The sequence below is a fragment of the Gossypium hirsutum genome, chromosome A06 (assembly GCF_007990345.1).
Source record: "Gossypium hirsutum isolate 1008001.06 chromosome A06, Gossypium_hirsutum_v2.1, whole genome shotgun sequence".
NCBI classification, from domain to species: domain Eukaryota; kingdom Viridiplantae; phylum Streptophyta; class Magnoliopsida; order Malvales; family Malvaceae; genus Gossypium; species Gossypium hirsutum.
Window position 1 is genome coordinate 4,992,225 of NC_053429.1, and position 72,089 is coordinate 5,064,313.

At 33.1% G+C, this 72,089-nt stretch overlaps 2 protein-coding genes, 1 long non-coding RNA gene and 1 other non-coding gene across 4 annotated transcripts; all 4 read right to left on the minus strand.

Annotated features, from left to right (window-relative positions):
• Positions 1-3,134: 3,134 nt before the first annotated feature.
• On the minus strand, positions 3,135-4,356 carry LOC107962444 (F-box protein At1g78100). The gene has a single exon (XM_016898841.2). It carries the CDS (start codon positions 4,197-4,199, stop codon positions 3,291-3,293), a length of 909 nt encoding a protein of 302 aa, XP_016754330.1. The 5' UTR covers positions 4,200-4,356; the 3' UTR covers positions 3,135-3,290.
• Positions 4,357-45,464: 41,108 nt separating this feature from the next.
• On the minus strand, positions 45,465-45,570 carry LOC121231765 (small nucleolar RNA R71). Its single transcript, XR_005929820.1, has one exon. It is a non-coding gene; the product is annotated as a small nucleolar RNA R71 (small nucleolar RNA).
• An 8,050-nt stretch (positions 45,571-53,620) lies between these two features.
• On the minus strand, positions 53,621-56,048 carry LOC107963514 (probable trehalose-phosphate phosphatase D). The gene is made up of 11 exons (XM_016899998.2): positions 55,922-56,048; positions 55,542-55,803; positions 55,239-55,451; positions 55,072-55,167; positions 54,925-54,981; positions 54,735-54,836; positions 54,579-54,656; positions 54,395-54,464; positions 54,229-54,299; positions 54,024-54,116; positions 53,621-53,928 (listed from the first exon to the last, which is right to left on the minus strand). Exons 2-11 carry the CDS (start codon positions 55,782-55,784, stop codon positions 53,860-53,862), a joined length of 1,092 nt encoding a protein of 363 aa, XP_016755487.1. The 5' UTR covers positions 55,785-55,803; positions 55,922-56,048; the 3' UTR covers positions 53,621-53,859.
• Positions 56,049-71,012: 14,964 nt separating this feature from the next.
• Positions 71,013-72,084, minus strand: LOC107962443 (uncharacterized). The gene is made up of 2 exons (XR_001701620.2): positions 71,785-72,084; positions 71,013-71,370 (listed from the first exon to the last, which is right to left on the minus strand). It is a non-coding gene; the product is annotated as an uncharacterized lncRNA (long non-coding RNA).
• Positions 72,085-72,089: the final 5 nt, after the last annotated feature.

Here is a 72,089-nt window from a genome sequence, read left to right on the forward strand (position 1 = left end):
ATAAATTATGATTAATAGGGTTGCTTATATGAAATATCTATAATTTTACTTAAAATTTTAGGCAATAAAGATTGTACTTCTTAACTATTATTATTGCAATTAGAAGTGAAAAGTTGTTATAGAGTATTAGAATAAAACATAAAAAATCGAATCTATTAGGAACTTAATTGTTAAAACGAAATGTTATTATATCAAATGGTCGATATAGAAAGGATTGACTATATTTCAGAGCTCGTGATTATTCTTTCCAACAATATTTGATTCTTTAATATTAATACCCGATATAATTATCATTGACATAGTTGAGGATCGGAAGAAATGGTAGAGAATGCAATGGAGGGGTTGAATTAATATATATATATATAAAGAAAAATAAAACCCAAGCTAGCATTTAATTCAGTAGTTTCGTCTTATTACTTACTTTCCCAGATAGTTTATCAACTTCGAAAAAATAATAAAAAACTGAAATTCAATAAATACCTGTTCTGACTAATTTGTTCGATCGGAGATGATGAGGAATATGAAGAAAACAGACAAAAGTTGCAGATAATATGATAGAGAGGAGCCCCTCCAAAGGGTTTTTCTATGTCTCCCCTTAAATCATCTTCACTTAAGCAAGACTTACCTTAATCAATACATTGAAAATTACATTCTAACCTATTATTATTAGATTAATTTGAGGATAAATTTCGATCAATAAAAAATTCATTGTCAAGAGTTCTAAAAGCACCACTACATTAATGATGAACAAAAAATCATGTTTGGAATGATCTATCCTCATCAGTGTCTCGAAACTCAATACTACAATCATCGTCATAGTTCTTATGATAAGATCGTTTGAGAATGGTTCCCAATAAATGTAGCAGCACTATTGTCTTGGCAAATTTCATATATAAGCGTAGTAAGCAACAACCACAATAGCTTTAAAAAAAAATTGGAGTAAACAGTAAGGGCTTTCATAGAAACAAAATAGATTGAAATAAGAATCAGGATAATTTTTTAAGAAAACAAAGTGGATTGAAACTAAAAAGAATACAGTTGAAAAAGCCCCTACCGACAACTAACTAGAAGACTGATGCCTCCGCGGACAAGATTAAGTTTTGATTCTAGAAAGTGAGTTTTTTATTTTAATTTATCAAAATTTAGCTTGTATATTTCATAAAAACTAATATGTTAAGCTCAAACTTCTCAATTTTTACTAATTTATGATATGTGAATCGTTGAAGTGCTGATTTTTTATTTTGTAATTCCATAAACTTGTATCATCATAGCAAATAACCCTAGATCTCCCTGGTCCTCATCATAGCAAATAACCCTAGATTTCCCAGGTCCCGACTTTTTTATTTTCTATTGCATACAGTACTAACAGAGCATTTTGTCAAAACTGGAAAAGAAATTAGGTGCAGCCTAATTAATATAGGTACCAGGGACTATAGTTTCAATGCTGAAAGGGAAAGGAAAAGAAAAAAAACCAAAATGCTGCAGATTTGGTGTAATAGTTCTCAAATTTGTTTGAAGATTTCAAAGATATAATAGCAACTCTTATTGACTATTAGTCTATGGCACTCAAAACTGCAAACTCCAAAGGCACCATTTGATCTAAATCATCATGTATGTTATAGATTGAGGAACGTCGAAATCAGTTTCATAATAAAAACTTCATCAGAAATTGCATTCATTTTTATTTTACTAATACTTTGAGACCCTTTTATGATTGCTATAAGATTTTTCCAATAAATATGTTCATACAAGGTTTGGTTGACGTGAAGTTAGTTGGCTCATCCCATTTAAGACAAGGTGGAAAGCCAATGATGGTGACCGAAGTATGGCCTTTGGTGATGATAGCATACTTGCTTAGGCGACCATAAGATTAATTTAATTAAAGTTCATAATACAAAAAAAAAAACATAAAAGTATCATAAATTTTTTTTATTATGAATTAGATTACATTTTATCTCTTTTAATTTATGATTGAAAACACACTATTGAAGCTTCTAAGAAGAAAAATTGTTTAATGAACAAATCTTTTGAACTAAATGTACTTTTAAAAAAAGTGACGAAGATTATATCTAACATGACACTCTTTATTTCATAATCTAAAACCATTGTTAAAACATGATTAATTGATTATCAATGAGAGAAAGTAATTTTTCTTTGTTTGTTTGAAAGTATAGAGATTCGTATTTTGTGTATAAATAATTTCATGTTTCAACTTTGCTTACCGCCAAGTTGATTTTAAAGTTTTGGAAAAGGTTTCGCCATGGCTGGCCCTGTCTTACTTTAAATTCATCAAAGACTTTTTTTTGGTTTTCTTTTTAGAGCTGTTGAAGTTGAATTCCCATACATGTGCATTCAATATTCTCTTTTACTAATTGTTTGCATGCTAGAAAACTAATTTGGGCAAAAAAATGTTGGTTCTAGAAACCCTTTTTTTAATCTTACACATAGTACGAAGAGAAAGTTTCAAAGTAATTCAATAAGCATACTTATTATTTCGCTCCTAAAATGATAATTTTTTATTGAATTACTTTTTTTTGGTACCATTTGTAAGATTGAAAAAAAAGGTTTCATTGAAAGATAATTCAAAGTGGTAATTGTTGAATGTTTTGTATGTTGATGCTCTAATAGGATGGTGATGATGGATTGAGCATGGTTGAGCTGGCGAGGAGATATTAAAAATTGTGATTAGAGAGTTTTTTAATATTTAAATTTACATAAGTGTAATGGTATAAAGAAAGAGTTATTAATGAGAATAAAGTTTAAAAAAAAAAAGAATGATATTTAAAACCCATTCTGTTACGGGTGAAAGCTAAGACTAAAAAAATCACATAACCATGTACTTTTCACCACACATTCAAAGGTACCTATCATGGGGTGTGGGCAATTGACATCATTGGTTTGCCAATCTGGCTAGCCTTCTAAAAGGTGAATTAGTCATGCCGGCACTCTTTTGGCCTTCAACTTTCTTTAGGCATAACCTGTCGTATATTGGTGTATTATTGTCCTTGCATCCAATGGTACCCTCCTTCCTTCAACTTTCTAAATTTGTATTGCTTCATACATTTCATTCTTCCTTACAAAAATATCCATATCTGAAAATATAATTTTTGCTAAATAAAATATTTTTAAGAAGAAAAAAAAATAAAGTAGAAAATTTTAACTTTGGGGAAGAATGATGGCAGAGGGCATTTATTACACAAGAATTGCATTGTCCAATCGTATTTTCTTTTTCCATTTTGGTATATAAACAAAGCTACATACAGTGGAGTATATACATACAAATACAAATACTAAAACGAGTTCATTTCCAGAAGATAGCTCCTCGCCTTAAGCAATTCCCTGACAGCATCCCCATATACGCCATTCCCGAAAGCCTTCACTGCCAAATCAGCATCTTCCACGTCAGCTTCCCTCCCATTGTGGGTCCAATCTTTCACCGCCCTTACCACCACCAGCGTCGCACCCAATCTTGGCTTATGCCTCATCCTCATCCTTACACTCGGGACCACTGTCCTCCCTCGCTCCTCCTCTTCTTCCTCCATCCTCACGTGACTCTCACGTGCCTCCCTCCACTCCCTCAGCCCTTGTTTCTCCATTACCACTTCCCCTTCCCCTTCCCTGTCCGTTATAACTAACTCTTCCATCCCCTTGTGTTCCCTAACCACTTCCCGTAACAGGAAATGCCTAACGGAAGCAGCCATCAGCGCGCTTATCGTCCACATCATGCGCCTCTTCAACCCTCCCGCGAACTCCGTTTCGTAATTCCCGTCATGACCCAAACGGAACCCAAATATGACGCAGGTTTTCAACGTCTCGCCGAACTCCGCTCTCCACTTAACCACCGTGCCTTTCTCTAATTGAAGATCCCCGGCCGGTAATTCCACGTGGAGTTCCCTGATTCGTTGGAACCGGGAGAGGATTTGAGCCGGGTAAGTGTGCGTCCGGTTCGGGAGTGGACTCTGTGTAGGCTTGGGGAGGATGAAATTGAAAAAGGACTTGAGGAGGGTGAGGAACAGCGAGTCGGAGTCTGACTCCGACGAGATGACGCGGTCGATTTTCAAGAGGATCGAATCAGTTTGCGGTACGAGAGAGTTGAATCGTTTGGAGACGGAACGGCAACGTATCAGGCTTTTGACGTCGGAGACTGAGTTGAAGATCAGGAGGATCAGAGAATCCGGTAGCTGATCAAAGCCGTCCATATTTTTTTCTTCAGTTTTTGGTTCATGCTTGGCAGTTCGATATTTATATAAATTGAAAAAAAAAAGCTTTGAAGTTAATGATAAAAGAAATAAAAACAAAAGGTTTAAATTGCTCTCAGTCTCTGTAGTCTTCAGAGTTTTGAACCTTAGTCCCTATGTTTTTTATTTCTAGAAGTTTAATCTTTTTACTTGCCTAATATGAAAATTAAAGTTCATTTATTCAAATTTAAAAGAATTAAATTAAAAATATTATCAATTAAATTTTAATTTTAACATCAAACAAGTAAAGGGACTAAACTCTTGAAATTGAATTTTAAGGGACCAATATTTAACTGTATAAGAATACAGGGACTGGAGCATAATTAGACAAAAATAAAAGGCATTAAGGAGTGGTGGAGTACGTTTGACCGTTGACCTGTAAAACAGTTGGGCCCCTAATAAATTTTGGCGGGTAATGCGTCATGATCAAAAAATGTAGCGTTGTCGTTTTAATTATCCCATTGAGTCTCTCGTTTGATTTTTTTTTTTGATTAAGATTATAATTTATTTATGTTGAATTTAAAAGATTTTCTTTGATCACTTTGAAACAAGGGCATTAAAAACAATATTTTGGCTAATAAATTTCTGAAATCATGATCAAATCAACCAAGGTTTATTTAAATTTGTAATGTTTTAAAAAATATTAATTACACTATTAAAGTGAGGTTGGTCTTGGACTCTCAATGGAAGGTATTGTTTTCGTATTGAGGTTTTGTCTCATATTGTAGGAAGTATCTCGATTGATGTAGATACGACTTACAAACTCACGAGAGAAGTGTAAGAATCATGTGAAATATAATTAATTGTACATATTGTGTTTACAAGAGATAGGACTATCAACCCAGGCTTAAATGTCTTTCCTTAATATACTTGATACTACCTAACCTTCTTTGGACTTCTTTCTGCTTTCGAACCTTACAAAAGCCTAAATTTTGTGAACTCTTTTAAACTCTCTTCAAAATTGGAAGATAAAAACTGAAGTTAAAATAAAATATAATCAATCCAAGAATAATACTTAGATTGTTGAAGAAGTAAGACACTCTAAAATAAACACTTGGCTTCAATATATATTATTTCTGGAGATGAATCTCATAGTACATAAATAAATAATTAAAGGCTACCCCGCAAGTTGTTAAGATTGTCCAATCAAGAAAAAAAGTATTGTTTAGTTCGATGGAAGTCATGTATTAAATAATAGACAATATCTTGTAGATTAGTTTAAAGGGTAATTAATTTTCTAAAACTCCAACCATATCCAAGAATATCATTAAACACCATTGACTCAGGGCTAGTTTGGATGGGCGGTGTGTTTACCTTCGGTGAGGTTAAAAATAGCAGTGGCGGTGAGATTAGTTACTGTAGCGGTGAGATTGGATACTGTAGCGGTGAGATTAGAAACAATGGTGGAGTGTGTGTTTGGATTCAAACGCAGCTGTAGCTGTGAGGTGAGAATAAGAAATGGCTATTAAAGACATCAGATTAGAATTGATATATAATAGAAGTTATTTAAATTATTTTACTTTTTTTAAATTATTAAAATATGTAAATTTATAAATTCATTTAATAAAATACACTACATATATTTTTTTATTTCTAGAATACACTACATATATATTTTTATTTTGAAAATACACTACATGTATTTTTTTATTTTTAAAATTTTAAATACAATGAAATCCCATCTCCCCTCTTCCACCGTATCCTTCTCCCATTTCCCATTCCCATGCAATACCCATTCCCATTTCCCATTCCACCGTGCCCTCCTCCCATTTCCCATTCCCATCTCCCCTCTTTCATCGATTCCCCTCTTCCACCGTTCCCTCCTCCCATTCCCATTCCCATTCCCATTATCAACAATACCAACAGCAGCAGTAGCAGCAACAACAGAAACAACAACAAGGGTGTTATTGTCTTCTAAAAATATCTATTGCCCCAGCTACACCCAACTGATGCTTTTATCACCAGTCAGCTTAAGGCTGTCCAGTGCAGTAGAATTCCCTCACTGTGCTGGAAGCCTTGGCATCCAAAGGCTGTCTCAGTCCACCCCAGTGCAGTCAAGTTGATAATAAAGAGAAAAAAATTCAACGCGCTGCTGTGCGTTGGTATCCAAAGGGGCTCTCAGTCCTCATTTTCTTACACTCTAAGTTCAAGAATATAGTTTAAAACTATTGACTTCGTCTTTAGTGAAATTAAATCTATTTTGATTTTAAGCGATATATTTGATAAGTTATGTAATACATCAGTTTAAGTAATTTTTCATTATATTTTATTAGCAGATTTTATATATGTTGGATACGTGTACTACTTTTGAGAAATTAAACGATCAAATTCCATTTTAAATAAAGAAAAATATGAAGAGAATCAATCCTATTAACATATTTCTCCTCAATCTAATTAATATTTACAATCTCCTTAATTTTCTTCAAGATATTTCCAATTTGTGTATAGGAAGAATGAGAGCTTTGGTTTTAAGCTTCGAAAAAGTCCAATCCAGTTCTTGACTTCATAGTCCAACATTTCTTTTGATATTGCACAATTGCAACACCAGCTCCCAAACTTTCCTAAGATATGATGTTTAGTCTCAACAGCTCTAGAACATAGCAAACACCGAGTCTCAACATGAAGTCTCGTAGAGTATAGCCTATCTCTAGTTGGGAGTCTATTCAAGATTGCCATCCAAGCAATAATTGCATGCTTATTTAGGGTTTTCGTTGTTCCCCATTCTTTCTTACTGTTTGGGCCTTTTAAAGTGTAAACATTAAAATGGGGTTTGTTTGTTTGTTTCCTTAGAAAGTAGCATAGGCATTTGATTAAATTAAAAAAAATTAAGCCCATTAGTTACTAATCTAATAAAAAAAGAAAAACTGGGTCTAAGTAATGCGTAGGCAGTTGACTTGGGTCCTTTATTATTATTATTATTATTATCTAATTTCGTGGTAATCACAACACCTAATCATTAAAGGCACAATGGAAAGAACCAATTGGGCTGATTTAGACACCAAATCTGATTTAGTAGGCCTTGGAAATTGCCTACCCCCAAGCATTTATTTCTTGGTGGTGTCAGATTGTCCTAGTTTCTGCAGTTTTAATGCATGGTCCACTGATTTTAATTTTTTTAATGCAAAGGAATTATTTGATGAAAAAGATTATTTTTTATTCAAACTACATTACTTTTATTCATAAATATTAGATCATTTCCATCGAGACCTTAGCATTGCTAGAAGAGAGTGAGGTTGAGTCCTTCAGTATTCGGTTTTGATTATCATAGGTAATTGCCATTCAGAGTCTTTAGGAGAGAGGAAGCTTAAAAAAAAAAATTACTTTTTGGGAGTTGTAAATGAATCAATTTTTTAAGGATTAAAATGTAATTTATCATAATTGTCATGTGTAGAATATGTTGAATTATATTTCGATTCTTAGTTATTTGTAGGGGTGGAAGATGGGCAGGTTCAAATTGGGCTTTCTGCTTATTTAGATTTTATTATGTTTGGATTTTCTCGGACTCAGATCAATTTAAACGGGTTTTGACGGATTCAAATAATTTTAAATTTTCTAAATTATAAATATTTTAATTTCAAATGTTTTACTTTTATATAATGAAAACACATTCAAATGCGTCTTATAAAAAATATAAATTATATATATTTAATAGAGTTTTTTTATATATAATAATTAAATTGCTAATTGTATTAAAACTTTATTATATTATAATATACCTATACTAATTGATGAAAATATCTTTTATTGTTTATTATTATAATATATTTATAATTGAATAACTTTTATCTTTCTTATTAAATTTATAAACTTAATACTCATATTCTAAAATACTTATTCTAAAACTAAAATATATCATACTACGCTCAAACAAAATAATATACTTATTATTACCCAGGGTCAAAATAAACTAATTATAGCCAAGATCTCAAGTCCAAAATAAAAAATTAAATTCAATACCCAAATACAATTTGTAAAAGTTAACATTCAATTCAAAATCTAATTTAATAAAAATACTATTTTATTAAGATATTAATTTTTTAATAATATTTTATCCATTACTAGTTATAGACATGTATTGTAATATACTAATTTATCAAACTGTACTTATTTATCATGTTACTGAAAATTCTAAATTTATTTTCTTATAATCAATAATGTGATGATTGTTATCTATATGTATTGTTATCTATATGTATTAATAGTTTTAATCGTATTTATATATATATTATATTATTATATTATGTAATAGTACATCATCTATTATGGTTAGTTATTAAAACCGATTTAACCGACCAAATTAAGGCAATTCAAATAAATTGATTGGTAAATTTGATTTTGGACCAATTAATAGTTATATATATATGTATTAACAATTTTAAAACTACATTATGTAATACTATATCACATACTATAATAGTAGTACATAATATAGTAATTATTATATATTCTTGTTTATTATTATATTGGTTGAAATATGCTTTAAGTCCCTCCATGCATATACACTTTGTACATTTTAAAATTAGCCCTCATACTATATTATATAATGCTATATCATATAATATAATATATAATATATTAACAATTTATATATATGCATTAATGATTAAATATAATCAGTTAATATATTAATACTTTATATATATGCACTATGGTCGGGTTAAGTAACCGATTGATTTAATGTTGTTGATTCGATTTTGGTTTTAAAAATTCAAAACCGTTTAAACCAAATTAATCAACTTTGTACATGATATATATATTTAAACCCAATACCAACCAAAACCAAATCAAACTAAACCTAAGCCTAAGCCCAATTTAAACTTTATTTAAAACCCAACCGAAATAAAAATAAACTCGTTCCAAATTAAAATATAATATAAAGATAATAATATTAATAAATATTAAATATTAATAAAAAAATTATTAAAATTAAATTTATTAGTAATGTTATTAATATTGCATAATAAATCATGTTCTATCATTTGTGATAAGTATAACACTAATTATTGTGTTATTAAATTAATGTATTATGTTATTATATATATTTTTATATTATCGTTAAATTTAAATTTTATAGATTTTAATAATTATTAATTTCATCTATTTATTGTACATATATAGTAATAGTATTAAAACATTTTTTATTCAATTAATGTTTTTAAAAATTTACTTTATAATTTAAAAATTTATTATTGATTATTTTTGCTATTAATAAAATTTTAATATAAATATGTAATGTTTATGAACCCCAACTTCATAAAATAAATAATTATTAGTTATTTTTAGTTCAAGTAATATCATAAAATTAAATTAAATATGATTGTTCAATTATAAATTTGGGTTGTGTGTCAGATTTATCTCGGGCTCAAGCTAGATACTCGAACTCAGATTTTTATGGACTTAGGCTTTCTCGAGTTCAGGTTATCTCAAACTCAGATTTTCTTGAGTTCATATATGTTATGGGCTTGGGTTTTCTCGGACTTAGATCATTCCGGGCTCAAATTGGAAGGATGAGCTTTCAAGCTTGGGCTTATTTTGCTCACTTTATCTCTTTGTATTTTGTATTTATTTGACTGTATTTTGGTGTTACTTGGTATTTTACAATATTTGTATTTATAACTTCTAAACAAAATTCTATACATCTTCATATTTAAATTATTTATATGTTGGCGTATAATGTTATTGTAAAAACCTATTTTCATATGGGTAAATTACACCATTAGTCACTAAATAGGTAAGTTTTTGCTTTGGTCACTTAACTAAAAAAAGTTATAAGTTGGTCATTGAACTATTTGCAATTCCCATTTAAGTCACTAAACTATTCAAAAGTTTTTATTTAAGTCACTAGGCTGTTAAGGTTTTTTTTTCAAAAAAGAAGGTTCTGTTAGCGAGCTCCAAGCGACGATTTGATGATCAATATAGTGGATTAGTGTCCATCGACAAGTAGAAATACCTTAGATCTATCTCAATCTGACGGTCAGTGTTGAAGATTGAAGAAAAAGGTATTTGAATCTTGATTCATAGATTCGTGACGTTTAAAGCAGTTTCATGAAAACAAAAATTGAACTGTAATAGAGAGGGGAAAGAGAACTTTTGATAGGTACAGACAGTGCGAAGAGAAAGTCATATAGCATCAATTTTAATAACCTAGTGACTTAAATGAAAACTTTTAAATAGTTCAGTGACCAAATTATAATTGTTTTTAGTTAAATAACCAAAACGAAAACTTACTCATAATTTAGTGACTACTAGTTTAGTTTACCCTTTTGATATTTCAATCAACAAAAACAATGAGACAAATTCCTCCATTATTATAATTATTGTTATTGTCTCATGCACGCAATTCATGAGCTGCGTGCACCACCTTTCCATGCATGCAAGGCCACCGCCACCTCGATTATTACCCTATTGATCGTAAAATACCACCGTCCTCCTCCTCTATCTTATCTCCACGGTTCCTCATCACTTATAGCCCGAACCTTATTAAAAAAATTGTACGGGCACAGCAATCTCAACCTGTTTGGTGTGTGCTTCCCTGTCTAATTATATTAATATTACTTCCTTTTTGTAAATATGTCCTTCTCTCTCTCTCTGTGTGATCTATTTTTTAGGTACAAGATAATAAAGAACCATTACAAAAGATACACTGCAAGATTTAAGACAGAACCATCTGGATTTTCATGTACCAATTATCTCACCTTATCTAAGTCCAGGTGCCCCTATGTTTTGTATATAATTAATAGAAAAGATAAACTTTTTAAATAGAAGTGGGAACCTTTTCACGGTCTATATATATATATATATTAGGTCAATAAGGAAATAGTGCAAACCAGGCAGGCACCTTGGCTAGTTTAAACAATTCGAAAAAAAGAAAAAGGTTTTGAAATATTTGAAGTTTGTTGAATGTGCAAATGATCAATTGTCTTTTTTACAGGATTTATAGAAATAAATATTTGTGCTACGTTAATATTGTGGTTGTAGAACGATTCAAGCTCATCAATAAAGATTAATTCACTAGAAAAATCATATTTTGAGTATTGAAACGGATCGGATAGATTCTACTAACACCTTTGGATCAAGGATGTTGGATTGAGAAATTTTTTTTGAAGGCTTATCTACCAACAATTCACCTTATTGTGGTCATTATTATATTATATTTAGTTATTTTAACTACTATTTAAAATAGATTGTGATTGACCTTTTAGTATACTAGCAAGTCTCGTAAATATATATATATTGGAGAGACTCATGTAGGTTGATGTATTGAATATTGAGAGCACTTATCAGTTCATTGAGGAACGTTATTTTGTAGAGTGTATTTGAAAAAGTAAAACCTTTCGTTGTTAGTTTTACGAGCTAAGTTCTTAAGGGGAGGAGTGTGGACTCTTCACTCGAGTATGTTAGAACTAGGTTCAGTTGTTGCATTTGTTTAAAAGACAATAGATTTATCCAATTGAATTAGATTCCACAAATATAAGGAAGCTGAACTGTGTAAACAATTTACTATCCCCTATTTTATTGTGGTTATCACAGTCATATATGATCTATTCCACTATCACTTTTCCTCATATTTTGTTTCTTGTAACTTTAGCAACTAGTTCAAGTCCACAATTATAATCATAATTATTGATATGATTGTAAATTATTATAACAAAAATATTAAATAATATATATACTCAAGTACAATGTAACAAGAAAACTACTTAAATAGACACATCGGCACTTCCCATTATTATACAACTTTTCATAATTGAAAAATCTTGAATAGACATAATCATTATTTAACCATCTAATGATTCCCGAAATAATTGTCATTTAAATATGACCCAAGAAGAAGCTTAGGAGAGCTTTGGCTCAAATATGCATAATGCCGATATGAACTCAAACCCCTTAAGGCTCACAAGATCACCAACTAGCGTAGTAAGGTCACATGGCGCAAAAAGGATTCATCTCCCTATAACAGAAAGAAGCATCTATACAACTCAGCATACTTGCATAAGGAATGAGCTAATAACGTACCTAAACAAATAGGAGACATCACGTTAACCAACTGACAGATCTAGGCAACAAACATAGAAGCTCAAGAATCAACTGCAAATACCAAACATTGACCTCATTTCCAGTATGATTTCTCTCTGTTTTATGTTTGATCCATGATCATCTTCAACCTCACACCCTGCTGAAACGTTGACTTGAGCTTCAGAGTGTACACAAGCTTCGGCACCTCTTAATTTCTTTTGTGTTGTAGGCAACCTAACTACACAACCCGATCCGTTGCTCAACCCAACGCACCACATAGAAACATCAACAAGATCAAATCATTTGAACATAATAAATTTTAATAGTCCATTGAACTAATGCCGAAATAATTGTCATTGAAATTTAGATAAAATCATTTGAACAAACAAAATGTGCCAACATTTATACTTGAAAACATACTTTTATAAGAAATTCAACATGTTTTATTTACGAGACATATGTAACTATTGTCCTGAACTGTTCCAAGTAAGAGCTGTTTAATGAAATGGGACCATTAAGTGCGACTTGATTGTGGAAGGGAAGTGGTTTCTTTTCCTTCAATAATTGGAGGCTTCGGCTACTTAGTTTAATTGAGTTTAAGGACCTAATAATGGGTTGAATCTAGTGATACCTTTCTTTACACATATGAAAGAGCCAGAGATATAGAGAGAGAGGTTTCATAGCTTGAAAGCATGTGTTGGATGTCCCCATTAAAAATCCAAGTCCCATGTCTTCAACTCAAAGCACTTCAAGTGGATTCCAACTCCTCTTCAACCATGGGTTCCCCCTTTCACCTAGTGGCCATCCTTTTCACCACCTAACCTTAAAACTCATTATTAAAATTTAAAAGAAGCCCCCCCAAAAAACTTTAAGATTCTTTTTTAATCTTTTGAGGTGGGCTATCTCAAATCCAACTCTCCAATGGTGTAGCTCTATGCTTCTGTTTGTGAGCAATGATCTTCTTACCCCACTCTTTCAGTGCATAATATCTTAAACGTGCAATGATTTCTTGTCCTTTTCTTTAATGTGTTTTTAAGGATCATTTATTTGGTCTATCACTCAATTAGCCTATGTTTCTGCTTTAAAAGCAAAAGCTTGCTTCTTTAACCTGTACTTTAATATCTGGTTTAAGATATAATAATCAATGTGAAATCTATTTTAATATTCTTCTCTCTTGTACCCTCTAATGGTGCCAATTCGCTTTTCTTTTCCTTTTTTATTTTTCTTACCACCCCTATCCGAGACTGGGTTTTAAAATATATAATATTCATGAAAGATGGCTGCAATATTTATATATTATATATGGAGCGTTAGAAGATATAAGAATTTAGATGAAAATATATGTTAATTAATTTGTTTTAAAATAATTTTTTATTAGGTAAATGGAGTTTTGATTTAATAGTAAAGTTCATGTCTTGAAAATTTTGAGTGTTCAAAATCGAGTCACATTTAAGAATCTCAAACTAAATGGGTTTCACTTCACCTCCTCCTTATAAGGGGGATTTTTTTCAATGTAAGACAAGTTAATTTTTTAATTGTTGGTGTTAGGTTGAGGTTAGGTTTAAGTAAAATTTCTTTAGACTATTTCGATATATTTAAGAAAATATCTCTTTTATATTTATGACTATTTTTATGTTTTAAATTATAATTTTTTAATTCTATAAGAATTTATAGCATATATTTTTAATTTTATAAACACTTGTATAAATATTTCATTATAAGCTTTTAATTTTAAGAGTTGAAACAAAAGGTATAAAAATTAGATTGGATTAAGGTGAGCAAAACCCTTCTTCAATATCGTCCTTAGCTTCCACTAGTGTAAACCATGAGTGGGTAAGATCGTTTAAGTTGGTCAGTACTTGTAATGATTGATCAGATTGGATTAAGGTGAGCAAAACCCTTCTTCAATATCGTCCTTAGCTCCCACCAATGTAAACCATGAGTGAGTAGGATCGTTTAGGTTGGTCAATACTTGTAATGATTGATTGTGATGTTAATTTTAAATTTATTTTTATTAAAATATAAATACTTATTTTGAATAATTTCAAGATATGATTATTTGTATGAAAATGTAGACAAAATTAGTAGTCCTCATTTGGAATCTGTTACTTGTTGACAGAAAATAGGTAAAGAAGATAGATATATAGGTGAGGATGAAGATGAGAATGATTCTGTTTAGGGTTAGTGAGTTGAAACAAGAAGGCATCACCAACTTTTTCTTCATCAAAGTTTTGTTTGTTTGTGATCATTTAACCATTCTTGTACGTATTAAGTGAGAAATGAGTACAATTTTGTCACAAATTGCATTTGGAAACCTTTTAGAACTAGCCATTCTCATTTGGTTTTTATGTTAGAAGAGAAATTATGTATCTTGTGGTTGGAAAAAATCATAAAGAAGATCATAATTATGTTGAATCCCCATAACTAAAAAATGATTATATAAATTAGTTGACCAAAGTTCTAAAATTATTTAGATACGGAAATAAAACACTGTTTTTGTAATATTATTCATCATTATATTTGAAAATCTATCTATTTATTTATATTTGTTTAAAAGAGTACGAAAAAAATCAATTATACTCTTATGTTAAATTAGCATTTAATTAAGTAACTGCCCTTAATAGAAACAATTCCTCTGTTAACGGTTTTTGTTAAAAAGTGGCACTTGACAAATTCATAAAAATTAAAAATATTTTAGAATTTATTAAAAGTAATATAAACTTATAAATATTATAAAAAATCTAATTAAATATAACAAAATTTAACAAATTATAAAAAAATTATAAAATTAATAAAAAATATTTAAAATTTTATTAAAATGTATACAAATTCTTAAAAGCTTATAAAAAATCATTAAAAATATTTAAATTGACATAAATTTATAAAAAATTATAAAAACTTAAATTGTACCGGATCAGTCGGTCGGACTAGTTAGATCGAAATCAACAAGGGTATCAGTCCAGAGAAAACCATTAGATTGGTTGACTTGCAAGTCTGGCGGTTGAACCGATTTGTTTTAATTCTTTAATGTTTTATTTAATTGAACTATACAAACCAATCAAACTGGCATATCGGTGGCCTGATCGGCTCAACCACTGGTCTAACTATACAAAAAATACTTGACTTTGAATATTTTTCTTAATTTTATAAATTTTCATTATCCAAATATTAGCATAGATCAGTATGAAATATTCTAACCAAGGTTTTTAGAATTAAATTAATGGTCGAACCAGTCAAGCCACCGGTTTGTCAGTTCGACCAGCACATACAATTTAATTAAATATAATATTTAAAATAAAAAATTAGTTCAACCGCTCAGCTCCCGGGTCAATTAATCTATTGGTTTTCTTTAGACAAGTAGCCTTGCTGATTTTGATCTAACTGGTCCGACCGATTGATTTGGTCCAGTTCATGTTTTTATGATTTTTTTCATAATTTTATATAATTTTTAATAATTTTATGATTTTTTATATGTTTTCATAAAAGTTTAAATATTTTAAATATATTCTATTAATTTTATAATTTTTTAAAATTTATTTTTATAATATTTATAAGTTTTTATTAATTTATTAAAATTCTTAATTTTTAATAGTTTCAATTTTTATGATTTTTTTAATCATTTTCTATGAGAAAATATTAGATTAAACTAGAAGTTGCCATGTGTCACCAACTGGTTGGTCCATTAGTTTTTTAAACGGTCAACGTGACCAATGACGGAACTGATAACAAAAAGACTTAGTTGATCTTTTCGCAATTTCTTAAGGGTTTTTTTTACATATAAGCCTATTATATTTAAGTTTTTGACTAAGTGTCACTAGTCAATCAAACACCAATTCAATTAAAAAATGACTAAAAATATATATTTAGAAGGTAACAAATACTATTATGAATATATTTTTGTCTTTTAATTTATACTTTTATATAAAATTTAATAAGAAAATTGTTGAGGCTAGGTTAGTTGAATGAGTTGAGTGGCACTTAGTAGTGCCCACTACAAACTGCCACTAAGGCAGTGAAAATTCTTGCTATATTTAAGTTGGCAATTTCATGAAAAAAATATTTGGACCTATTAATAGGCTATTATATTGAAGATATTGTGGTCTGCCTAGGGAAACCAATTATTGACTATTGAAGATTGGATTAGATTTGAGTGAATTAATTCAATCGTTGGAATGTAGAGATCTGATCAAGATTGTGTTACTGATTTTGGAGAGCCTATCTTTGATTGATTGTGCTTTGAATGTGTATGTTGTAATAGTTATTTTCAAGGAGTTACTTTGTATTGACTTAGTTTCTATATTAACGAGCCGAATTTGATATATGTTTTAAGGCTTGTTTAGGTTATGTATGAGAGTTTATTGAGAGCACTTGAATCTATTTATTGAGGAATTGTTTTTTCTGAAAGAGTGCAATCTAAATTGTAAACATTTAGTATTTATTGCCCAAGTTCTTAAGGGAGGAATTGGAGGCAAGTGTTCTAGTTTATAGGTACAAAAGTATGATCTCTATATTTGGGGAGTGATGGAGTGTAAATTGTTGTTGTATTTATGATTAAAAATAGTGGAATTAATCACTGAGCTAGGCTCCGTAGTCGTAGAAAAACCAATTGCATAAACAAATCCTTGGTGTTATTTTGTTTTGTTTGCGCAAATTTTCAGCAGTGCCAAGTTGTAGTGGTTATTGCTATCAAGTACGTATATGAACTATTTTCGTATTAAGCAAACAACAACTGTAGGTAGAAACAATACCCAATGTCATGAATACATTGGCTATGGTCATATTTAGACTAAGTGTGCTAACATTCTTAAGAAGATAAAGAAAGTTTTATGTCCCACATGGAGTGATGAAAACACCTCTAGCAATTTTGGATCTAATGAGGACAAAGTGAACAATTATGTAATATTTGCTTCGAGTGTGGTATATGGTTCTAAGGTTGAGATAGATGATAAATCTTATGATGATTCTGAAAGAGAGTTTCTAAACACATACAAAACTATGCTAGGAAAACGTGAACATGTATTGTAATAGCCCGATTTCAGGGGTGTCGAAAACAGTAGTTTCAAAACCACAATTCTAATGTGTGAGTTAGTAAATGTTATTTATTTAATATTTAAAAAGTTATATGTGTATCGTATTAAAGTTTGGTCCAACAATTTTTTTCGTTTGGCTCGTTAATTAAAGAAAAATGACTAACTTGTAAAAAATACGTAAAACTTTATCTCTATTGATTTCTATTAACTAAAATGCTTGATTAAAGTTTTTAATGGTTTTAAATGGTAAATATATCATTTTTATTTTTGTTTGGACGATTAGTATGTTTTGTAATATCCCTAACCCGTATCCTTCACTAGAACAAGGTTACGGAGTATTACTAGAGTTTACGAAATTTTTACAGATAATTCATGTAACTTATTATTCATTTATCAGAATTATTCATAACGTCCCTTAAATGGATCCTCGAGGCCCAATATAAGTATTAAAATCGAGTAAAAAATAAATCAGGAACTAAGAGAATTTTTCATAAAATTTCTAAAATTTTCCTAGATACAAGGCACACACGCCCATGTGACCCTAAGACATGCCTGTGCTACAGGACGTGTTCGACCTCGTGTAACTCTCTGACTTGTGCCACACAGCTGCCTGTTTTCTAAGCTGTGTAGAACACACAGCTGATACATACGCCCGTGTCTCTGCCCGTGTGCTCAATTTTGAGCATTTTGTTTCTCAAATTTAAAATGCAGGGGACACATGGCCTAACCACATGCCCATGTACCAGGCCGTATGTCACACACGGTCATGAAACACACCCGTGTGGACAAAATAAAGTCGTTTTCTAGCTTTATTTCTCACCCAAATTTGCCAATAACCTACACCAAAACTTACAAGTATGTACCAGCCAATTCAAGCATTAAATCTAAGTCAATTCTAACATTTAATATGATATTTTATGATATGCAATCATGATTATAATATTATCTTTATTTAATTTATAGGTTAAGCATAACTTGATAATCATATTTAATATACTTAACACATAGGTATTTGTTTTAATAAAACCTTATAATTATACCAAACAAAACATTACTAGCCATTCTAATAGCTAGTTTACAAACCACATTCATATGCCATCAAAGGCCAAGTTACCTATACATGCCAATTTACAAACTACATTCATATGCCATCAAAGGCCAAGTTACCTATACATGCCATTATACCAAAATGAGGTTACTATTTATACCAAAACAAGTTAGTGGATAGTGTGATGATGCTCCAACAGTTTCCAACCTTCATTAGCTTCCGAGCATTATAAAATAGAGGAAATAAAACCTAGTAAAAATTATATGCTTAGTAAGTTCGTATAATAGGAATTGAAACTTACCAATCACATTTAACAACACTAAGCATACAATTAATATGCTTTCATCATTTTAACAAATTTACCTAAAAACATATAATCAATCAAGCAAGTTAGTCATATAATACATGTAAATGCTAAATAAACATAGATGAGCTCATCATATAATCCTTCATCAAACAATTCAAAAGCATTCAAAGCATATTTCTATTTATCTCATCATTTTTCTCATGTCAATAGTGTTATTCGTTGAATTATTGAAATATTGATCGATACTCAAATAGTACACTCAAGGTGTACATATCTATAAACCGTCAATTCTTATTCAGGGAACATACTCTCAAGCCACATATCAGGATGCTCAAACGAGCCATGTAATCATGTAATAGGACACTTATCCGAGCTAATCAGGAAACTCATAAGAGTTTTTACTCAGGAAGCTCATAGAGCCTTTCAGATATCTCCGAAGAGATAATATTAGGGAGCTTCGGATAAGGTAACAGAGAGTTTAAGCGAGCTTAATAGGACGTTCTTGAAGAGCTACGTTTGTGTTCATATTATATGCAGGATCACAACCGATCATATATCAGGATGCTCACAAAGAGCTGCGGTAATGTGTAACAAATGCAAGATCATTACCGATCAGGATGCTCGCAGGAACTATATATATATCAAGATGCTCGAGAGTTATATCAGGATTACTCGTCCGAGCTAAATCCCATCTACAATATATGTAGAATCATATTTCATGTATAGGAAATCACATGTATCTATCGATTTTCATTATTCCAACAGAATTTACAATTTAATGACTTTTGCAATCATGTAACCATTTCATGTACAGGAAATCACATGTATCTATCGATTTTCATTATTCCAACAGAATTTACAATTTAATGACTTTTGCAATCATGTAACCATTTCATGTATTTATAACATTATATATATTACATAAACATATACCACATTCAAATCAAATACAACATTCAATTAAAACATATTAATATGCGAAATTAAGTTACACGAACTTACCTTGATAACAGTTTGTATAAGAAAATCTACTAATCCGAAACTTTCTTTTTTTTTCTCAATTTAGCCTTGAATTTATGTTGTCTGGATCTAATTATGCCAAGAAAGCTTGTTTTCTCTTTATTAGGGTTTCCATGGAATATTTGGGGAAGAAGATGATCTATAATGATTTTTATTTCTTATTAATTATTTATCATCCATTAATTTTTCTCTTTTCTAATTTAGTCCTTGTCTTTTTTAAAATTTTTCATGGATGAATCATCAAAAATATCTACTAACTTTTCTTTAATGGTCTAATTATCATATAAAGACCTCAAGTTTTAAATTTCATAGCTATTTGATCCTTCTAGCTACTAGAATCCAACTTTTGCATTTTATGCAATTTGGTCCTATCCGTAATTAAGCACAAAATCGATAAAATTTTCTTATAAGAATTTTCTTATGACATTACTATCATAATGTAGACCATGCAAAAATATAAAAATAAATATTCTTTCCGGCTCGGATTTATGGTCTCAAAACCACTGTTCCGATTTCACTGAAAATGGGTTGTTACATGTTTATTTAGTTAAAATGTGATTTATTTTATAATATAAAATATTATTATAATGCATAATAGTTAAAGTAAGAAAAACAAAAGCTAAAAATATTTTCGTTTTTATTTTTGGTTCATCTTCTTCTCACAAGACAAAAGGGGGAGCTAGGGCTTGGTTTCAAACTTTTTATCCTTGATTGGTAAGTCAACTCTAGTCTGTTTCTTGTAATTTTTATATTTTTAAAATCCCGAGAGCTTGATTTAGCTAACCCGGGGACTATTTCACGAGACTGTTAAAGTTTTTTTAAGTTGTTATTGATGTTTTCTTGAAGCTTTTATGGCTATTTGGTTAGGTTTGAAGCTTAGATATGTAAATGGATTAGTTGGTAAAGTAAAAGTTGTTAATTTTAAACTTAGGGACTAAAATGTAATAAGTTCAAAATGTGTATGAATATTCTGAATTTTTGTGTTCTATTGGACTTTTGGAGGATGAAATTGAGATCAATTTCGAAATCGAAGCTTAAATGTGTAAATTATAACATTTTCGATTTTATAGACTAAATTGAAATAAATGCAAAACTTAGAGAATTGTTGTATAAATGAAATTACAACAACCGGAGGATGTACAAGGAAAAGAGAAACTTGTAGACTAGTCCTTATCAGCTAAACCGCTACTGTGAAATCAGGTAAGTTCATATGATGTAATTTAAATTGCTTATGCTAATGTGTTATATTTAATGTGTCAATATTGGTTGTTGGTGAATTGGAATTGTGTATAATGTGAGATAAATCCTGGTGAAATTAGTAAAAGTCTTGTATATGAGGTTATGAATTTTTGCCAAGGTTCAAAGTTCCTGGATATGTTGCGGAATCAAGAATACATGAATATTAAGCCCTGGCTAGACTATTTATCGTGTAGGTTCAACCTAACGGATAATCGGGCACTATTATTTTCACCTGTGTATAGAGTTCTTTTACAAAGTTTCATCGGGTAGAATTGTGAATGAAGTTTTAGAGATATGCTATTTAAGGTTGGCTAAGTAAGGAATATGTTTTGGTTATGAGATTCAAGTTAAATTGAAAAGAAAATAAGAACATTTGAGGGTATTTATATGATTGAGCTCAAAATCTTATAAGTTGATGTTGTTTAAATTTTGATAGGTAAATTTGATATACAAAATGAATTGTGTATATGTTTAATGATTAAGGTAAGTAAATGTTTAATTGTACGAACTTATCAAGTATTTTATATACTTACTCGTGTTATTACTTTTTTGTAGATTTGGACGTCTAAAACTTGTCGACCAGATTGGCGAGAAGCTCACATCTACTGTCTTTTGTTTTGGTAGACTTTTGATGTTCTGAAATTGGTCACTTCCAGTATGTATATAAGATGGATAGTCTTTGCAAATAGTAATCATGTTTTGGCATGTTGGTTTTGTATAAACTTATATATGTAACCTTGTGATGTTAAGTGATTTGTACCAAATTTATACTTAGTAGATTGATGATAATAACAAAGAACTTTGGTTGTGTTAGGCAAATGTTATATTTGGTGTGATTGAATTATGGTTTGAAATGGTTAAATGCATTGGTAAATATGATATGTTTTGCTTGATGAAATAGGTACTTAAGTTTTAGACCATTTGATGAACTTTGCCTATTGATATCTTAGTTATAGAAATGATGGTTGCACGTGTATGTTTAGGTATGAACAACTTGGCATGTGTAACACTCCTAACTTGAGTCCATCGCTGGAACAGGTTTACAGAGCATTACTGGAGTTTATAGAACAAATAGACAGAAATTTCAAATATTTCACATTATATAATATACATGTCAGAAACTAATCATAATTAAACATATTGTCCTTTATACGAGCCTTCGATGATCAAAATACACATTAGAAACAAGGACTAAATCGGGTACTCAAAGAATTTGTCGAAAAATATTGAAATTTTCCAAAGTTGCAGGGACACATGGCCATGTGGCCAGGCCGTGTGACTCACACTATCAGGAGACACGCCTGTGTCTCAGGCCGCGTGGGCATTCAAAATAGGGACATATGGCTGTGTCCCAGCTCATGTCTATGCTCGTGTGAATATACTAACTTGGGACAAAAGGCCAAGCCACACGTCCGTGTGCTAGGCCGTGTTAGTATATTGACTTAGGTCATACGGCCAAACTACATGCCCGTGTACTAGGCCGTGTGAACAATTTGAGCATACTAACTTGTGCAAATTAAAAGATATAGAGGACACACGACCATGTCACATGGCTGTGTGTCTGATAACATATTAATTTGCATGTTATTTTGTGTTTAACTTAGTATATTTCTGACTTGATACCTACTGATTAGCACCTTTATGTTTTAATCTTGTCAATGATGCAATTGAGACACTAAGAGACAAAATCAACAAAATGAGGTCGGATAAAAAATATGGAGAAAGCCAATGACTCATTAGAATTTTTGACTTTGTAAAAAGCCAAAAATAGAAAATTCTATTTTATTTTTATTTATTTATTATTTTATATTACATTATTTAAGGCCAAAAATAGTAAATTTTCTGTATATAAATAGAGCCTTAGTGTTCTTTGGAAAGGCATCCATTAATTCTGTATTCCTACTTCAATTTGGAATAGAATTAATTTTTCTTTTCTTTCCTATTGGCATAAGATTACTGCCATTTTTATTTGCATTTGCTTGCTTTTATAAAATTGGGCTAATTGCCTTCCAAGACCTTTTATTCCCTAATTTCCTCCATTATCATCAACCTACCTTTCAAAGCATACAAAGCATGAATAATTTCATGTTTAACTAAATTTCATCTTAACCTTAGGCCGGTGTTCTTTCTGGTTGGGAATCGTGAGATATGAATTCATGCTAAAAATTCGTCCAATCGATATTCATTTTTTTCGTAAATATCAGGATCGACTAATCATCCCTTAAAGTTAAATTCGATTTCAAGTCAAAGTGCATGTTGGGTTGGAGTCATGTTTGCTAATAGTTGGAGATTCGAGTCGGCCGTACTCTATTCGAATTTTTGAGAACAAATCAAGGAAGAAGTGATCGGGTTTAAACGACCCACGCGATTGAGGCCGTTGATTCTAGTTGGGTTCTTCAAAACGAAAGGCTGCCAGAATCTTGAGTCGGGAACACGTGTATCTCGATTAGATAATCAGTAAGGGTTGGTTTACAGGTTGTACCAAAACCAGCTACGAGAGGAAGAATTGGTGGTTAGGACGTTCTTAACTGCTATAACCAGCTTCGTTTGGAGGAGAAGATTAATTTTTAAGGATCGATTCTAGATACAAAATTTACTGAGTCTAAGGCTAAGACTTATTTTATCAGTTTCCACAAGTCTGAATTTATTTCCAGTTTACATTTATTTTCAATAGTAGTCAATCGTTTATTTAAGCTGATTAGATTATTTACTTTCTTAAACATTCTCAAATTTCCCCGATTTAATTGTTTATTTTTGTTGCAGGTACGTTTGGAGTTATGGGCACGACTCTTAACACGATACTTGACGCGACGAATATTTTGTTCATAAGTGAACACAAAAGTTGATTATGATATCCAATCCATGTGGACTTTACCCTACTACTACTATTTACTACAATTTAGAGTTATTTTTGTAGGAATTATTTTTAATAGTTTCGATGCCCATCAAATTTTGGCACCATTGCCGGTGATTGGAGATATTATTCTAATTTTTGTTTGTTTACCTTATGACCAGATCAGAACCGAGAACTCTAGAGCTTGAACCAAAAATTGAGAAATTGGCCTGACAACTGTGAAGAGAAGCTATATGACGTATTAAACGGCCAAATCTTAGATTCGAAACAATATCATACACCGAAGATATTTTCTCGTTTAACGAACCAAATGAGATGGCTGAGCAGACAATACGCCAGCTTGCGGCAGCTCCGGATGAACAACAACCTTTATGTATAACCTATCCGGCAGGAGGAACGTTATTCAAGTTAAAATCTGGTTTGATTCATTTACTACCCACCTTCCGTGGACTACAGAATGAAAACATGTACACTTACCTTAAGGAATTCCATATGGTGTAAGCCTTAGGGAGTTACCGAAGACCAAATCAAACTTCGTGCTTTTCCTTTCTTACAAGTCGACTTTGCTAGAGAGTGGCTATTTTATTTGCCTCCGGGTTCTGTCAATACATGGTCTGACATGTCTCGTTTGTTTTTTGACAGGTTTTTCCGTACTGCTTGAGCGGCTGAACTTAGGAGAGACATTGTGGGAATTCGTCAGAAAGAGACTGAATAGCTCTACGATTACTGAGAGCGATACAAAAAATTGTGTTCAAGTTGCCCATATCATGGATTGACTAAACTGTCACTCTTGCAGTTTTTTATAAGGGATTGCTCCCGATGGAAATGAAAATGATAGATGTTGCAAGTGGGAGGCACTCGTTAATATGACGCCTCAAAGAGCGAGAGAGTTGATTTCAACCATAGCTGCTAACTCTCAAAAATTTCGACGGGCCACAGAACCCATGAGACGGGTTTAGGGGTTAAGTTCTCTATCTCTAGAAGACAAAATTGATAAGCTGACTAACATTTTTCAAACTTTGCTTACAGATAAAACGAGCCCAGAACGGTTGTGAGGAATTTGCACTAAGCCAGATCATCAGACGGACTCCTGTCTGATTCTACATGAGGATTCGATAAAACAAGCGAATTGTTTCAGGAACTTTCTAGGACCGCCCCAAAGACGGTATGACCCCTACTCAAATTCGTATAATGTGGGGCAGAAAGATCACCCAAATCTAAGTTATGGGTCAAATCCTCAGTTCAATCAACCTTACCAATAAATGCTGCCTCTGAATCAACAATTATCGCCCCCAAAGTCATCTTTGGAAGCCATAATGGAAAGGCTTGTCAATAGTACTGGAAAGTTTTAGCTAAAAACTGAAATGCATTTGCAAGAGTTAGATGAGCAAGTGAGCAAGCTTGCACTCACAGTTAGCCATTTGGAGTCCCAAGGTAAGCTGCAGTCCCAAACTGAGCCTAATCCAAGACACAGTGTAAGTGCTATGATGTTAAGGAGTGGGAAGGTTTTGGAGCCCGTACCTGGTACGAGTTGTGCCCACAACGCTGGTCGAGATGAGAAGAAACTTGACATAGAGTCTCCAGTAGAGTCAGCACCATAAAAATTATTTGCAGTACCACCTCTGTTTCCTGGAAGACTTGTCCAATGCTAGAAGGAGCAAGACAAGAAGGAGATCCTCAACACCTTTAAAAAGGTGGAAATCAACATACCTCTTCTCGATACGATTAAGTAGATCCCACGATACGCAAAACTCCTAAAAGAGTTATGCACGAGTAAAAGGAAACTTCTAGGCAATGAAAAGATAAGTGTCGGAAAAAATGTATCTACCGATCTACAAAAAAAAATACCACCCAAATGTAAGGACCAATGTATGTTTTCCATTACTTGCAAACTAGGTAGTGTCAGTATTAAAAAAGCCATGTGTGACTTAGGCGCATCAATTAATGTTATGCATTTGTCAATTTATAAACTACTTAATGCGGCTCATTTGAAGGAAACAAGTGTAATTATTCAGCTTGCAGATAGATCTGTAGTGCATCCGGAAGGAGTGTTGAAGGACATTATTGTTAAGGTAAACGAGTTAATATTTCCTGCAGACTTCTAGATTATCGACATGGAGGATGACAACTCGGCCAATTCGTCTGAGATACTTCTTGGGACACCATTCTTGAGTACCGTACAAACAAAAATTGATGTTTGGAATAGAACACTCACCATGGAATTTGACAGTGAAGTGGTTATGTTTAGTGTTTATGAGGATATGGGACATCCCAATGATAAGCTACAAACTGTACCTTGCAGGAATATAGATCTCGATGTTAAGCAAGAGGAATTATCGATGATCCAAAAACCAATTCGTAAAGTTGTCATAAAAGCCTCAAAATTAGATTTGAAATCATTTTCAGAACGTACAAGGATTCCGACAGAAAATAATGCAAACTTGAATGGAGAAGCTCAAAGACACCTTAATCCACTAATAATAGGGGAATTCGGGAAGGGCTTCAAGGATAGTGGGCAAAGGTCGAAACTTTTCTACAAGAACATCCAAGTACATGAGGTGGAAAAATTAATTCTCAATGACCCAAACAGATAACATTTATGGTGTCAAGCTAACGACGTTAAACAAAAGCGCTTTTTGGGAGGCAACCCAAAATTGTTTTCATTTATTTAATTTTGAGTTTTAGTAATATTTAGGTTGTAAGTAAATAAATTTTTATTTAGTCAAGTGAATTTGCTGTTTTCAGGAACGTAATGGAGGTTATGAATTTTTCCAAAAGTCAGATAATGATGATGGTGTGGGCACGCCGTGCTAAATGCTGACAATTATTTCCCAACACCGGCAACATCGTTAGAAACACATGGAGAGTATTCTTAACCTTTCTCTTTGCTTGTTTTTTGAGTTTGAACTTTATTACATATAAAACATGCTTGAGGACAAGCATAGAGTAAGTAGGGGGGATCGAAAATTGTAAGTATGCACGGATGATTGATTGATTTTTGCTGCATGTTTTTCTTTTGCATATGTTCAATCTTATGCTAGATTTATTCGATAGTTTATTTCGACATTGAGCCTCTAATCTCATTACTTAGTCAATTTGGACAATTGGGAAATTTTTGAATTAAAGTGTTCAAAGTATCTAAATTAGTCGACATTTGTGTTTTAAGGTTGATATATGTAACTAGACTTTTCATATAAATTGGTTGTTTGAAAAAATGTTTGCTTGTACATAAGTAGATAAATAAAATGAACAAATAAATAATGGCTCAAGTTATGAGTGAAAGTTTCGAAAATGTGACTGAATTGAGTAACTGGGATAAGGTGCTCGGGTTGTCATTTTATCTCGCGTAAAGAGCTTCGAGTGACAAGTCGATAACTTGCAAACATTCTGCTAACCAAGCCTTCAAAAAAAAAAACTGTTTAAACTGAGTAACCGGAATAGGGTGCTTGGGTTGTCATCCTAGTTCGCGTAAAAAGTTTTAAACATGTCTAATTTTTTTAATTAAAAATGCCTTGCAAATTTTGGATTCAAACTCAATTTAGTGAAATTATTTAGTTCACATATTTCAATTTTATGACACTTGTTGATTAAACTATATATTCTGAGCATTTGTTTATTTTTGCCTATGTTGTTTGCGTTGATTATGAAAATGGAAAAGAGGCTCAATTTGTAATAAATTGTAGAATAATTTCTAGTGTTTGAAAGAACAATATGTTTGAGGACAAGTATGAGTTAAGTAGGGGGATTTGATAACATATTAATTTGCATGTTATTTTGTGTTTAATTCGTTATATTTCTAACTTGATCTCTGCTGATTATTACTTTTTATGTTTTAATCTTATTAGGCATACAACGGGGATTCTAAGAGACAAAAACGAGCAAAAAAGGACCAAATTAAAACCAAACCAACAAAATGAGGCCGAATAAAAATATGGAGAAAGCTAATGACTCATTAGAATTTTTGACTTTGTAAAAAGCCAAAAATAGAAAATTCTATTTTATTTTTATTTATTTATTTTATTTTTGATTTTATATTAAATTAGTTAAGGCTAAAAATAGTAAATTTTATATATATAAATAGAGTTTTAGTGTTCTTTGAAAAGACATCCATTAATTCTGTATTCCTACTTCAATTTGGAATAGAATTAATTTCTTTTTTCTTTCCTATTGACGTAAGCTTATTGCCATTTTTATTTGCATTTGCTTGATTTTATAAAATTGACCTAATTGCCTTCCAAGACCTTTCATTCCCCAATTTCCTCCATTATCATCAACCTACCTTTCAAAGCATACAAATCATGAATAATTTCATGTTTAACTAAATTTCATTTTAGCCTTAGGTCGGTGTTCTTTCTGGTTGGGAATCGTGAGATACGAATTTATGCTAGAAACTCGTCCAATCAATATTTATTTTTTCTTAAGTATCGGGATAGACCAATCATCATTTAAAATTAAATTCAATTTCTAGTTAAAGTGCACGTTGGGTCGGAGTCATGTTTATTGACAGTTGGAGATTTGAGTCAGCCGTGCTGTATTCGAATTTCCGAGAACAAATAAGGAAGAAGAGATCAAGTTTAAACTACCCATGCGGTTGAGGTCGTTGATTCGAGTTGGGTTCTTCAGAATGCAAGGCTGCTGGAATCTTGAGTCGGGAACACGTGCATCTCGGTTAGATAATTGGTAAGGGTTGGTTTGCAGGTCATACTGGAACCAGCTACGAAAGGAAGGATTGGTGGTTAGGACTTTCTTAACTACTATAACCAGCTTATCATTTGGAAGAGAAGATTAATTTTTAAGAATCGATTCTTGATATGAAATTTATCGAGTCTAAGGCTAAGGCTTATTTTATCAGTTTACACAAGTTTGAATTTATTTCCAGTTTACATTTATTTTCAATAGTAGTCAATCGTTTATTTAAGCTGATTAGATTATTTACTTTCTTAAACATTCTCAAACTCTCCCGATTTAGTTGTTTATTTTGTTGCAGGTACGTTTGGAGTCGTGGGCATGACTCTTGACACGACGCTTGACACAATGAATATTATGTTCATAAGTGAACGCAGAAGTTGATTACAATATCTAATCCCTGTGGACTTGACCCTACTACCACTCTTTACTACAATTTAGAGTTGTTTTTTTAGAAATTACTTTTGGTAGTTTCAACGCCCATCAGTGTCACACATAGCTGAGACACACGCCCGTGTGTCACATATGGATGAGACACACGTCTGTGTCTCTATTCGTATGGATGAAAATAGGCTATTTTATAAGCTATTTTTCTCACACAACAAGGCATGTACCTTCAGTTAACATTGCGCATATAAACAAGTCATATTATGACATCTAAAACAAGTAAAAGCAATCCTTAAACATATAGTATATTCACATACAACCAATATACCCTTAGGCACCTTAAATGAAAAATACAAATATGTTTAACCATATAATCCATGTAACCAAGTAATCAACCAACTTTTATGTCTAATTGCATTAATACACAACATGTAAATTATTTACTAAAACTTACCATTTGGTACCAATTGTCCCACTTATTCAATAGCAACAAATACATATACACTTATTATAGCATAGTACCAAATCACACCAACTTATAAAACGTACCTTATATGTATTTTCAACTACTATTTTACCTTTCATCATTCAACCACAAATCATTCCACTCATAAACATTTCATGGCAAATTATGCACATATCAAAATACCAAAACATAAGCCAAATGAGTGGCTAAACTCAACAAAACACATATAGGCCAACAGTTAGCCAAAAATAACCTATACATACCATTATAACCAAAATCAAAACATTCAAAAGTACTGATAGAACCGATAGATAGTGTGATATAACTCTGACAAGCTTCCAACTCAATTGAGCTTCCGATAATTTGAAAAGTAAAGGAAAACAACTACGTAAGCAATAAATGTTTAGTAAGCTCGTATAAACTTTAATCATATTAATTCATTTCAAATATGAAATTTATACACATCAAGAATAATCCAATATTGATACCGCAATACTCGTGAAGTTATATTCAACAATTCACAAGGTGAATAAATCCATGACATCACTTATACATATTATTCCTAGCATAGTAGAATTTTAAACAACTTTAACTTTTTCAAATTTCTTTATTTTCATTTTCATTTCTTTACTTTCCACACTCATTCCATATGCATAACACACCAATCATAAACATATCATTCAACCATAGCCACAAGTTAGTGCATTTAAACATAGCCTTTTTCAAATTAATCACATGATAAGTCATTTCATAAGAAATTGTTTAACTTAAACCTTACCACTCTTTCATGAGCACTAGCATATTTTCATTTGAGTACTTACCCTTTCAATGCATCACATAAATAAAGATATTACCATTCAACCAATAGCTTGGCACTTGCCTAAGCATCAAACAACAACACTTATTAGTGTACTTGAATATATTTCATATAAATTCAACATTGATAAACTTATTTTCTCAACATGTCACACTTGAGTTTATTACTCATCTTAACTAACATAATTTTCATGTATCAACATATCAATGATATTTACACATTTACATGTCATAATACATATCATTCTCTTTCCGTTTTTTCATATACATAAATCATCCATTTCAATATATTAATATATATTTCATGTATATACAAGTATTAGTTCGTATCGAACTCATATCGTCTCGTAACAGAATATTGCCCTTCGAACCATTAGAATATCATTGGATACACGGGTAGTACACACGAAGTGTAGAAATCTATAATCCATCAATTCATGTACTTGTATGCTTATACAAGCATGTAAACAGGAAGCTCATTCAAGCCGTATATCGGGAAGCTCTTGCAAGCCAAATATCGGGAAGCTCAAGAGAACTGTGATGTGTCCGCAACAGATGCGGGATTACAACCTAATTGGGAACCTTAATGACATGTCATTTGTATCCTTCGAATTTCTAAGGTTCAAACGGGACTCGATAATCATCGTACGTCATTGAATTTACGTCGTTTCATAACACGACAACTTGCATGCTAACATATATTTATTAATTTCATCACAATATAATCGCCTATTAACACTCACTGCAATCAAAATTATACAGAACACACTTCATACGAACTTACCTGGCTAAATTACAAAAATACCAAAATTTAGGGGCATTTTGGTAATTATCCATTTTCCTCGATTTTCTATTCGATCTTAATCTAAATTAATAATTTCATTCAATATATTAATTTGGAAAATAAAATAATTCATTTAAGGTAATTTGGTTTTTTAACATTTTTACAAAATTACCTCTAAAGTTTTACTTTTATTCAATTTAGTCCTTGAACCCAAAACATGCAAATTTACCATTTTTAGTACAAATCCAAGCTAGCTGAATATTCACGGCATTATATAGAACCCATGTTTGCAATAATTTCACAACATACCATTGTACTTATACTATTTCAACAATTTAGTCCCTAATCAGAAAATTCATCAAAAATAACTTAATAAAATACTTTTAAATAACAATTAATATAAAAAATCACAAGGTTCATTAATGGAAAATTTCAAAATCTTTAATAATTTCAAAATCAAAGGTACAAGATAGCTAAATCTAATTGCAACGATTTCAAAAACATAAAATTTATTAAAAACGGGACAAAAATCACTTACCGATTAGATTTTAAAGCTTGGCCAAACCCTAGCTTCTATTTTCATGGAAGCTTTCGGTTGTAATTGGGGAAGAAGATGATAACCCTACCTTTTTTTTCTTATGTTTTTATATTAATTGAATTTAATCCATCAAATTACCATATTACCCTTGGTTAATAATTAATTTAAAACACCAAATCTATGCCCATTTTTGTCCATCACATAAATATATGGCACAATTACCGTCAAAGGAAGGTTTAATTTCATAATTGATCCTTCAATTTAATTAAATTCTAACTAAATAAACTCATTTAAAATTTAATCCCAAACTTATTAGGACTAAAAGAACAACTAATCCAAAAGCTAGTGGAATCAATCATAACACCACCGCTTGGAAACTTTGACCATAGTTTAAGTACCATTTAAGTCTCTTTTCCTTTAAAAATTACCCATTTAATCAAATAATGATTAAAATTTACATCTGTTACAATTTAATCCTTTTTAATTAATTAAATATCAAAAAGTTAAAATTTTTCAATGAAACTTTAATACCACCTTAATGCCACTTCGTAAATATTTATAAAAATATATACAGCTCGATTTATAGAAACGAAGTCCCGATTCCTCACTTTCTAAAACCACTTGATCCTAGAATTTTACTACTCGAACCTAATAATTCATTATAAAACATAAATTACCAATTCAAAAATATTTTTTAAAACCATATTTAACTCGTAAATATTAAATAATAAAATTTATGAGCTTACTCACCGGATTTGGTGGCCTCAAACCACTGTTTTTGACACCACTGAAAATCGGGCTATTACAACATGAATTGTAAGGAATAGTTGTTATTTAATGGTTGAATTATGGTGCCAAATGTGGCATATTGGTTAGGCACTCAGATTGAATGAATTATGTTGCAATTTCGTATATTTTCGTGTCTTTTAATAGGTTAACCAAGGGTCTATTGCATGACTTGAGGCTTAAAAGAACCTAGGTTATATTTGCTTGTTATGGAAGGCACTTTAGGTACACACAATCTGTGACACGACCTGCTACATTGCCGTGTGCCATACACGAGTGCAGGCACAACTGTGTAGTCTGTTTAATTTAAGTGCAGGGTGATTCACATGGTTACAGTATGTTACACAGGCTAGTGATACGGTCGTGTGACCTTGGATTACACGACAATAAAGAGCTACATGCCTTGGGGATGCGGCTGTGTGATAACACTACACGACCTCAACCATATCACACGGTTGTGTGACCCCAGTTTTACTATCTTTCCTATCTTTTTGTAAAAGTTTTAAAATGATCCCGATTTAGTTCTAAGCTTGTTTAATGGCTTTCATAATCCCGATTGGGACTCAGTTTTGATTATAATGTATGCTTAACCTGAACTCAGTTTGTATATATGAATTTATTGAATGTTATTGACTAATTTGTTTGTGAATGTTTCGGTTTTCTGTTGTAGCATCCTGTAGCTCAAGTTCAACGACTGGACTAGGTATAAGGTGTTACATGTATATGAGTTGAATTTGAAATTGGACAAAAAAATGCTCAATTGAAAGAACAAAATGGAAAGTTGATCAAACAAGTTGAGGCTAAGGAGTCTTTATTGACAAAAAAGTTGGACAATCTTGTTAACACTAAAAAGGAGTTGGCTAAAACTAAATTGGCTCTAGAGAAGTTCAATGCTAGGAGTAGCAGGAGCAGCAAACTCAATGGAATACTTGTCATTGGTAGAAGGGATCCAGGAAGGAAAGGACTAGGACTTGTTGACAAAAGGAAACCAATAATGGAAAGTCTTGCAGTGTTTGTGAAATGATCCAAACAAGGTAAAATAGGTGACAGTTTAACCAAGGATATGATAATCAAGATTGAGAATAAGGTACATATTCATTCCAGAATCATTTTCCATTACTGATAATCAAGATTTGAGGTGGAAACGTTTAGTGCTAGCTGAAGTGCCCACTGCACACAGCCACTCAAATCTAAAAAAGCATAAACAGGTTTGAAGGAAGAAGTAACCATAGTGTTTGCTTGTAGCTCATAGATCTTTAAAGATTTCTCATGAAGATGTTTAGTATTGTGTCCCAGACACATGACTGGGAATCAAAACTTTCGTATTGATTTTGAAGAATGCCCAAATGGTTGAGCTGCTTTTGGTGAGAGGAAGAAAGACAATATTCTTTGGAAAGGTACTCTCGATGCTCCTGGTTTGCCTAGGCTGAAGAATGTACTGTTGGTGGAAGGTTTGAAAGATAATCTGGTAAGTATAAGCTAGTTGTGTAAAGCTCCAAATTTTATATTTCAGCTTTTGTGATTAATTGGCATAATTGTGTATCTACTTTAGTGGTTAAGTATTCTGGGTGTGTGTGAGAGGCCCTGAGTTCAAACTTTAGCTTGGGAAAAAATTTGGTTTTTATATGTATGAAGCATTGTCTTAGGTTATAAGGCTTATAAGTAAATGGTTGGAAAAGCTTGCAAAAATGAGCTTGCTGGTTTAGTGATTAAGTAGAGTGTGGATATGAGGGGGGTCTTAAGTTCGAGTCTGAATGAAGGCATTATTTTTGCTACTAATGCTGTGAGAGTGTTTGAGTTGGCTTGGGATACTGAGTGTTTGCAACAACTGATGTTTGGTAGGAGCAAAACAAGGGATTTGGGAGTAACCCAAATCATTCCACTCTCTCTCCCTGCCGAATTTTCCCTACAAATTTCCACTGTCCATTTTTTCTCTATTTTCATTTTCTTTCCAACCAAAATCCCCTGTTGCTGCTGATTTTTACTTTATTTTAATATTAGTTTTTGGTCTTTTTTCGTCATCGTTACTTATCTCTACGTTTGGCACGAATTCAGTAAGTGTTGGGGTGCTTTTTGTCTTTTTTTGTATTTTTTGAATGGTTAAGAGACTTTTTTCTATTTAGGAGACAATCTAGGCCCTGTGGATTGCTAAAATGACACTTTAGAAAGTAAGGAACTGCCATTGATCGTTAGAGGTATGGACATTATTAACTTTTAGAATTTGCCTGTTCTTAAAAACTTGGTTTAAGTGACTAACTAAGGGACGTGTTATTCGATATTAGGTTCTGAAGTGTTCGTTGTTGCGTTAGCTTTGAATCGATACCAGGTGTGTACTCTGATTACATAGAAAACGAGATTCGAAAAAATTTGAAAAGTAAACTATCGACGCCACATGGGCGTGTGGACTGCCCGTGTGGTAGGTCATGTGGCGATACATGGCCGTGTGGTCGACGAATCAGGTCGTGCGCATGCGATACGGGCGCACGGCACTACCGTGTGATGACCGGCAAGGCTGTGTGCGAGACACAGGCTTGACTAATTGGGTCGTGTGCGCCACACGGGCTTGTGGGCCTACACAAGTGAACCACACGGGCGTGTAGAAATTTGGGCCCAGCTGTATGATCCACACAGCTAAGGTTGATTTAGGCCGTGTGGGCCCACACAGGCATGTCACATGGGCGTGTGAGCCCATTTTTCTGAAACGTTCTGTAAGGTTGCACGGGTCACCCACGTCGACTGTGACCGGTTATAGGGTTGGTAAGTGTTACTTAGACCTCTAATTTCTATATCTGATTTGATTATGTGATGTATGATTAACGCATGTGCTAGTTAGCATGTATATATGTTCTGTTCTGTATATGGGTATATGTCTGTTAATCTGTTTATTAGTATGCCATGTTTGTATGCTGCATTGCATTGGGGTAGGTTTGATGAAGTGAAGGAAGTATCTAAAAGGCTTCATAAGCCTGTTGTCTGGCAGCTAAGCTGCATATTTATGACGAGTGCTGCATTGCGGTACCTTATGGTGTGTAGGGTTGAATGGGTCGATATTATCCTCATATTTAGTGTGTAGGGATGAGTGGGTCGATTTTATCCCCACATGATGTGTTGGGTCGGACGAAGTTGGTGTGCAGGGTTGGTTGGCATATTTTTTTGTATATCTGATCTGTTGTATGTTATATCTGACTTCGTGGGCTAAGGCCCAACTATATATATATGCATCTGATTCTGTTTTTAAGTGGGCTAAAGCTCACACCGATTCTATAAAGGGCTCAGGCCTGAAGTATGACTATTTTCTGATATCTATCTGTATGCATGTTGAACTGTGGGGATGTACACACTAAGTTGTGAAACTCACCCTTTTCTGCTTTATCTGTCTAGGTAATCCTCAGCAGTAGTTGGATTAGTGCAGCAGAGGACTTGATGGTGACCCCAGCTTTCCTCTTATGGGATTTATAGTTTAAACATTTTATTGCGTTCCTTCTTAATTATTTTTGGAATTCTGGACGTAATCTTGGACTTAAAATTTCGATTTTGATTTGGGATTTGAACTGTGAATTCGAATTTTAGAACTGCAACCATAGAGAATAGTTTTTTCGAAATAACTAAGGTTTTTTGTAAATTAAATTAGTTTTGAAAGTTTTCGTGATTTGAAATATGACTCTAGCTAAATTAAAGATAATAATTGGAACGGTTTTCACGTAGCAAAAAGATTTTTCCAAAAAGTCTCATATGGCATCGCTAGATTCAGCCATAAAGTCTAGGCCAAGTTTAAGGTGTTACATTTAATGGTATCAGAGCCAGGTTTGCAAAAACTCAGCTGTAGATTTGAGCGGTAAAAAAATTATTTAAAAAAATAATGAATGATGATTTGTAAAATGTTTTGAAATGTTTTTGATAAATAAATGGTAAATCGAGTCTCCGGTGCCGATCCTATAAGTTTCTAAATCTCTATTTAGAATTATATGATAGCGTACTTAGAATATCTTAAAATTCTGCTTGGATTTGTCTGAAATTACTGTTAACATGCTATGAAACTACTATAGGTAGTAAACCTTACTAAAACACTCTATGTAGTGTAAACTGAAAACTGTAGCAAACTGTGACCTTTCAACAACAAACTATGAATATTTTGATAATTTTACTGTATAAAATATTTGTTAATAATTATCAAAACTGTAAACTGATTTGCATAAAACTGTTAATACAGATTAATCTAAAAATACGATGAGCGCGTGTGGTACTCGTGGACGGGGTAATAGAGGCCGTGGTAGGGGCCGTAGAGGGGTCGAGCTGAATCTTTCGCATCTGATACGATTCTAAATTTGGATACTAGCGAGACGCTGATATCCCCTGTTATTGAGACTAGGTCTGGGACTAGGTCTCATAATTGTGCGGTTGGGGACGACGCACTGTCCCAAGCTATATTACAAATTTTAGAGAGGGTCACTGGGCCCAACACTAGTTTTGGAGACCGTGGGTCAATTACAGAACGATTTCGGTCCAATGGGGCTAAGGTATTTAGGGGCATCGCTGGAGTTGCTCCTAACATGGCCAAGTACTGGATGGAGGCCACAGAACGCATTATGGATGATTTGGATTTTATTGCTGAGCAAAAGCTTAAGGGGGCTATATCTCTGCTTCGCGATGAAACGTATCAGTGGTGGTTGACGGTTAAGGAATGCACTCAGCCCGTTAAACTGACATGGAATCTGTTTAAGACGGCTTTCAGAGTAAGTATGTGGGAGCCAATTATATTGATGCGAGACGACGTGAGTTCCTGAATTTCACTCAGAGAGATCGTTCACTGGCCGAGTATGAGGTTGAATTTCTGAGGTTGAGCCGCTAGGCGCGAGGCATGGTGGCAACTGAGTATGAGTGTTGTGTCCGGTTTGAGGATAGTTTTGAAGATAGGCTTCAGGTTTTGATAGTTCCTCAGAGGAAGCGGGATTTCTCAGTACTGGTGGAGAAAGCTAAGATTGCTGATGAGGGTAAGCGCGCTGAGCACTAAAATCGAGACAGAAGAAAGGCTAAGAAAGATGCTGAGCCTTCGAATACTGGGATGAGGCATAGGAAAAAGGTTAAGTCTGATGAGCCCGTGAGAGTTGGGCCTACTATTGCACCGATGAGGGTGGAGATCTACTAGCTCTGTAATAGGCGTCTTCCGGGTAAGTGTTGGAGGACTAATGGGGCTTGTCTTAGATGTGAGTCTACTGAGCATCGAGTTAAAAACTGCTCATTGAGAGCTAATCAGATACAAGCTCCGGTTAATAGGACTGTATAGCTGCCGAGAGTGGTTCAGCAGCTACCTAGGGGCTGAGGACAAGCGAGGGGTGGTAATGGTGTGGGCCGAGGGTAGAGAACACAGGGCAGAGGTGCTGGGTCGATTAAGGCGAGGCAGCCTGTTTTGGTTGACACTGCTCGTCATCGTGATGATAGAGATGTTCCAGACGTCATCACGGGTACGTTTTTAATTTTTAATGTACCATACTTTGCATTGATAGACATAGGTTCTACACAATTTTTTGTAGCTAGTACCGTGTTTGAAACCTTGTGGTTACCGTCTGAGAGCACTTCGAGTGAAATAACTGTGGTAAGTCCGTTGGGACAGCCTATTATAGTGAGTAAATTGTTTAAGGACATTCCGTTGGAAGTCCAAAAGATGGTATTTCTGACTGATCTGATGGAGCTTCTGTTTGGGGAGTTCGACATAATTCTGGGCATGGACTGGTTAGTTAAACACCGAGTGAGTATGGACTGTATGACGAAAATAGTGGTTCTGAGGACCGTGGAGGATAATGAAGTAGTTGTAATTGGAGAACAACAGGATTATCTAACTAATGTGATTTCTGTGTTGGCAGCAGAAAAGTTAGTGAGGAAAGGATGTGAGGCATATCTGGCCTACATCAGTATTTTTGATTTTGTGGACTCTTCAGTTAAGGATACCAGAACTGTAAGAGACTTTCTAGATGTATTTCCAAAGGAACTTTCGGGATTGCCTTCGAACCGAAAGGTAGAATTTGGTATCGAGTTGATTCTTGGTGTAGCTCCAGTCGTATAGCACCAAAAGAGCTGACTGAACTTAAGGCTCAAATACAAGAGTTGTTAGATCATGGATTATTTAGCCAAGTGTATCTCCATAGGGAGTACATATTCTGTTTGTAAAGAAAAAGGACGGTACAATGAGGATGTGTATCAATTACTGTCAGTTGAATAAATTAACAATCAAGAATAAGTATCCACTTCTGAGGATAGATGACTTATTCGATCAGTTCAGAGGGGCTTCAGTGTTCTCAAAGATCGATCTGCGGTTAGGCTACCATCAGTTGAGAGTAAAGGAGGCCGATGTGTATAAGACGACATTTAGGACTCAGAATGAATATTACGAGTTCCTAGTTATACCCTTTGGGTTGACTAATGCACCATCGACATTTATGGACTTGATGAATTGAGTGTTTCAGCCCTACTTAGATCAGTTTGTGGTAGTATTCATCGACGACATCTTGGGATATTCTAAGATCAAGGATGAGCTCCATATGCATTTGTGATTGGTACTGTAGATTCTTCGTGAGAAGCAGTTGTATACCAAGTTCAGTAAGTGTGAATTCTGGCTTCTAAAAGTGACATTTCTAGAACATGTAGTTTTTGCAGAGGGGATTAGAATGATCCTTTTTAAGGTTGAGGCTGTGTTGGATTGGAAACAACCAAAGAATGTGTCTGAGGTTCGCAGTTTTCTAAGGCTAACAAGATGTTATAGACGGTTCATAGAGAGGTTCTCCTTGATCGCAACTCCATTGACTAAGCTTTTGCGTAAGGGAGTTCCTTTCGTATGGACTGATGCACAGCAGGAGAGCTTTGATAAGCTCAAGACTGTGTTAGTCAGGTTCCTGTTCTGATTCAACTTGAATCTAGTAAGGATTTTGTGGTTTTCAATGATGCATCACATGTGGGTTTGGGTTATGTTCTGATGCAAGACGGTAAAGTTATTGCTGATGCATCTCGGCAGCTCAAGACTTATAAGGTTAATTATCTGACGCACGATTTGGAGTTGGCGGCAGTAGTCTCTGCTCTTAAGATCTAAAGGTACTATCTGTACAGTGAGAAGTGCACCATCTACACTGACCATAAGAGCCTCAAGTATCTCCTCACTCATAAGGATTTAAACCTTAGGCAGCATCGATGGGTTAAACTGCTTAAGGATTACGACTGCTGTATTGAGTATCATCCTGGTAAGGCCAATGTGGTGGTTGATGCGTTAAGCTGTAGGGCTATAACTGACTTGATAGCGATGTTCGCTCGGCTTAGTTTATTTGATGATGGGAGTCTATTGGCCGAGATACAAGTAAGACCGACATAGATTGATAACATCAATGATAAATATAAGTGAGATAAGTCTCTTGAGTTGAGGTTCCGTCAAGTGGAGAGTGGGATCAGTTCAGATTTTAAGATTAATGATGATTGGGTATTGTATTTTCGAGGACAGATCTGTGTGCCGAACGATGAGGACTTAAGACAGTCGATTATGAGAGTGGCACATAGTAGCTCTTATGCTATGCACCCCGTTGGAAATAAAATGTACCGAGACTTGCGAGAGTTGTATTGGTGGCCAGGGTTGAAACGTGAGGTTACCAACTTTGTTGCTGGCTGTTTGACGTGTCAGTAGGTTAAGGCTGGACATTAGTTACCTTCCGGTTTACTACAGCCGGTTAAGATACCGATGTGGAAATGAAAGCGAGTAACGATGGACTTCGTTAGTGGGCTAGCTCTAACACCCACTAAGAAGGATTCCGTTTCTGTTATCGTGGATCGATTGACCAAGACTGCACATTTCATTCTGGTCAGGACAGACTTCTCCCTGCAGAATTTGGCTAAACTTTACATCTCGGAGATAGTGAGACTTCATGGGGTTCTTCTTTCGATCGTTTTTTATAGGGATCTTCGGTTTACGTCTTGGTTCTAGTAGAAGCTTTACGAGGCTTTAGGTTTGAGATTAGACTTCAGTACTGTTTTCCATCCTCAGACAGATGGTCAGTCAGAGAGGGTGATCCAGATACTGGAGGACATGTTGAGGGGTTGCATTATAGATTTCTAAGGTAGTTGGGAGGAGAACTTATCGTTAACAGAGTTCGCTTACAATAATCGCTATCAGTCTAGTATACAGATGGCACTGTACGAGGCACTATATGATCGTAAGTGTCGTACTCCCTTATGTTGGACTGAGTTAGGTGAGTGACGTGTTCTGGGTCAGGAGTTATATCAGATACTAAGGATAAAGTCTGTTTGATTCGAGATCGACTGAAATCAGCGTCTGATAGACAGAAGTCCTATGCTGATTTGAAGAGGAAAGACATTGAATATTTTGTGGGAGACATGATTTTTCTTAAGTTTTCGCCATGGAAGAAGGTGTTGAGATTCAGTTGCAAGGGTAAGTTGAGTCATTGGTTTATTGGACCGTACCGAATTCTGAATTGAGTAGGACCAGTCGCATATCAGTTAGAGCTACCTCTAGATTTGGATCTTATACATGATGTGTTCCACGTTTCGATGTTGAGACGCTACTATTCTGATCCCACACACATTGTGCCTGTGAAGGAAATTGAGGTTCGATCAGATCTGGCTTTTGAGAAAGAGCTAGTTTAGATTTTGGATTGCGACGTTAAAGTTCTGCATAGGAAATCCATCCCTTTAGTGAAGGTGCTGTGGTGGAATCATAGCACTGAGGAGTCTACTTGGGAGTCAGAGGATTCGATACGTCAGTAGTATCTTCACGTTTTCTTATCAGGTAAATTTCGAGGACGAAATTTTCTTTTAGGGGGTAGAGTTGTAACACCCCAAATTTTAAGTTTCAACTTTTGTGATTAATTGACATAATTGTGTATCTGCTTCAATGGTTAAGTGTTCTGGGTGTGTATGAGAGGCCCTGAGTTCAAACCTTAACTTGAGAAAAATTTTGGTTTTTATATGTATGAAGCATTGTCTTAGGTTATAGGGCTTATAAGTAATTGGTTGGAAAAGCTTGCAAAAATGGGCTTATTAGTCTAGTGGTTAAATAAAGTGTGGAAGTAAGGGAGGTCTTGGGTTCGAGTCTGAATGAAGGCATTATTTTTGCTACTAATGCCGTGGGAGTGTTTGAGTTGGCTTGGGATACTGAGTGATTGCAACAACTGAGGTTTAGTGGGAGCAAAACAAGGGATTTGAGAGTAACCCAAATCATTCTCTTCTTTCTCCCTGTCGAATTTTCCCTGCAAATTTCCTCTCCATATTTTCTCTATTTTCTTTTTCTTTTCAGCTAAAAATCCCCTGTTGCTGCCGATTTTTGCTTTATTTTAGTATTAGTTTTTAGTCATTTTTCATCATCGTTACTTAGCTCTGCGTTTGGTACAAATTCGATAAGTGTTAGAGTGCTTTTTGTCTCGTTTTTGTGTTTGTTGAGTGGTTAAGAGACTTTTTTTTTATTTAGGAGACAATCTAGGCACTGTAGATTACTAAAACGGCACTTTAGACAGCAAAGAATTGCCGTTGATCATTATAGGTACGGACATTGTTAACTTTTGAGATTTTCTCGTTCTTAAAAACTTGATTTAAATGACTAACTAAGCGACATATTGTTCAATATTAGGTTCTGGAGTGTTTGTGGTTGCATTAGCTTCGAATCGATACCAGGTGTGTACTCCGATTACATAGAAAACGAGATTCGATGAAAGCCGAAAAGTAAATTGTCGATGCTACACGGGCGTGTGAACTGCTCGTGTGGTAGGCAATATGGCGATATACGACTGTGTGATCGACAAATCAGGCCGTGTGCATGCAACATGGGCGCACGACATTACCGTGTGATGATCGGCGAGGCCGTGTACGAGATACGGGCTCGACCAATTGGGCCGTGTGGGCCACATGGGCGTGTGGGCACACACGAGTGAACCACATAGGCGTGTGAGAATTTGGGTCAGGCCGTGTGGGCCACATGGGTGTGTGGGCCTATACGGGCATGTCATATGGGCGTGTGAGCCCATTTTTCTGAAATGTTCTATAAGGTTGCATGGGTCCCCCAAGTCGACTGTGACCAGTTATAGGGTTGGTAAGCATTACTTAAACCACTAATTTCTGTAGATCTGATCTGATTATGTGATGTATGATTAACGCATATGCTAGTTAGCATGTATATATGTTCTGTTCTGTATATTGGTATATGTCTGTTAATCTATTTATTAGCATGCCATGTTTGTATGCTGCATTGCATTAGGTGGGTTCGATGAAGTGAAAGAAGTATCTGAAAGGCTTCATAAGCCTGTTGTCTGGCAGCTAAGTTGCATATTTATGACGTGTGCTGCATTGCGGTACCTTATGGTGTGTAGGGTTTGATGGCTCGATATTATCCCATATTTAGTGTGCAGAGATGGGTGGGCCGATTTTATCCCTACATGGTGTGTTGGGTCGAACGGAGTTGGTGTACAGGTTGGTGGGCATATTTTTCTGTATATCTGATCTATTGCATGCTATATCTGACTTTATCGGCTAAGGTCCAACTTTATATATATGCATCTGATTCTGTTTCTGAGTGGGCTAAAGCTCATGCTGATTCTGTAAAAGGCTCAGGCCCGAATTATGACTATTTTTTAATATCTATCTGTATGCATGTTGAACTATGGGGATGTACACACTGAGTTGTGAAACTCATCCTTTTTTGCTTTATCCATCGAGGGAATCCCCAGCAATAGTTGGACTGGTGCAGCGGAGAACTCGATGGTGACCCCAGCTTTCCACTTATGGGTTTTATAGTGTAAACATTTTATTTCGTTCCTTCTTAATTATTTTGGGAATTCTGGATGTAATCTTGGACTTTGGACTTTCAGTTTCGATTTGGGATTTGAACTGTGAATTCAAATTTTAGAACTGCAATGCTAAAGAATGGTTTTCTCGAAATATCTAAGGTTTTTCGTAAATTAAATTGGTTTTGAAAGCTTCTGCGATTTGAGATATGACTCTAAACTAAATTAAAGATAATAACTGAAACTGTTTTCACGTAGCGAAAAGCGTTTTCCAAAAACACTCTCATGTTGCATCGTCAGATTCGGCCATAATGTCTAGGCCAGGTTTGTGGTGTTATAATAAACGCTAATTTATACATATTTTTACCTCATGTTTAGCCTATATTTTGGATGAATTATTATCAATTTAGTGAGAATTGGTGCTCTTAATCTTTCTTTTTCATATCTTATACTCAGGAGAGCATAGGGAAGAGAAGAGAACAAAAATGGACCAAAAACCGGAGAAAATAGGCCAAAATGTGAAAACGCACAGCCCAAAGAATTACCACACGGCCATGGCACACGGCCGTGCCACATGAAGATCATACGGTCCAGCCCCGACAAGTACGGCCAGGCCACACGGCCGTGTCCCAATCAACAGAATCTCATACGGCCTGTTGTCAAAGTACACGGGTGTGGCACACGAGCGTGTTCTAGTCGTGAGGACGAGGAATTTCACTCGAATTGAGATACTTTGAAGCTAAGAAAGGCTCCCCAAAGCTCTATATAAAGACCCTAGGAGGCAACTCTAAGGGGGTGCTTATTTCCCTGTTAAGGGAAATATTTTTTTCTGCAAATACAGAGAGTAGAAGCAAGGGATTACTCCAAGGGATAGTCGATTGATTCATCCCAGAAGCCGAAATTCTGAAGCAATATAGAGGATCTCCTTAAATTCTTTCAGGGTTTTTAGGTTCTTTTATGTTTTGTTATTTTATATCTTCTGAGATGTTTTCTTTCTTTATTATAAACTAAACCCTTCAAATACTTGAGGGGGATGAAACCTAAGACAAATCTTGTTATTATTTATTCTTGAGTTATATGATAAGTACTTGAGTTGTTCTTAATTATGTGTGATTAATTCTTGTGTTAATAAACCTAGGTATTAATTCAAGAAACAGATGTGCTTAGAGTAGAGGAGCAAAAGTCCCTGTGATAAGAGTAGATCTACCATAATTAAGCGGAGTTGCATGCAACCCTAGACATAGGGTGACATAAATCTGTCGGATTAGGGTCAAACCTAATATGGGGAGCCATAGATCGAATTAATGCAACCTAGGGAGTTAATTAATAAAGGAACTTTAATTAACAACTTAGGCCTAGTTGCTCTTCACCTCGACGGAGGGTTTAGCATAAATTAGGGATCTCTACGGATCAAGTCAAGTGAATAAATCATCTAGCTCAAGAACCAATAACAAGTGAAGTCTAGGTGGATTCTCCCTTGAGTATTGTCCATATCAATCAGCTTTTCCCTAAAAGTTTCCCAATTTACTCTTTGTGCGTTCTTAGTTTAGTTTTAGAATTAGTTTAAACAATCTTCTCTTATTTTTAGGCTAGATAATAAAAAGGAAGTAAGTAATAGTACTTTTGGTTCCCTTGGGTACGATAACTCGGTCTTGCCACTAAGCTATACTACTGTTCGATAGGTGCGCTAGCCTTAACGTCGTGATATTAGTTAGTTTTGGTGTGATCAAGTTCTTTATAAATTTTATTACTTCATATCACGCATATCAAATTTTTTGGCGCCGTTGCCGGGGAACTAAAATATTACGAAAACTCGATTTCTATTACTTTAGCCATTACTATATATATTTATTTTTATTTATTTATTTATTTATTTATTTTTATCTTCTTTTCTTTTTATTCATCTAGGTTTTTCTAGTTTATGACTAGAAACAACCCAACAGGACCACTACTTTTTGACGAAGATTTAGAAGCCACAGTTCGCAGAAACCGCAAAGAAATTAGACGAAGCCTGCATTATCCAGAACAAGAGCCAGAACCTACAGAAGAAATGGATGCAAATCAAAACATTCAACCGCCTTCGGCATTACTCGCAAGACCAGATAAAGCTCCTCGTACTATGTATGATTATGCTAAACCTAGTTTGGTTGATACTCAAACAAGTATTGTTAGACCTGCTATTGCTGCTAATAATTTTGAATTAAAACCTAACACCATTCAGATGATTCAGCAATTTGTGCAATTTGATGGTTTACAGGATGAAGATCCCAATGTACATTTAGCAAACTTTTTGGAATTGTGCGATACTTTCAAAATTAATGGCGTTTCTGATGATGCCATACGACTAAGGCTATTTCCATTCTCTTTAAGGAATAAAGCCAAACAGTGGTTAAATTCTTTACCACGAGGATTAATCACTACATGGGAACAGATGACAGAAAATTTTTTACTTAAATATTTTCCTCCTGCTAAAACAGCTAAATTACAAAACGATATTTCTTCCTTTGTGCAGATGGATTTAGAAACACTTTACGATGCCTGAGAGAGATACAAGGATCTTTTGAGGAGATGCCCTCATCACGGACTACCTTTGTGGCTACAAGTTCAAACCTTCCACAACAGTTTGAACCCATCAACTCGACAAATGATTGATGCAGCCGCAGGAGGAACGATTAACAATAAAACACCTGAAGCAGCTTATGAATTTATTGAAGAAATGTCATTAAATAACTATCAGTGGCAAGTCATGAGGACAAAGCCAACAAAAGCTGCAAGAGTTTATAATATTGATGATGTCACCATGCTTACTAACCAAGTAGAACTTCTAAATAAAAAGTTTGATAATTTTATTTGTTCTACGCAGGCACAACAGGTGATGCGGTATGACGCGACGCAAAGGAACATGTTCAATCCAGACTATCCATTCTATGGCCATAGCACAGAAACTGAACAAGCCAACTATTTGGGTAACAATTCTCGACCTCAAATTAATCCTTATAGTAACACTTATAATACAGGTTGGAAAAATCACCCAAATTTCTCATGAGGAGGACAAGGAAACCAAAGGCAATAGCCTCCTCCAGTATTTCAGCAGCCACAGCAGCAACAATAGCAAAAGCCCAATCTTGAAGAGATGTTTACCAAATTCATGGCCATGTCAGAAACCCATTTCCAAAATACCGAAATAGCACTAAGGAACCAGAAAGCATCTTTTCAAGGACTTGAAACTCAAATAGGCCAGCTTGCCAAGCTAATGTCAACAAGACCACAAGGTGGACTTCCAAGTAACACTGAGACCAATCTAAAAGAGCAAATTCATGCCGTGAGTACAATAGATGAGGAAGCATTAACCAAAGACAACCCAAGAACAAACGAGGAACCTGAGGTGAATAAAGGTAAGGTAGAGGTAAGCAAAAACAAGTCAGACATCAAAGAATACAAGCCTCGCATCCCATACCCAAACGTACTAAAGAAAGATCGGTCAGACGAGCAATTCGGTAAGTTTCTTAAACTCTTAAAGAAATTACACATTAACTTACCATTTCTTGAAGCTTTATCGCAGATGCCAAACGCCGTTAAATTTTTGGAAGAGCTACTAACGAATAAACAGAAGTTAAACGAATCATCGCACGTTAAACTGAATGCAGTGTGCTCAGCTATCCTTCAAAACAAACTACCCAACAAACTAAAGGATCCAGGGAGTTTCACTATCCCTTGTTTAATTGGTAGTTTAACCGTTGATAATGCATTAGCTGATTTAGGGGCAAGTATAAATGTCATGCCTTTTACAATGTTTAAACAACTAGGTCTTGGGAAGCCCAAGCAAACTAGGATGAGCATACAATTGGCTGACAAAACCCTTAGAGTTCCTAAGGGTATAATTGAAGATGTTCTAGTAAAAGTAGATAAATTTATATTCCCAGTGGATTTTGTTGTCTTAGAAATTGATGAGGATAGTAATGTACCCTTAATTTTAGGGCAACCCTTTTTAGCGACGACTAGAACTAAAATTGATTTAGAAACAGTGAGCTTACACTACGTATAGGTGATGCAAAGTTACTTTACAAGCTCAAAATGCAATTAAGACAGTTGATAATAATATAATTACGAGTCCTTGTAAAAACACTGAACTCACTACCCAACCTTCTGTGCAGGATACACTCCACATAAAGGCAACCCAATCACAGGCAAGTCCATCCTAAGGAGATGTACCCGAAAGGCGAATAATTCAGACTGAGGAACTAGATGAGTGGCTGAACTATCACGAAAAGCCCAAAATATGCCACACCAACCCAGAGCATCACCAAGACAACCCTCGGGTACAAACAAATCAACTCAATGTGGGAGATAAGGTAATTTTAAGGGAAGGTGACCCTCGAATCTTGAATTCAAAAGAACACACAAGTGACACACCTTACTTCACGGTAATGAAAATCTTCCCCTATGGTACAGTAGAGATAAAACATGAGTCACTCGGCACTTTCAAGGTAAACCACACTCGACTCAAATCCTACATTGAAAATAAAGTTTTAAACAGGATAGAGGAGTATCAACTCTTCAAACCGCCGTGAACACAAAGCTCGAACATAGTCGAGCTTAGACTATAAATAAGCGCTTCTCGGGAGGCAACTCGGGCACTAACTTAGTAATTTTTCTTCTATTTTAGTCATTTAATACATCAACTAACACTTTTGTTGCAAGAAATTAGAACCACACGGCCATGCCCACGGGCGTGTTCGAGGCCGTGTGAACATCTCAAACAGAGGCACGGTCGTGTACCAAGGCTGTGTATAAATAGAGCACAAATTTTTCCCAAAAAACGGGTCATCGATAATTCCCCACGGCCGTGCGATATGGCCGTGGTGACCTTACGAATTTTACACGGGCAATCAACACTTGCCCACGGCCGTGTGACATGGCCAAGGCAAACCTGCAGTATCAACACGGGCTTACACAAACCCCACGCCCGTGTCCTCAGACCGTGGCCAACACTGTCAAATTGGAAACGACCGTGCGAAATATCCCACGCCCGTGGGAGCAGCGAACCCATTCGTACACGGCCGTGCAAGCTAGTCCATACGGGCGTATTGTTCGAGCCAGGCACGCCAATTTTGAAATACACGGACTAACCCCGAGCCACATGGGCGTGTGCCTCTATTCTCCCATTCGGTTCTATTTTTTCTTATTTTTTATTTTTAATTTTCCTTTATTAGTTTCCTTTTTATTTCAAATTTTATTTTTATCCTGTTAATCATTACAATATTAGTATTCTTAGAACTTAGTTTATTATTTTTCTGTTATTTAATTTACTATCTTTTATATCGGCCAATCCCTAATGAGTAATCTCTATTAATTGAAAATTCCTACGACTAATTAATATTTTCGCAGTTTCAAAAAGGTGCTCTACAGCTCATATTCAAACGGAAATAGGAACACCCTGCACAAACTGCTGACTCTTCCTCAAAAATTCATCCTAAATTTAGGGAGTTTCAATTCTATCCCTATCTTATGATATTATACTTCTCTTGCTATTTACGTTTCTTTGTACATTGAGGGCAATGTACATCTTAAGTGTGGGGGGAAGCTTCATTTAAATCTTTACATTATCTGTGAAATCCCTGAAATTTTTCGTTATGCTTTGTTCTCAAATAATTCTCAGTCTCCTATTAGGGATTAATTCTGATTGATTTATGATTTTATTGATATGTTGAGAATTAAGATATAGGTGCTTGTACTCTGATTATTCAGACTTTAAAATATTAGGGAACCAAGCATGATAAGTTGAAATTTTTGAGAACCCCAAATTTTTCGCATAAGTTCTTTTCCCTAATTCTAAGTGTTATCTTGAGATTTGAAATTCACAGGATTGACATCAAAAGCCATAATTCTGGTGAGATTTTGAGCCGTTTTGAGCATACATTCTTTCGTGCTCACTTTTGTTATTGCTTTGAGTGAGTCAATACTGATTTGTTATTCTAGAACTTGCTTTGATTATACGCGTCAAGACCACATCATTGATTTGATATTTCAAAATGATAAAGACACTTAGGATATAACCCACTTACTCCACAAAAAGCCCACTCTCATAAATTAACCCCTATTGAACCCTGTTGAGTCTAACAACCCATTCTTTGACTTACCTTCTAATTATTAACCAATAATCCATTTTTTGTTGAATTTTATTCAATTACTTTGACCCTTGTTTTTGTCGAGATTTGAGTTGAAGTTATTATCTAGCTTTATTCTCTTTTCCAGCATGTACAGTTGTAAATATTCAAGTTATTATGAGTTGTTCTTAAAAAAACATATGTATTCAGCTGTAATTTATAGTAGTTCAATAAGTTTTTGCATATTTCTAGTTTAAAGCTACCAAGGCAAAGTTGATATTATCATAAGAATTAGCTTGAGAAATATGTTCCAGTGATAGAGATTTTTCTAGCTAGATAATTTTTCAGTTCAATCTCGATTCTAACCTTCTTTTGCAGCCTATGACAACACCCCTAACCAAGCCCCGTTACAACTCTTGAAAGACCTTTTGGTCGATGTATCATATCAGCCTACAGTGGTGGAGATTTGATTTTCTAGCAAGCCTATGGTAATAACTTTTCAGGTTGACCAGAGAGTGCTTAATTTTTGAACCCTAAACATTTCGAGTGGATAGAGTGAATCCTTAGTGAGGATGTCAACTCCTGTTAATTAAGATGGAGTGATAATTACTTAGGAGAAGAGAGAAAACTTATGTTTCAATGATAAAATTCTCAACTTAGAGTGATTGAGTCTCTAATGTTCTTTTGATTGAATTTTCATTGTATGACTATCTGTAGATTAGTTTGAAACATTATTGATAAAGGTTGTAAGTTGAGAGGAATGATTCTTATTTAGGGATTGAGATTTTGCTTGAGGACAAGCAAAGGCTTAAGTGTGGGGGTATTTGATAAACGCTAATTTATATATATTTTTACCTCATGTTTAGCCTATATTTTGGATGAATTATTATCAATTTAGTGAGAATTGGTGCTCTTAATCTTTCTTTTTCATATCTTATACTCAGGAGAGTATAGGGAAGAGAAGAGAACGAAAATAGACTAAAAACCGGAGAAAATAGGCCAAAATGTGAAAACGCACGGCCCAAAGAATTACCACACGGTCGTGGCACACGATCGTGCCACATGAAGATCACACGGCCCAGCCCCGACAAGCACGGCCAGGCCACACAGCCGTGCCCCAATCAACAGAATCTCACACAGCCTCTTGTCGAAGTACACGGGCGTGGCACACGGGCGTGTTCTAGTCGCGAGGACGAGGAATTTCACTCGAATTGAGATACTTGGAGGCTAAGAAAGGCTCCCCAAATCTCTATATAAATACCCTAGGAGGCAACGCTAAGGGGGTGCTTATTTCCCTGCTAAGGGAAATATTTTTTTCTGCCAATACAGAGAGTAGAAGCAAGGGATTACTCCAAAGGATAGCCGATTGATTCATCCCAGAAGCCAAAATTTTGCAGCAATATAGAGGATCTCCTTAAATTCTTTCAGGTATTTTGGGTTCTTTTATGTTTTGTTATTTTATATCTTCTGAGATGTTTTCTTTCTTTATTATGAACTAAACCCCTCAAATACTTGAGGGGGATGAAACCTAAGACAAATCTTGTTATTATTTATTCTTGAGTTATATGATAAATACTTGAGTTGTTCTTAATTATGTGTGATTAATTCTTGTGTTAATAAACTTAGGTATTAATTCAAGAAACATATGTGCTTAGAGCAGAGGAGCAAAAGTCCCTGTGATAAGAGTAGATCTACCATAATTAAGAGGAGTTGCATGCAACCCTAGACATAGGGCGACATAAATCTGCCGGATTAGGGTCAAACCTAATATGGGGATCCATAGATCGAATTAATGTAACCTAAGGAGTTAATTAATAAAGGAACTTTAATTAACAACTTAGGCCTAGTTGCTCTTCACCTTGACGGAAGGTTTAGCATAAATTAGGGATCTCTACGGATCAAGTCAAGTGAATAAATCGTTTAGCTCAAGAACCAATAACAAGTGAAGTCTAGGTGGATTCTCCCTTGAGTATTGTCCATATCAATCAGCTTTTCCCTAAAAGTTTCCCAATTTGCTCTTTGTGCTTTCTTAGTTTAGTTTTAGAATTAGTTTAAACAATCTTCTTTTATTTTTAGGCTAGATAATAGAAAGGAAGTAAGTAATAGTACTTTTGGTTCCCTTGGGTACGATAACTCGGTCTTGCCACTAAGCTATACTACTGTTCGATAGGTGCGCTTGCCTTAACGTCGTGATATTAGTTAGTTTTGGTGTGATCAAGTTCTTTATAATTTTTTTTACTTCATATCACGCATATCATGTTACAAGTTGTGTGATCAAGGGATGTTGGTCAGCTTCACCAAAGATGGATGTGCATTTTTTCTAAAAAAAGAGAAGATTATGGAAGAAGTCCATATCTTTGATAATTTTTACAAGATTCTTCAGACTGTGAAGTGTGGCAAAGCAAGTGTTTATAAATTAGAACTATGGCATGAGAAGCTTGGGCATATGCACTATAAAGGACTTCAAAGACTGATTTAGTTTGAAGTTGTCAAAGGTATACCTAAGCTAAGTGGAAATGTTTCTAAAGTCTGTAGAAGTTGTTTGAAGGGTAAACAACATAGGGAGAAACATTAGAGAGTTTCACAAGTCCAAACACTTGAGCCACTAGTGTTACTTCAACGGATTAGAGAAGCGCTATGTATTTGTGTGTGTGGATGACTACTCGAGATACACTTGGGTGAGATTCCTTAAAGACAAGGATGACACCTTTGAAATTTTCAAGAAGCTATGCAGAACCTTGATAAATGAAAAAGGTCGAGTGGTTGACATGATCAAAATGATAAATAGTGACCTTGGAAGGAAGTTTGAGAATAAGAATTTTGCATATTACTATGAAGGTGAAGGGATTAAGCTTGAGATTTTTGCTCCAAAAACTCCACAGCAGAATGGAATTGTTGAACGCAAGCATAGAACAGTACAAGAGATAGCTAGAGTGATGCTTAACAATAAAGGTATTACTCGTAAGTTCTGGGTTGAAGCTGTCAACACAACTACCTATATGATAAATTGGGTTCATCTAAACCCAACCCAGTAGGTACTCTTTGTTTTATTAGATTCTACTACAATTCTATAGTAAATATGTTCGCGAGAGAATATACAAGGACAAGGAATGATGCATGTGATAACACTATTATAATTAAAGAACCCTGAGAAGAAAATGGTAATGATATCCATTAGAATATTTAAAAAAATATAAGATAACGAGATAGATTTAGAGGCATGACTATGGTGAGAAATATTAATAATCATGTGATTTTTTATTATAGAAGACTTTGTGCAAATCCATAACTCCAAGTAAGAGTTCTTTATGGATTAATTCTCCTGTATTTATGGGTCTAGGGAATTATAGCAAATGCAAACTCCTGACCAAGGGTAAGAACTAGATCAATATTATTTTAAGAAGATCTAAAGTGGATTAGGAGCTCATCCCAACGACATCAAGAATCCTACACAACATATAGAGATCTTTAAAGTGAAGAAAAGACTCAACCATGATCTAAAAAAGGTGAATGGCTAAGCAGAGAAGGTTATGAATATTGACATCTCATTTAGTTGATCATGACATTTTCATGCCTTTGTTTAATATTTTTATTTGATTTGATATGTAGCAAAAAAGAAGATCATAGTAACTAATTAATATTCTAATCACTAATATATATTGAGATTTGATTATATTTAAAATAGATTCATGTAACATAAGAATTGATCCATCGTAAGGTTTATATATGAGATCAAATTCCATTTGTTTTTCTTGGCGTAAATTTTGCACTGAAGTAAAAAAAATAAAAAAAATTCAAGTGTTCAAACATAACATGAAAAATGGTCCCCAAGGAATGCAATACATTAACTAGCTAGTTTATCAACTTTTAATAATTATTGGATTCTCATTGCATGAACTAATTCAAGAAACCTTCAAATTATTCAACCAGTAAATTAGGTTGATGAACTCTATTGCCTTTTCTTCTTCTTTCTCTTTTACATGCGAGCATGCACCTTCCAAGAGAAAATCTTATTATATGTGAATGATGAAGGTGGTGACAATTCCTTGTAATTTAACCAATTGATCTTTGACATTAATAATGGAAAAAATACAAATTCATTAGTTAATTATATATCTTTTTATAGTTAATTTAGTAACCATATTTTTCTTTTCTCCTAAGCACCTTAAAAACTAAGAAATTACATGTTGGTCCAAATATTTACTATTTTTTCTTAAAAGTATGGAGTTATAATAAACTTTTTGTCCTTTCAAGGAGACAAAAAGAGAAAAGTTGCCTCCATAATTTCCCGTTTATTGTACTTAGTTGGGTTTTTCAATAAGGGAAAATAATAATGAATGGATTTGTAGCTTCTGAATGTTTGTTTTGATGGCATTATTGTTTAATATAAGAATTGTTAATTGCTTGTGTCTGCAGGTTTATTCCTTGTGAAATTATTACTTACATGATAACATATTTATTTAAACTTAATTATAATAATATATTTTATAATTAACAAATAGATATGAAGATGGATGGGCACGTTGGTGTATCATGAAACCATCTTTTTCCATTTTTAATGGTTAACATATCTGAGAATAATATCTATGCAAATACGAAGGAGAGAGATTAGTCGATTTAAAGAATTTCCAAATTAATGGAACAATTCTTTTTTTTCTTTTTTCTTTTTTATCAGCCTCTGAACACTGGTATTTAATTACAATTATAAAAACTCTCTCTAAACCAGAACATTAAATAATTCAGCAAGGTCCTCTATAAGCACTTAATTTTAGCCAATTATGGGTGTTTGTAGCGACAACTTTTTCCACTCCACCAAACGTCGCAAGAACTCCTTAACCTGAAAATAATTATGTTTTTATGAACAATTATAGACCAAAAATATATTTAAATTAAAGAAGAGCAAAATATGCCAAAATTAGTAATAAATCGTGCCTCCGATGGTTCTTGGAGAGAATAGGATGCATTAGTTTCTTTGGGTATTTTTGAAACCAAAATCCCAAATCCTAGTCCTCTATCACGTAAAACCTGACCATAAAACCATGCAAAGGCAAAAAAACAAATGCGTTAAAAATTGACCAGAAATTATTTAATTTTTACAGAAAAATGTAAATTTATTTAATTATAATTTGTAGGTTACCTTGAAAGCATCTTCATCAGTTCGATCATCGCCGATATAAATTGGTAAAACATCATTTGCATTGTTATATCCTTTAAAAGTATTAAATTTGAATCAAAGTTAAATTAGTACTATATTTAAGTAATTATTTAAAAAGGCAGAAATTTTAGTATATATATATATTCACCTAGTGCTTCCAACAAAAATTCAAGGGCTCTCCCTTTGTCCCATTTGATAGTGGGACGTATCTCTAATACCTGCTTGAATCAAGGGAAATAAAATAAAATAATGATTTTTTTTCTTCTTCTTTTAAGAAAAATGGGTTAAAGAAAAAGAACATATATTATGATTATGTATTATTATGATTATACCTTCCTCCCTTGAGTTAATTTAAGCTTAGGGTAGTGGTTCAGCACTGATCTAACTTGCTCAGCTATTGTAGCCCAACTCTGCACAGTAAATCAGTGAGATTAGGATTGAAATTTAATGACGAAAATAATGAGACAAAAAGTGGGTTCGATTTGTACCTTTTCATCAACACATCGATAGTGTACGGAAACACAAAACTTGTTGTTTTCCACCTTGGCTCCTGGAATGGAATTTGTTTTCTCTACCAATGCTTTGTACACCTGTACTTTTTTTAAAAGAAAAAAATAAGTATATTTTTTATATATATTTCCAGAATATGCATTGTACATAATGGGGGAAAAAAAGGACCTCATCAATCATGGGCAAGAATTCACTTGCAGGCTGGAAAAGCACTCCCTGCTTACCCTGAAATATATACAAAAAATACCAACAGATGAAGGGAAATTAAGGGTAGAAAAAGATTAAATTTGTTCAAGTAAACTGATGGTTTCTTACATTATTATTGTCTTTGCAACTTTTGGATGGTCCCTTGATATCCATACCATGGCTACCAGCATAATAAAGTCCAGATAGTTTTACAAAGCTGTAAACCTGTAGGATTTCCATCATCAAAAGAATAGTTTTTTGCAGTTGATAATGATTAAAGAATGTTATGTAGGTACCTTGTCTCTGCATCTTCCGGTGAGTATTGCAGTAGGAAAATATCTTGCAACATCTCTTACAGCTGCTCTCATCTCTCTGGGCATGAAAGCTCGATCCGGGTCTTCAACGATTGGTGACAGTGTGCCATCGTAGTCAAGGAACATCGCAATCTGTTTCCCTTCTGAAGCAGTCACTATTTGTTCAAACATGTTCAAAGCTGAGGGATGATGGACCTGTTCCATAAGGATTAGACAACAATAATAACAAAAAAGGAGGGGTTATTTACTTATTTAAATAAGATTGACGGAGAAATAGCAACTTACAATCCAGGAACTTTTGACATCAGTTTCAGGTAAGGAAGTCGTAGTAGGGTTGCTGATACGAGTAGGTGAAGAAGCTCTCATGGAATCCAGTACCCAAGCATTCTCAGTTTCGAACCTTTTCTTCATTAACAATAACTTCAGGTCTTGTGGTGAAAAGGACTTGGCCACTGGAAATGATAATGGTGGCTTAACAGCACCATGGGGTTTCACATCCACAACCACCACATTTTGTTGGTTAGTCATTCTTCTTTCTTAACTTGTTCTGCATATTCCAAAACCCAAAAAAACCAGACCAGATAAGCAAAAAAAGAAAAAAAAAATTAACGCACACACACACACATTAAAATCTTATACATCAAGTTCAATGACTAGAAGGATACCTGAAGAGAGTGAAGAAAAAAAACAGAGAAGATAACAATGGCAATGACAAAATGACTAGGAGTAGTACAGAAAAAGTGCAGCAAAGGGCAGGGTTTTAAATAGGAAGGCAAAGGGACTAGAGAGAGAAAATAAATAAATTGATTTACAAAAAAGATACTGAAAAGAAAAGGTGAAAATCACAGAAGCGCACTAATAAAGAAAAAAAAAAAAAGGGGAAAACCTTGGTATGGCAGCACAAAACGACGAAACAGCCATACCTTTCTTCGCCACCTGTACTTTTAGACACCTCCTTCCATTGTTTTCTTTGAATTAGAGGCAGGGGGAACAGTAATGAGATACATGGTCTATTTCACACCCCATGAAAAACAAAAATGGGGGGTTTTAATTTTTATTTTTAAGCAACTTGTTGGTAAAATGATAAAAATTGAAGTTAAAGTTCATAATTGTAAAGGTATGGAATAAAGAAATTAGTCACTATTACATTGATCAGCAGGATTTAAGGATTCAACTGTCTTATTTACCTTGTCTCTAAGAAAAATATCGTATACGATTTAGAAAAAAAAAAATGGCAGGTACATGGTTTTGTCCTGTTCAAAAGCCTGTAAAAAATGGGGATGAAGGGGTTCTTTCAATTTTGATTCCTCTCATTGCTAAGCATCCGAAGAAACTCCTTCAACACTCACATAGGGATTTATGTATTTGTAGAAATTTAACTAATTATAAGAATCAAAATGATTTTAGTTACTTAAATTTTATATTTATTTTAACTTATTAAAATAAAACTAATAACAGTCAATCTTTTCCTTTTTTTTTCTTTTCACATATATAAAATATTATGGTTTTAGATTTTTTTAGAAAAAATTAGAATGAAAATTAAAATATTAGGGTTATTAAGATTAATCAATTTAAGCATTAGGTGTTTGTTTTTCTTGATTGAAAAAATTGATCAATTATTTAATTCTAAAAATTTTAAAATTCTTTTCTTAATTAATTTGAATTTCAAACATATCTCAAAATTTTATTATTAAAAAATTTAAAATTTAAAATTTAAAATTTAAAACCATTTATTTCGATATAATTATTAAAATCATTTTAAAAGTTGTGACTTGCCACCATTGATGGAATTAAAATTTTGGTTTCAACTATTATAAAATTAGTAGATATTCGACTTGCTAATGTCCCTACTTATGGTGACTGTTGAGATGTGAGAGTTTGAGAAGTGAATTATAAAAAAGGAAAAACCATTGGCTCACACGTTATTTTTTGTAAATCAATCACCAACTTTTTATTATTTTAATTTATTAAATAATTAATGTAATTATTTTTTTTTTTCAATTTTTTAGTTAATTTATTGTCGAATTGAGTGTCAAAAGAAATAAGGTTTCGAGTTTGAATATTATAGGTGAAGAAAATATTATTCTTATTTAAGAGTCTAGCCTGGGTCGATATCAAATTAAGTCGAGACTCAACATGACTACCCTAATTATAACATTTGTTCTAAATTGATCTATAAACTTAAAAAGTGTTCTAACTATGTCCCTTTATTATTAAAATTGTTTTAAATTATGCAACATAAAATCTAATGTGTCATTTAATTATTTTAATATAAATTAAAATGTTTTATCATTAAAAAAATCCAATGTCTAAAATAATTACCTAAAAGATTATTTAAAAAAAGAAAAAGAAGAATGTTTCCATCGTTAAATTTTGAATCATTCAGACAAAAAAGTTGAGTCGTGCAAATTATGGGAGACGTGACTGGATATATAAAAGAAAAGTTACTTTTTTTTCATTTGTTTGCAACTGTTTTTTTATCTGATTGGTATTCAACAAGAGAGCTCAAATTTTATTTCTCGAGAGTCAAATATACTACAAAATTTATGATGCTATAGGAAACCATTTTCAAGCGTGTGTTTTTGACCAACTAAGGACTTTTTTGTATAAATGTTTATTTTTAGTACGATATATTCAATTTTTTTTTAATTTATCTTACGTTACAGTATTTAAACTTATTGTAGATATATATACTGTCTGTTTAAAGAGGTCTTAAATGAATTTTAGATACTTAATGATTTTAAGAACTTTTAAGTCTATGTTATTTATAAATAAAATGGCTTTAAGAATTTAATGTTTTAACACAATTATTCCTTTTTCTCAAAGAGGAACTATATTTAATACATAAAATGCATTTCAATTATTTCATTGTTTGTATGGAATATTCAGAGTCTTCAATCATACATTATTTCATTTTTTTTATTTCTATAAAATATAGATGAATTATGCAATCATGATATAGGTTTTACCATACATTTTCTGGACATTGAAAACAGTCGGAAAAGTTAATTTTCGAGTCAAATATTTCTAGAAAAAGAAAAAGACTTTTTTATGCTCTAGAAATTAATGAAGTTGAAACTTCAAGTATAGACTTTCCTATTAAGGAGTTTGTACATGGAAATATTAATAGCTTAATTAAACATTAAGGCAAGACAGTATGATGATAGATTTAAAAATTAGATTATGAGAGATGAATGTCAATAAAGGATAAGATATATTTTTAGAGATTGTAATTTAGTTGCAGATCGTCTGGTTAAGATGAGTTTGACATGGAAATCAAGTGTATATACTTTTAATACTGCACCGATTGAAGTTTTGAAACTCCTTCAACAAGACAAAACTAATGATTTCTTTGCTCAACTTAATTTGATGTAACTTTTTTTTTCTAGTCAATAATTCCTATTTGACATTAACTACATTTTATTCATATCATACGGAATGAATTTGTATAATTGCCATGAAGACTAATTTCATTAATGAATGCTGAAAATGGCAAAGGGTCAATGTTATCATTTCACTTTTAACTTTCCAAGTAATTTATACTAATCTTTTTTAATTTATATGTTAAAAGAAATTTGATTTAAGGGATTTAGATAAAATTATGTATTGATATTTTTTTATATTGAATTTAGGGTTTGTAATTGTTTCTCTCAACAATATTGTTTTTTCTTAAGAATACAATTATTCTGATTAAAATTTTATAATTCAATTCTACCTTCCTAAAATATTTTATTTCTAAATTTATTATAAAAGGTTAAAAGGAAAGGTATGAATCACTTTTTCTAAGTAAACATAAAATTCAGGCAAAAAAGAGATGGCATAAGAAATTTGAATGAGCACCGCCCCTTGTAAAGGCATATTGAAACAAGCAGCTCCAAACCAACCCAACCTAACCTTTGATGCAGTTTGAATCAAAACCAGCAGCTTTTTTGTCTTATAAATTTGACATTTATGCTTTCCCTTTTGTCTGCATTACTCACCTTTCTCTCTACATTTTTTAATTAAGGTCGGCAATTAAAACTAAGTTTTTCACAACGTACGGTTTCACTTAACCAATTATTATCTGATTTGGACTCTTCACTTTTTGTCCCCAAAATATTATTTGTTTTGAAGCACAAAACATTTGTTCAAATTTTCTTTTTAACACACTTTTTTTCGTATCTGAATTAGATTTACAACTTTTCTTTATAACCTATATTGGTTATATGGTTAATAATATTTTCAGGCAATTATTGAAAGGATGCATGAATGAAGTTTCCAATCCATTTTCATAATAATATTTCTTTAAATTTCACCTTTTGTACCCTATATCTTTATTATTAATTATACTTTCTAACGTATAAGCCATGTGGTGCAGCATAACTTAGGGTTAAATCACTTTTGGGGGTTTGAATTTAATTTTTTTTGTTGGAGTTTTATTTTTTTAAAGTTAGACCCTTAACTTGATAATTATTCTCACATTGGGATTTAAATTTTTTTTTGTTCAAATTACACCTTAAACTTGACAATTATTCTTACATTGAGGTTTGAGCTTTTTTTATCCAAGGTAGTTCTTGAAAACTCGAGATTTCAGGCCTTAAAGTGGGAATAATTATTAAATTCAGATATTAACTTAGACAAAAAAAAACTCTAATATGAGAACAATTGTCAAATTCAAGGCTTAATGTAAGAATAATATTCAAGTTAAAGGCATAACTTAAACAAAACAAAAAAAATTAGACTCCAATATAAACAAAATTATCAAATTCAAATCCCAAATAATGATTTAGCCGGAAATATTATCACAAGGTTAATTGATTAAGTATTCATAAACCGCCATTATGATTTGAGTATCTTTCAGTACTCTACAAGATTGATGACATGCCATGATCCTATAGTCTTTCCTCGTGTACATTTTTTTTCTGACAAAGATATAATTAGAAACGAAAGTGGCATCGTTGCCCATAAGATGGAGCAAACCAGAAGACACGAAATGCATGGGGAAAAAAGCATGTAAGAATAGAAGGAAAGGAATTTTGACTTCAAATACCAAAACCCCATTTGTTCAACGTAAGTCTTTATACACTAGGTTTATTCTTTTGAGGAAAGGGAACAGTAAACAAAGTATCTTTGCATGCAATGTATGGTAGTTTCTATACCAACTTTCGACTTTCTTTCAACATTAATATATGCATATATAACATGTTATGTATTTATTATTTGCTTTGAATGCATGTAAATAGTCAAAACTGGAGGCCATGGAGATGCCTGGAAGCTACCTCTCCCATGTGATAACTGGAAGTTTCAGTTTCAAAATTCTGGTTATGACGAAATTTTGTCAAAAAGGAGAGTGGGTTAGGCAAACAATAAGTTAGATTATTAAAGAGATTCCCTCCAACAAAAATATTCAGATCTCCCAAATACCAAAAACTCTTTATTTCGGAATAACTTTCTCGTTAAGAAAGTTTAGTATTCTAATATTTTGGTTTAATGGCAAACATGAGATTATGGAAATTTCAATAAATCATTTTTGAGCTTTCTTTTAAGTTTAGCAATTTTAAATTTTAAATTTTTTATTTTCCTAGCCTAATAATTGTTATGTATTGTCAATTTAATATTTTATTTTTATCAAATATTTGGTGTTTTAATGATTACACTAAATTTTTTAAATAAAAATAAGACTTAATTCTTAATTTTTATTGAATCTCAAAATAAAAAAATATTTTTAAGTTTATTCTAATCAATCGTTTAAACTTGATGATTTCATTTTTAATTATATTTGAAAAAGATACAAGGCTATGAGAAAAGCACGTTGCAAGTTGAAAGAGTTGTGAGCCGGTTACCAAATGCCACTCGTGTGCTCTTGTTTACTTGTTGGAAATTGTGCTGCATTTGATTGGGTGAGGGGCAAGAACTGCAGGGCCCCAAATAGGGTCGTGGTTGTAAATAGCCACGTCTATTCTCTTTGCTCATCGTGTAGGAATGGGGAAATTAACTAAATATGTTAATTTAGTATTTTTGTTGTGGTTTAGAAGTGTCACTTTACAACAAATTTCTTGATTTGACTTGAAAAGTAATTTTTAAAAATATTTTTTATTGCAAAAACTCTCAATTATGGTGAAGAAGTAGTTTTGAAAATGTCAAAAAATTATGATAAAATGCGGTTGAATCAAATATAAACCCTTTTAAGTACCCATCAAATCTCTTTTCATTGACAAAAACCATAATTTTTTTGGTAAGCAAACAAATTGATTAGTGGTGATAGAAGCAAACATTAATTACTATAACTACAAAAATTATATAATTTAATTATGATTTTCATAATATAAATTTTATAGCTTCAAATATGAAATGTGAATATGTGAGTACAATTTTAGTTAAGTTGTGAATCATGAGATTTTAAATTCAATTTTTTATCCCGATTATATATATAAACAGAAGCCAAAATTGTTGTAAATGAGGGGGAGGGTCTTTAAAGTGGGTCATAGTAAATAGTGACTAAAATCGATTCTAAGCATCTCAAAGATATTCATTCAACGAATCAAAGGGAGATTAAGGGTATATTTAGCTTTGCATTTTCATATATGTATCTTTTTAAAGTGGAGAGTAATGATAGAGAATATAGAAGCCAACCCTTTGGGTTGCTTGCCTATCCCATGTTGGCCATGAATGCAATCTTTGGCCGGTATGCCAAAATCCATTACTTTATCCATCGATGCGATGATATTTGCAAGTGGATGCAAATCTTATTGCTTCCTTGATTTAACTAGATTTGATCATCTTTTTGCAGGCGGAAAAAAATGTGAGCAAATCTAATTAAAAGGTGCTTGGAATACACAAAGAATAACTGCATTATCTTCCTCTTTTGGTCACTTTACAAATTGTGGGTTCTAATATGATTTAGTGGAATATGCTAACAATATATAATTTTACGGTTCACTTAAAAAGGTCAAATTTTATAAAAGGCACTTATACTATGTGTTTTTGGAGGATTTAGTTCATCCTTTTACTCTATGTTGATCATTTCCATTCACTATATGCCAATTGTTTTTTTGTTAATTACATCAAATAATTTGACACCACTTATCTTTTTAAACATGTGATAATATGAGTATGTGACATATAGATACTTTGGCATTTGTTGGTACAATTGGCTAACTTTTTTGATCTTTTAAAAGAGACCAAAAATAGAAAATTGTATTAACATTTATTGAACTGTACAAAAATGTTAAGATATATATACCACATCACCATATGTTTTAAAACATAAGTCATGTCGAATTGTTTGACAAAATTAATAAAGGAAAGTTGGTCTTAAAATTGAAAATTACACATTTCAAAAATTAGAGAGATTGCGGATAATTAATTTATAATAGAGAGATTAAATCAGTTAAAAACACAAGTATGAGGACTTTCCAAAGGATTTAAGGGTTGATTCTAATATTATTTTGTGGGGGTGAAAAGATATAATCTTAGATTCCATTTAGAAACAAAATTCTTATCAATCAAGATTTTTTTGGAGTAGATAGCAAGCCAAGACCGGTAAAGGGGGTATTAAGAGGGAAATTAAAGCTTTTTCATCTTTGCCGATGATAAAAGAAAATTCAATATTGTTATGAATATCTTATTAAATGGATGTCCATTAAGATTAAGATAAGTTTTAATGTACTTTAAATTCTAGTAGTCATTAGAAGTAGATCTTTACTTCATTTATACTTATATGCTTATAAATAGAGACTTTAGAGAAGCTTTATAAATATTCCGATTGATCAATAAAAATATGCTTTCATTTTGCTCTCTCATTCTCTTTGTTTTTTATTCTCTGACTTTTATTTTATAACACGTTATCAGCACGATTCTGTTTTAATTGTTTTTCTCCATAAGTCCTAATTTTTTCCCTTTCACCAAGCCTTACCCCTTTTAAGCAACAACCAATGCAATAGCCGGTCACTCAAATTTGCTACTCAAGTTGTTGTAGATTGCCTTCTAGAGTTATTATTATTTCATTCTTCAATTGAGGCCTACACATTATGGATAACCACTATGCAAAGAAATTTATGAATAATATTATTACTTTAATGTTTCTTTTAAACTAAAATTCTTTTATTAAATTATAATATGTATGATATTTGGGTGATTAAAATTTTTATGATTAAATTATTGTTATTAAATATACTTGAAATTATTGTATTATATCTTTTAAATTAAATTTATAAATATTTGATTAGAGCATCATAAGATTTTATAACATATATGTGGAATTGAAATTTGATACAATGTGTATTGTATTGTATTGTATTGTATTGTATTGTATTGTATTGTATTGTATTGTATTGTATTGTATTTAAAATAGCAACCTATTTGCTCTCTGTCCCAACTGATGTTTGAACACAAGTTTAGAGAAGACTATGTAACAAAGGCAATAAGCAAATAAGAGAAAAAGAAAAGATAGACACAAAAAATTGTTAACGCAATTTGGCAAATAATTCTACTCAACAAAGCCTTACTCTGTGAATTATTTATTCCATAATCAATCAAATACCTATTGGCTAAAGCCCAATCTACCCTTACACAAGAACTAATTGCAACCCCAACAGATAACCCTAACTTGTTACAATCACTCACCCAAATTGCCTTACTTACAACAAAGTGCAAATTACAAAGTAAATGCTAGCTACAATTACAAAAGAAAAATAAAACAAAAGCACTCCACAAAAGATGCATTGGCACGTGCATAAGTGCTGCCTATTTATAGGGAAAATATGATAGCTTCTTTAAGTAACATTGTAAAGACAAAATCACCATTTGGATTGTAACATTATCCAAGATAAAGTCATCGAGTTTCAATCTCAAATAGTCAACTCAATTACCAAGTAAAAGGCTTAAAGGATAAGAATAAGTTCCTAAGATAAGGAAAGTCGATCCTTCATTCTCTTTCTCTCCCAAATTTGATTAACATCATTGAGGATAGAATAAAACATGGCTTAAGGATCATTTATTGAATGTCTAACACATTGTAAGGCCCGTACAAACACAAAACACAAAAGAAAAAATTATTATAATAAAAATATTATAACAGTCTAAATTTAAAGGTCTATTTACAAATTTTCGGGCCTAAACCAAACCAAACCCAAGCATTAAATACCAAACTAACCCCTAACCCAATAAACCTAACCCGAATAGCCTAATAATCCTAACCCAAGGAACCCAAAAGCCCAAATGTAGAAATGGCCAAATGGCCCAAATGACCCAAATTTTGGTTTCAGAAAGGGAAACCCTAGCAGCAATGAGCGCTGTAGCCCGCAGCCCACAGCACCGTAAGACCGCCACGAGCGACCTCTGTACGCCCTACGCCGAGTGCCACGCACACCTCCGTATGCCCCACAGCTAGTCCCGTAGCCTATACCTGCACACCAAACGCAAGAGGACAACAGCAAATACAAAAAAAATAGAAAAATTTTTATTTTTATTTGATTTTTTATTTTCGGCTATAAAGCCAAGAGATTTCATTTTTGTAAGGTTTACCCACACATAATAAAGAAAAAGCGATCAAAAATAGCAAAGGTGATTTCGAGTTTTTTCTCCTTCCCTCTCGATTTATTTTCTTTTTGGTTGGTTCGATTTTTTAGTATGTGAATCGACACCGATGAAAGCCCAAATACCTCGTAGATGCGAGGTAAGGGCTAGGGGTCGAACAGTGTTGAAAGCTTCCTTGTTCTATGAACCTTTCTTCGTTTTTTTCTTTAAAAATAACATGGGATTTGAAGTTTTTTTCAAATAAAGAAGAAAAGGAGAACGAATACACTCACTAAATTCCTTTAGGCGAGGTCAAGCACCTTCAGTGGCGGGATCGGGGTACTGTTGCGCGCTATTGGTCACCAGTTGTGATGGTGGTTCGACGGGTGCGGCAAAATAAGCCCTAGCAGAATGGTGCCCTTGTTTTTTAAAGCAAAAGACTGGTTATGTTTTAAAAGAAAATGAATAAAAATAAGGGTTTAAAGGCTAAATTAAAAACAGCGGCGTTCAAAAAGGGTAAAGATCCGTGTGCTGACCCGATTAGCAGGCCGGATCCGTGCGCCTTTGCTTAAATTGGGAAATTTGCGCGCGTGGCCCTTCTCCTTCGTGCTAATTTTGAATTAGGTCGTATTTACACTTTATTTGTTTTTTTAAATTTCACCTGAAATTAGGGTATCGTATCAATTTGATCCGGGCCTAAACAATGCGTTTTGGGATTTAGATTATTTATTGCTTTAGTCCTTGTGTATTCGCGCGCTTCACGCATAGGTCTCTATTTCAATCCCAATAGTTTCTTCTATTTTTAAATTATCCCTCTGATTTTAATTCAATTTTAATTTAGTTTTCTATTGGTATAACTCATCATTTTAAAATACATTTTATATTTTCATATGTGTTGATTCATTTTAATGATTTTGTTTGTTTTTATTTGTACAATTATTTTGAAGTTTCTTTTATCATGTTATTTTTACATTTTGCTCAATATTTCTTTAAATATTTTATACATATTTGTACATATATTATTCTCATTGAGTTTTCAAGTCGTAATGCCTATTATTTTGAAGTTTACAATATTTTTATACATGTGTTAAGTCATCTTAATAACTTTGTTTTGTTTTATAAAATCATCGTTTTAAAATTCTTTTTACATTGAACTATTTTAACATTTTCATATAACACTTTGTTTAAATATTTTTATATACATTGATACATATATTATTTTAATAGAATTTTCTACTTAAAAGACTTCTTGCTTTGTGATTCACCTAATATTTTTATGTATATATGAAGCTATTTTAGAAACTTCATTTTTGTGTTTATAAAATTATTATTTCGGAATTCTTCTTTATATTATATTAATATTTTATATAGTATCACGATTAAATGTTTTATATATATATTTGCACATGTATATTTTATAGCAAAATTAGTTTAATCTTATAATTCATATTTTAATTCCATGTTATTTTTGCATATAATTGCCCCTAAAATTTATTTACATGTATATATATTAAGTTTCATAATTTATACCCATGTTAGCTTTTCATATTTTATGTATTATTTAAATTATCTTTGTTGTATCAATTTTAAATAAATGTTTTATTTCTAAATATTTGGCACGTTATTGGATGCAAAGGTTTTTTTTTTTTGCAGCATCTATTTTTTAAAAATTATATATATATTCTTAGTTCCTTCTAAAAATCATTCCTAGTTCTAGCATGTATTATTAATTCATCAATCCATCATTTTTAGAAGTTGTTTTGTTTCATATTGGTTTTATATTGTTTAGTATTTCATGTGTTAATTGTCCTCTTTGTTTTATATTATCTCATGCATATTTGTTGCACATCATTTATTCGTTTTTATGTATTATTAAATCAATTGTTGTTCACCAATGCTTATGAATTTGGTTATATTTTGGATTTGTTATATATTATTGCCTGTTTGTTAATTAGTTTCCTCAGGTTATATTATCTTCATTTATCCATCATCGTATTTTATGTATACATATTATCCCATGCTTTTATTTTCCCCTTTTGGTTTATAAATGTCGCTTTATAATTTCCAATTCTTTAAAACTAATTATTCCATTTTATTTCAAGTCAAATTAATGCATTTTAAGTTGGTTTTACAATTATTCATTTGAAAATTCCTTAAAACGAAGGCAATGTTTGATGTTTCGAAATTCGAAAAATCGTGCCCTATCGTGCTGGGTTTCAATTTCTCATTTGTTTAAAATAATCGAATATTCCTTTAAAATTTCACTCATGTTTTCTAAATTCTAAAACAAGGCAATATTCAATGTTAGGAAATTCGAGGAATCGTGCCTTACCGTATTGGGTTTTGTTTTTTCGTTGGACTAAATGATTGCGCATCCTTTTGTAATTTTCAGCATATAGGCTTTTAGAAATCGGAATTGATCGTAGTTTCGAGGGCTTAAAGAATCGTGTCCTAACGTGCTGGATGTGATACTGTACTTCTTTGAAACAAGAGAATTTTAACGTCCGATTTGAGTCATTCAAATGTTTTTAAAAGAAATCGTATTTCAAGACATTTTTAAGACATAAGGACATTATTTAATCAATTTGGTACCAATTTTGGGCGTAGCGGGGGTGCTAATCCTTCCTCGTACGTAACCGACTGCCGAACCCGTTTTCTCGAATTTCGTAGGCCAAAATTGATTTAAATGGAATAAAATATTTTATTAAGTTGATCCAAGCACACCAAAACAAAAGATTGGTGGCGACTCCACAGCTGGTTTTGAAAAGTTGATCCCCATTTTTTCTAACTCTAAAAAATGGTTTCGATACATCATAAAGGTTAAAGTAAAAAATAGCAACTACATACTACATTTAGGCTATCTTAAAGAGATGTCTCAACTATTGTCTAAAGGTTGATGTTTGAACCAGAGATAAAACATAGTGATGCAGTTCAAAGAAATGTTTTAACACAAGGAGAAACTTCAAATGTAAGACAACTAAGAGTCTCAACAATATTGTGTTGTATTATATATTATATTATGTGATATTAGTTCAATCTATTTAAATATTAGATATGAAAACTGTTAGCTCGATTAATCAAACCGAAATTGTCAAGAAGGGAGGTGCATTGACTTTTAAAAAATTTGGTAAAACCAAGGAAAGAAAATGAAACAATGAACACAAAGATTTAGAATAGTTTAACCCCAATTGCCTATTCCAATAACTTAGCTTTTCACAATTAAGGATTTCTTAAATTCACTAATTTGTTCAACCTTTGAGGACAAGGTTTAACCTTACAACACTCTTAAGATTTCTACCCTAAATTTTAAGATAAACCCTCTCAAAGAATTACAAAGAAGAGGACAAAGAGATAATCCTAACAAAATCAGAATGTTTGCAAATTAAGCATGATGTGAACAAATCGCAATAAGTTTTATATTAATGAATGATCGTACTTGAAAACTAACTATTATCACGATAAATGCAAGCGCACCTATCGAACAGTAGTATAGTTTATAGCAAGACCGGAATGTCAAACCCACAGGAACTAAAAGTACTAGTATTAACTTTCTTTTGATTATCTAGTCTAAAATAAATGGGTTGTTTTATCTAAACTAATTAACTAAACTAAGAATGCACAGGAAGTAAGTTGGGGAAATACTTTGGAAAAACTGATTGACTTAGACAATACTCAAGGAAAAAACCACCTAGACTTCACTTGTTATTTAACTCTGAACTAGACGTTTATTCACTTGACTTGATCCGTAGAAATCCCTAATTTATATTATTATCTCTCTCGAGACTAATAACGTCTAACCCTAGGTTGATTAATTGAAATCTCTTTCTAATTAAAACCCCTAGTGTTGCATTAACTTGATCTATGGATTCCCTTATTAGGTTTCACCCTAATCCGACAAAATTATGTCGCCCTATGTCTAGGGATGCAATTAACTCCGCTTAATTATGCTAGATCTACTCTTAGATAGGGACTTTTGCTCCTCTGAATAAGCACATCAATACTTGAATTAATATCCTGGAATATTAAAGCAAGAATTAAGAACACATAATTAAGAAAAAATCAAATATTTACCATATAATTTAGAAAATAATAACAAGATCCGTCTTAGGTTTCATTCCCCTTAGGTATTTAGGGGATTTAGTTCATATTTGTAAAAGACAACATCTCAAAAGAATAATAATAACAAAACATAAAGAAAACCCAAAAACTCCTAAGGAAAATTGAAGGGAGATCTTCAGTCTTGAAGGAGAATCAGGCTTTTGAGATGGATCAATCGGCTTTCTTCGACTAATTCATTGCCTCCTACTCCGTGTGTCCCTTAATTGCTTCCTCTGGGGTGTTAATATAGGCTTTAGAATGCCTAAGAACCTTCCAAAGTGGCCTTTTCCGAATAGAACTAAACTTGGGCTCGACAGGGACACGCTTGTGTGACACGCCCGTGTGCAATTGCTTCAAACCGTGTTAAAGGCTGTTGAATAGACATGGGCGTGTGGTCTACCTGTGTGAAGAAGTCCAGGCCGTGTTAAAGTCTGCCAAAACTACACGGGCATGTGGTCTACCCGTGTACGGAAGTCTAGGCCGTGTCGATTTCTCATGTTGACCCATTTTCTCCGTTTTTGGCTCGTTTCTCGCTCTTTTTAATTTCCTGTGCTCACCTAAGTATAAAATATGAAATTAAAGGATTAAGAGCATCGAATTCTCCAAATCTAAGGATAATTCATCAAAAAATCTACTAAGCATGGGATAAAAATATGTATAAATTACAATTTATCAAATAACCCCACACTTAAGCGTTTGCTTATCCTCAAGCAAAATCCTCAACTCACAATTAAAATAAATTCTTCTCAATTTACAATTCTCATCAATAATATCTCAAAATAAACCATAAGTAATCATACATTGAGAATTCAACTAAAAGAACATTAAAGCTTCAAACATTCCAAGTTAAGCATTTTATCACGAAAATATTAGGTGTCTTCCTTTATCTAAGTAATCACCTTTAATTCAAAATATCACAGAATTTAACATCCTCACTAAAGATTCACTCAAATCACTCGAGGTGTTTAAGGACAACAAATTTAGCACTCATTAGTCAAAATGAAAAGTTATTACCATAGGCTTGCGTGAAAATCAAATCTCCACCACTATATATTGAGATGATACATCAATCAAAAGGTCTTTAAAGGGTTGTAACGTGGCTTTGGTTAGGGGGTGTGGTCACAAGCTGAAAAAGAAGGTTAGAATCGAGATTGAATTGAAAAATTACCTAACTAGAAAAATACTACAATTGACAAATTACATTCCTCATGAGCTTTTCTTCATGGATAACATCGTTTTAATCCAAGCATTACATAATTTCATAATAATAATAATAATATTTTTTTAAGAACAAATCAAATATTATAGAATAAAACATAGCTAAGCAATTTATTCAAATCAAATCTCGACAAAAATAGAGATTAAATTAATTGAGAGGATTTCAACAATAATGGGTTATGGGTTAATATTGAGGGTAAATCAATAAATAGTTTGTTAGGCTCAAGGGGGTTCACTAAGGGTTAATTATGAAGGTAAGCTTTTATGGAGTGAGTGGGTTAATCCTAGGTGCCTTTATCATCTCAACATATCAAATCAAATGGAGTGGTTTTGACATGCATAATCGATGCAAGTTCTAAAATAACAAATCAATATTGACGCACTCAAAGCAACAAGAAAAGTGAGTATGAAAGAAATAATATATGCTCTAAAGCTTAAGATCTCACAAGAATTATTGCTTTTTGATGTTAAACCTGTGAATTTCAACTCGAGATAATACCTAAACTTGGGGAAACAACCTAAAAAAATTTAATTCTCAAAAATCAACTTATCGTGTTTGATTCTCTAATTTCTTAAATTCTGAACAATTAATGTATAAATGCCTATGTTTTAATTCAAGACATATCAATAAAAATCATAAATTAATCAAAATTCATTCTAATCGTGACATGAGTGAGTCACATGAGAATAAGACAAAATTCAGGGATTTTTCTGATAATGATATAGATAAGCCCCCCATACTTAAGATGTACATTACCCTCAATGTACAAGGATGTATAGTAATATAAAGATAATATAAAAAAAAGAGAGGGAGAGAAGTGAAACTTCCTGAATGTTAAATGGAATCATTGAATTGGAGGTATAGAAAGTGGAGAAGGATACTCCGGTGGTGGTAAAGGTTGGGTTCCACAACCACAGTGTCCAGCGAATAGGTTATCGTGGTGGTTGTAATGGGCCAATTTAGCCTGGACCCTTATAAGCATAAAATCAAAATTATTACAATAAAAAAAATTATGATAGTCCAGTTTTATAACAGTCCAATTACAAAACTTGTGGCCCAACAACGAATGCAACCCAAAATCATTACTTAGACCCAAAACCCAAACTTAATACCCTAGCCCAATAGGCCCATCTCCTTAACAGTTCCAGAAACCCTAGGTCACCCCCCTTTGTTTTGCACCGCAGCTAAAAACAGGACAACTCCTCCGCTCCAGTAGCCACGCTCACACCTCCATATACCAGTACAGCCCTCGCACCGTACGACGCGCCAGCTCCAGTACACACGCCAATGCACACCCTATACCTGCAAATATAGAAAAATGACAACAACAAATACGAGCAAAAATTGTATTTTTCTATTTTCTTTTTATTTTTCTATCTCTTCGGCTATAAAGCCAAGAGATTTCCTCATTTTGTAAGGTTACAGACAGATATTACACACATACAACAAAGAAATAGAAAAGCAGAAATTACAAATCAAGAGGTGATTTTCAAGTCTATTTATTCTTTTGTTTCTCTCCTCATTTTTCTTGCGATTTTAACATAAAAGAAAGAAGCATTTGAAATGACACCGATGAACACCCAAGTATCTCGAAAATAAGGAGATTGGGTAAGGGTCGAACATTTTTTTTGAATTCTTGCTTGGTTTTTTCGAAATAGTGAATTACGATTTGAAGATTTTTAAAAAAAAAAAAAGAAAGGGAAAGAAGTGGCTCACCAGATCTCTGTGGTTGCGACCTCTGTCGGCAAAGTCTGGTGGTTCGCGCCGTTGGACATTGAACTAATGGGGGTCTGACGGCTACATGTTAAGCCAAACCCTAACAGAACTGGTTAAGGTTAAAAGGGTTATTAGTGTTTTGAAGGTAAAATAAATGGAAATGGGGATTTTAATACCAGTTTTATGAAACGGTACCATTTAAAGAGGGTGGATCCGCTCGTTGACCCGATCCGAGGGTCGAATCCGCACTCTTTCGTTCCAGATGGGTATTTTGCGCAGATAATCCATCCCCTTTGCCCCCACTT

What these genes read in the sequence shown, in the direction of transcription:
- LOC107962444 (XM_016898841.2), bottom strand. Translation starts at nt 4,199, where the DNA reads ATGGACGGCTTTGATCAGCTACCGGATTCTCTGATCCTCCTGATCTTC.
- LOC107963514 (XM_016899998.2), bottom strand. Translation starts at nt 55,784, where the DNA reads ATGACTAACCAACAAAATGTGGTGGTTGTGGATGTGAAACCCCATGGT. An exon ending in ATGTCAAAAGTTCCTGGATT is followed by an intron (nt 55,452 to 55,541) that starts GTAAGTTGCTAT and finishes CTTATGGAACAG; the next exon opens with GTCCATCATCCCTCAGCTTT. An exon ending in CCGGAAGATGCAGAGACAAG is followed by an intron (nt 55,168 to 55,238) that starts GTACCTACATAA and finishes GAAATCCTACAG; the next exon opens with GTTTACAGCTTTGTAAAACT.